General features: G+C 47.4%; 1 protein-coding gene across 1 annotated transcript; it reads left to right on the top strand.

The window, feature by feature from the left end:
• Positions 1-16,441: 16,441 nt before the first annotated feature.
• Positions 16,442-63,188, top strand: LOC138671830 (olfactory receptor 2T5-like). Its single transcript, XM_069759964.1, has 4 exons — positions 16,442-16,532; positions 21,247-22,162; positions 59,901-59,982; positions 62,916-63,188. Exons 1-4 carry the CDS (start codon positions 16,442-16,444, stop codon positions 63,186-63,188), a joined length of 1,362 nt encoding a protein of 453 aa, XP_069616065.1.
• Positions 63,189-72,089: the final 8,901 nt, after the last annotated feature.

Here is a 72,089-nt window from a genome sequence, read left to right as displayed (position 1 = left end):
ATGGGGCCATAATGAATGGTGCAGAGCATTATATATGGCACAGCTTTATATGGAGAATCTATGGGGCCATAATGAACGGTGCAGAGCATTATATATGGCACAGCTTTATATGGAGAATCTATGGGGCCATAATGAACGGTGCAGAGCATTATATATGGCACAGCTTTATATGGAGCATCTATGGGGCCATAATGAACGGTGCAGAGCATTATATATGGCACAGTTGTATATGGAGCATCTATGGGGCCATAATGAATGGTGCAGAGCATTATATATGGCACAGCTTTATATGGAGCATCTATGGGGCAATAATGAACAGTACAGAGCATTTTATATGGCACAGCTTTATAAGGAGCATCTATGGGGCAATAATGAATGGTGCAGAGCTATATATGTGGCACAGCTTTATAAGGAGCATCTATGGGGCCATAATGAACGGTGCAGAGCATTATATATGGCACAGCTTTATAAGGAGCATCTATGGGGCAATAATGAATGGTGCAGAGCTATATATGTGGCACAGCTTTATATGGAGCATGTATGGGGCCATAATCAATGGTGCAGAGCATTATATATGGCACAGCTTTATATGGAGCATCTATGGGGCCATAATGAACGGTGCAGAACATTATATATGGCACAGCTTTATGTGGAGCATCTATGGGGCCATAATGAATGGTGCAGAGCATTATATATGGCACAGCTTTATGTGGAGCATCTATGGGGCCATAATGAACGGTGCAGAGCATTATATATGGCACAGCTTTATATGGAGCATCTATGGGGCCATAATGAACAGTGCAGAGCATTATATATGGGGCACAGCTTTATATGGAGCATCTATGGGGCAATAATGAACGGTGCAGAGCATTATATATGGCACAGCTTTATAAGGAGCATCTATGGGGCCATAATGAACGGTGCAGAGCATTATATATGGCACAGCTTTATGTGGAGCATCTATGGGGCAATAATCAACGGTGCAGAGCATTATATATGGGGCACAGCTTTATAAGGAGCATCTATGGGGCAATAATGAATGGTGCAGAGCATTATATATGGCACAGCTTTATATGGAGCATCTATGGGGCCATAATGAACGGTGCAGAGCATTCTATATGGCACAGCTTTATAAGGAGCATCTATGGGGCAATAATGAATGGTGCAGAGCATTATATATGGCACAGCTTTATATGGAGCATCTATGGGGCCATAATGAACGGTGCAGAGCATTATATATGGCACAGCTTTATATGGAGCATCTATGGGGCAATAATGAACGGTGTAGAGCATGATATATGGCACAGCTTTATATGGAGCATCTATGGGGCCATAATGAACGGTGCAGAGCATTATATATGGCACAGCTTTATAAGGAGCATCTATGGGGCCATAATGAACAGTGCAGAGCATTATATATGGCACAGCTTTATGTGGAGCATCTATGGGGCCATAATGAACGGTGTAGAGCATTATATATGGGGCAGCTTTATATGGAGCATCTATGGGGCAATAATGAACGGTGCAGAGCATTATATATGGCACAGCTTTATATGGAGCATCTATGGGGCCATAATGAATGGTGCAGAGCATTATATATGGCACAGCTTTATGTGGAGCATCTATGGGGCAATAATCAACGGTGCAGAGCATTATATATGGGGCACAGCTTTATAAGGAGCATCTATGGGGCAATAATGAATGGTGCAGAGCATTATATATGGCACAGCTTTATAAGGAGCATCTATGGGGCCATAATGAACGGTGCAGAGCATTCTATATGGCACAGCTTTATATGGAGCATATATGGGGCCATAATGAACGGTGCAGAGCATTATATGTGGCACAGCTTTATATGGAGCATCTATGGGGCCATAATGAACGGTGCAGAGCATTATATATGGCACAGCTTTATGTGGAGCATCTATGGGGCAATAATGAATGGTGCAGAGCATTATATATGGCACAGCTTTCTATGGAGCATCTATGGGGCCATAATGAACGGTGCAGAGCATTATATATGGCACAGCTTTATAAGGAGCATCTATGGGGCAATAATGAATGGTGCAGAGCATTATATATGGCACAGCTTTATAAGGAGCATCTATGGGGCCATAATGAACGGTGCAGAGCATTCTATATGGCACAGCTTTATATGGAGCATATATGGGGCCATAATGAACGGTGCAGAGCATTATATGTGGCACAGCTTTATATGGAGCATCTATGGGGCCATAATGAACGGTGCAGAGCATTATATATGGCACAGCTTTATAAGGAGCATCTATGGGGCAATAATGAACGGTGCAGAGCATTATATATGGCACAGCTTTCTATGGAGCATCTATGGGGCCATAATGAACGGTGCAGAGCATTATATATGGCACAGCTTTATAAGGAGCATCTATGGGGCAATAATGAATGGTGCAGAGCATTATATATGGCACAGCTTTCTATGGAGCATCTATGGGGCCATAATGAACGGTGCAGAGCATTATATATGGCACAGCTTTATATGGAGCATCTATGGGGCCATAATGAACGGTGCAGAGCATTATATATGGCACAGCTTTATAAGGAGCATCTATGGGGCCATAATGAACGGTGCAGAGCATTATATATGGGGCACAGCTTTATAAGGAGCATCTATGGGGCAATAATGAACGGTGCAGAGCATTATATATGGCACAGCTTTATATGGAGCATCTATGGGGCCATAATGAACGGTGCAGAGCATTATATATGGCACAGCTTTATATGGAGCATATATGGGGCCATAATGAATGGTGCAGAGCATTATATATGGCACAGCTTTATATGGAGCATCTATGGGGCAATAATGAACGGTGCAGAGCATTATATATGGCACAGCTTTATAAGGAGCATCTATGGGGCAATAATGAACGGTGCAGAGCATTATATATGGCACAGCTTTATATGGAGCATCTATGGGGCAATAATGAACGGTGCAGAGCATTATATATGGCACAGCTTTATATGGAGAATCTATGGGGCCATAATGAACGGTGCAGAGCATTATATATGGGGCAGCTTTATATGGAGCATCTATGGGGCCATAATGAATGGTGCAGAGCATTATATATGGGGCAGCTTTATATGGAGCATCTATGGGGCCATAATGAACGGTGCAGAGCATTATATATGGCACAGCTTTATATGGAGCATCTATGGGGCCATAATGAATGGTGCAGAGCATTATATATGGCACAGCTTTATAAGGAGCATGTATGGGGCCATAATGAACGGTGCAGAGCATTATATATGGCACATCTTTATATGGAGCATTTATGGGGCCATAATGAACGGTGCAGAGCATTATATATGGCACAGCTTTATAAGGAGCATCTATGGGGCCATAATGAACGGTGCAGAGCGTTATATATGGCACAGCTTTATATGGAGCATCTATGGGGCCATAATGAACGGTGCAGAGCATTATATATGGGGCACAGCTTTATAAGGAGCATCTATGGGGCCATAATGAACGGTGCAGAGCATTATATATGGCACAGCTTTATATGGAGCATCTATGGGGCCATAATGAACGGTGCAGAGCATTATATATGGGGCAGCTTTATATGGAGCATCTATGGGGCCATAATGAACGGTGCAGAGCATTATATATGGGGCAGCTTTATATGGAGCATCTATGGGGCCATAATGAATGGTGCAGAGCATTATATATGGCACAGCTTTATATGGAGCATCTATGGGGCCATAATGAACGGTGCAGAGCATTATATATGGCACAGCTTTATAAGGAGCATCTATGGGGCCATAATGAACGGTGCAGAGCATTATATATGGCACAGCTTTATATGGAGCATCTATGGGGCCATAATGAACGGTGCAGAGCATTATATGTGGCACAGCTTTATATGGAGCATCTATGGGGCCATAATGAACGGTGCAGAGCATTATATATGGCACACCTTTATATGGAGCATCTATGGGGCCATAATGAATGGTGCAGAGCATTATATATGGCACAGCTTTATATGGAGCATCTATGGGGCCATAATGAATGGTGCAGAGCATTATATATGGCACAGCTTTATATGGAGCATCTATGGGGCCAAAATGAACGTTGCAGAGCATTATATATGGCACAGCTTTATATGGAGCATCTATGGGGCCATAATGAACGGTGCAGAGCATTATATATGGCACAGCTTTATATGGAGCATCTATGGGGCCATAATGAATGGTGCAGAGCATTATATATGGCACAGCTTTATATGGAGAATCTATGGGGCCATAATGAACGGTGCAGAGCATTATATATGGGGCAGCTTTATATGGAGCATCTATGGGGCCATAATGAATGGTGCAGAGCATTATATATGGCACAGCTTTATAAGGAGCATGTATGGGGCCATAATGAACGGTGCAGAGCATTATATATGGCACAGCTTTCTATGGAGCATCTATGGGGCCATAATGAACGGTGCAGAGCGTTATATATGGCACAGCTTTATATGGAGCATCTATGGGGCCATAATGAACGGTGCAGAGCATTATATATGGGGCACAGCTTTATAAGGAGCATCTATGGGGCCATAATGAACGGTGCAGAGCATTATATATGGCACAGCTTTATATGGAGCATCTATGGGGCCATAATGAACGGTGCAGAGCATTATATGTGGCACAGCTTTATATGGAGCATCTATGGGGCCATAATGAACGGTGCAGAGCATTATATATGGCACACCTTTATATGGAGCATCTATGGGGCCATAATGAATGGTGCAGAGCATTATATATGGCACAGCTTTATATGGAGCATCTATGGGGCCATAATGAATGGTGCAGAGCATTATATATGGCACAGCTTTATATGGAGCATCTATGGGGCCATAATGAACGGTGCAGAGCATTATATATGGGGCACAACTTTATATGGAGCATCTATGGGGCCAAAATGAACGTTGCAGAGCATTATATATGGCACAACTTTATATGGAGCATCTATGGGGTCATAATGAACGGTGCAGAGCATTATATATGTGGCACAGCTTTATATGGAGCATCTATGGGGCAATAATGAATGGTGCAGAGCATTATATATGGCACAGCTTTATATGGAGCATCTATGGGGCCATAATGAATGGTGCAGAGCATTATATATGGCACAGCTTTATATGGAGCATCTATGGGGCCATAATGAACGGTGCAGAGCATTATATGTGGGGCACAGCTTTATATGGAGCATCTATGGGGCCAAAATGAACGGTGCAGAGCATTATATATGGCACAGCTTTATATGGAGCATCTATGGGGCCATAATGAACGGTGCAGAGCATTATATATGGCACAGCTTGATAAGGAGCATCTATGGGGCCATAATGAATGGTGCAGAGCATTATATATGGCACAGCTTTATATGGAGCATCTATGGGGCCATAATGAACGGTGCAGAGCATTATATATGGCACAGCTTTATATGGAGCATCTATGGGGCCATAATGAACGATGCAGAGCATTATATATGGGGCACAGCTTTATGTGGAGCATCTATGGGGCAATAATGAACGGTGCAGAGCATTATATGTGGCACAGCTTTATATGGAGCATCTATGGGGCCATAATGAACGGTGCAGAGCATTATATATGGGGCACAGCTTTATAAGGAGCATCTATGGGGCCATAATGAACGGTGCAGAGCATTATATATGGCACAGCTTTATATGGAGAATCTATGGGGCCATAATGAACGGTGCAGAGCATTATATGTGGCACAGCTTTATAAGGAGCATCTATGGGGCAATAATCAATGCTGCAGAGCATTATATATGGCACAGCTTTATATGGAGCATCTATGGGGCCATAGTGAACGGTGCAGAGCATTATACATGGCACAGCTTTATATGGAGCATCTATGGGGCCATAATGAATGGTGCAGAGCATTATATATGGCACAGCTTTATATGGAGCATCTATGGGGCCATAATGAACGGTGCAGAGCATTATACATGGCACAGCTTTATATGGAACATCTATGGGGCCATAATGAACGGTGCAGAGCATTATATATGGCACAGCTTTATAAGGAGCATCTATGGGGCCATAATGAACGGTGCAGAGCATTATACATGGCACAGCTTTATATGGAGCATCTATGGGGCCATAATGAACGGTGCAGAGCATTATATGTGGCACAGCTTTATATGGAGCATCTATGGGGCCATAATCAATGGTGCAGAGCATTATATATGGCACAGCTTTATAAGGAGCATCTATGGGGCCATAATGAATGGTGCAGAGCATTATATATGGCACAGCTTTATAAGGAGCATCTATGGGGCCATAATGAACAGTGCAGAGCATTATATATGGGGCACAGCTTTATGTGGAGCATCTATGGGGCCATAATGAACGGTGAAGAGCATTATATATGGCACAGCTTTATATGGAGCATCTATGGGGCAATAATGAACGTGCAGAGCATTCTATATGGCACAGCTTTATATGGAGCATCTATGGGGCCATAATGAATGGTGCAGAGCATTATATATGGCACAGCTTTATAAGGAGCATCTATGGGGCCATAATGAACGGTGCAGAGCATTATACATGGCACAGCTTTATATGGAGCATCTATGGGGCCATAATGAATGGTGCAGAGCATTATATATGGCACAGCTTTATAAGGAGCATCTATGGGGCCATAATGAACGGTGCAGAGCATTATACATGGCACAGCTTTATATGGAGCATCTATGGGGCCATAATGAACGGTGCAGAGCATTATATGTTTCACAGCTTTATATGGAGCATCTATGGGGCCATAATCAATGGTGCAGAGCATTATATATGGCACAGCTTTATATGGAGCATCTATGGGGCTATAATGAACGGTGCAGAGCATTATATATGGCACAGCTTTATAAGGAGCATCTATGGGGCCATAATGAACAGTGCAGAGCATTATATATGGGGCACAGCTTTATGTGGAGCATCTATGGGGCCATAATGAACGGTGAAGAGCATTATATATGGCACAGCTTTATATGGAGCATCTATGGGGCCATAATGAACAGTGCAGAGCATTATATATGGCACAGCTTTATATGGAGCATCTATGGGGCCATAATGAACGGTGCAGAGCATTATATATGGCACAGCTTTATATGGAGCATCTATGGGGCCATAATGAACAGTGCAGAGCATTATATATGGCACAGCTTTATATGGAGCATCTATGGGGCCATAATGAACGGTGCAGAGCATTATATATGGGGCACAGCTTTATGTGGAGCATCTATGGGGCCATAATGAACGGTGAAGAGCATTATATATGGCACAGCTTTATATGGAGCATCTATGGGGCCATAATGAACAGTGCAGAGCATTATATATGGCACAGTTTTATATGGAGCATCTATGGGGCCATAATGAACAGTGCAGAGCATTATATATGGCACAGCTTTATATGGAGCATCTATGGGGCCATAATGAACAGTGCAGAGCATTATATATGGGGCACAGCTTTATGTGGAGCATCTATGGGGCCATAATGAACGGTGCAGAGCATTATATATGGCACAGCTTTATAAGGAGCATATATGGGGCAATAATGAACGGTGCAGAGCATTATATATGGCACAGCTTTATAAGGAGCATCTATGGGGCAATAATGAACGGTGCAGAGCATTATATATGGCACAGCTTTATAAGGAGCATCTATGGGGCCATAATGAACGGTGCAGAGCATTATATATGGCACAGCTTTATATGGAGCATCTATGGGGCCATAATGAACGGTGCAGAGCATTATATATGGCACAGCTTTATAATGAGCATCTATGGGGCAATAATGAATGGTGCAGAGCATTCTATATGGCACAGCTTTATATGGAGCATCTATGGGGCCATAATGAACGGTGCAGAGCATTATATATGGCACAGCTTTATAAGGAGCATCTATGGGGCAATAATGAACGGTGCAGAGCATTATATATGGCACAGCTTTATATGGAGCATCTATGGGGCCATAATGAACGGTGCAGAGCATTATATATGGCACAGTTGTATATGGAGCATCTATGGGGCCATAATGAACGGTGCAGAGCATTATATATGGCACAGCTTTATATGGAGCATCTATGGGGCAATAATGAACGGTGCAGAGCATTATATATGGCACAGCTTTATATGGAGCATCTATGGGGCAATAATGAACGGTGCAGAGCATTCTATATGGCACAGCTTTATATGGAGCATCTATGGGGCAATAATGAACGGTGCAGAGCATTATATATGGCACAGCTTTATAAGGAGCATCTATGGGGCCATAATGAACGGTGCAGAGCATTATATATGGCACAGCTTTATATGGAGAATCTATGGGGCCATAATGAACGGTGCAGAGCATTATATATGGCACAGCTTTATATGGAGCATCTATGGGGCCATAATGAACGGTGCAGAGCATTATATATGGCACAGCTTTATATGGAGCATCTATGGGGCCATAATCAATGGTGCAGAGCATTATATATGGCACAGCTTTATATGGAGCATCTATGGGGCCATAATGAACGGTGCAGAGCATTATATATGGGGCAGCTTTATAAGGAGCATCTATGGGGCCATAATGAACGGTGCAGAGCTATATATGTGGCACAGCTTTATATGGAGCATCTATGGGGCAATAATGAATGGTGCAGAGCATTATATATGGCACAGCTTTATAAGGAGCATCTATGGGGCAATAATGAATGGTGCAGAGCTATATATGTGGCACAGCTTTATATGGAGCATGTATGGGGCCATAATCAATGGTGCAGAGCATTATATATGGCACAGCTTTATAAGGAGCATCTATGGGGCAATAATGAACGGTGCAGAGCATTATATGTGGCACAGCTTTATATGGAGCATCTATGGGGCAATAATGAACGGTGCAGAGCATTATATGTGGCACAGCTTTATAAGGAGCATCTATGGGGCCATAATGAACGGTGCAGAGCATTATATATGGCAGAGCTTTATATGGAGCATCTATGGGGCCATAGTGAACAGTGCAGAGCATTATATATGGGGCACAGCTTTATATGGAGCATCTATGGGGCAATAATGAACGGTGCAGAGCATTATATATGGCACAGCTTTATAAGGAGCATCTATGGGGCCATAATGAACGGTGCAGAGCATTATATATGGCACAGCTTTATGTGGAGCATCTATGGGGCAATAATCAACGGTGCAGAGCATTATATATGGCACAGCTTTATGTGGAGCATCTATGGGGCCATAATGAACGGTGCAGAGCATTATATATGGCAGAGCTTTATATGGAGCATCTATGGGGCCATAATGAACGGTGCAGAGCATTATATATGGCACAGCTTTATATGGAGCATCTATGGGGCCATAGTGAACAGTGCAGAGCATTATATATGGGGCACAGCTTTATATGGAGCATCTATGGGGCAATAATGAACGGTGCAGAGCATTATATATGGCACAGCTTTATAAGGAGCATCTATGGGGCCATAATGAACGGTGCAGAGCATTATATATGGCACAGCTTTATAAGGAGCATCTATGGGGCCATAATGAACGGTGCAGAGCATTATATATGGCACAGCTTTATAAGGAGCATCTATGGGGCAATAATGAACGGTGCAGAGCATTATATATGGCACAGCTTTATAAGGAGCATCTATGGGGCCATAATGAACGGTGCAGAGCATTCTATATGGCACAGCTTTATGTGGAGCATCTATGGGGCAATAATCAACGGTGCAGAGCATTATATATGGGGCACAGCTTTATAAGGAGCATCTATGGGGCCATAATGAACGGTGCAGAGCATTCTATATGGCACAGCTTTATATGGAGCATCTATGGGGCCATAATGAACGGTGCAGAGCATTATATATGGCACAGCTTTATGTGGAGCATCTATGGGGCCATAATGAATGGTGCAGAGCATTATATATGGCACATCTTTATATGGAGCATCTATGGGGCAATAATGAATGGTGCAGAGCATTATATATGGCACATCTTTATATGGAGCATCTATGGGGCCATAATGAACGGTGCAGAGCATTATATATGGCACAGCTTTATGTGGAGCATCTATGGGGCAATAATCAACGGTGCAGAGCATTATATATGGGGCACAGCTTTATAAGGAGCATCTATGGGGCAATAATGAACGGTGCAGAGCATTATATATGGCACAGCTTTATATGGAGCATCTATGGGGCCATAATGAACGGTGCAGAGCATTCTATATGGCACAGCTTTATATGGAGCATCTATGGGGCCATAATGAACGGTGCAGAGCATTATATATGGCACAGCTTTATATGGAGCATCTATGGGGCCATAATGAACGGTGCAGAGCATTATATATGGCACAGCTTTATATGGAGCATCTATGGGGCCATAATGAACGGTGCAGAGCATTATATATGGCACAGCTTTATATGGAGCATCTATGGGGCCATAATGAACGGTGCAGAGCATTATATATGGCACAGCTTTATAAGGAGCATCTATGGGGCAATAATGAATGGTGCAGAGCATTATATATGGCACAGCTTTATGTGGAGCATCTATGGGGCCATAATGAATGGTGCAGAGCATTATATATGGCACAGCTTTATATGGAGCATCTATGGGGCCATAATGAACGGTGCAGAGCATTATATGTGGCACAGCTTTATATGGAGCATCTATGGGGCCATAATGAACGGTGCAGAGCATTATATATGGCACAGCTTTATATGGAGCATCTATGGGGCCATAATGAACGGTGCAGAGCATTATATATGGGGCAGCTTTATATGGAGCATCTATGGGGCCATAATGAACGGTGCAGAGCATTATATATGGGGCACAGCTTTATATGGAGCATCTATGGGGCCATAATCAATGGTGCAGAGCATTATATGTGGCACAGCTTTATAAGGAGCATCTATGGGGCCATAATGAACGGTGCAGAGCATTATATATGGCACAGCTTTATATGGAGCATCTATGGGGCCATAATGAATGGTGCAGAGCATTATATATGGCACAGCTTTATAAGGAGCATCTATGGGGCAATAATGAACGGTGCAGAGCATTATATATGGCACAGCTTTATGTGGAGCATCTATGGGGCCATAATGAACGGTGCAGAGCATTATATATGGGGCACAGCTTTATAAGGAGCATCTATGGGGCAATAATGAATGGTGCAGAGCATTATATATATGGCACAGCTTTATATGGAGCATCTATGGGGCAATAATCAACGGTGCAGAGCATTATATATGGGGCACAGCTTTATAAGGAGCATCTATGGGGCAATAATGAATGGTGCAGAGCATTATATATGGCACAGCTTTATATGGAGCATCTATGGGGCCATAATGAACGGTGCAGAGCATTATATATGGCACAGCTTTATAAGGAGCATCTATGGGGCCATAATGAACGGTGCAGAGCATTCTATATGGCACAGCTTTATAATGAGCATCTATGGGGCAATAATGAATGGTGCAGAGCATTATATATGGCACAGCTTTATATGGAGCATCTATGGGGCCATAATGAACGGTGCAGAGCATTATATATGGCACAGCTTTATATGGAGCATCTATGGGGCCATAATGAACGGTACAGAGCATTATATATGGCACAGCTTTATATGGAGCATCTATGGGGCCATAATGAACGGTGCAGAGCATTATATATGGCACAGTTGTATATGGAGCATCTATGGGGCCATAATGAACGGTGCAGAGCATTATATATGGCACAGCTTTATATGGAGCATCTATGGGGCCATAATGAACGGTGCAGAGCATTATATATGGCACAGTTGTATATGGAGCATCTATGGGGCCATAATGAATGGTGCAGAGCATTCTATATGGCACAGCTTTATATGGAGCATCTATGGGGCCATAATGAACGGTGCAGAGCATTATATATGGCACAGCTTTATAAGGAGCATATATGGGGCCATAAAGAATGGTGCAGAGCATTCTATATGGCACAGCTTTATATGGAGCATCTATGGGGCCATAAAGAATGGTGCAGAGCATTATATGTGGCACAGCTTTATAAGGAGCATATATGGGGCCATAAAGAATGGTGCAGAGCATTATATGGGGCACAGCTTTATATGGAGCATCTATGGGGCCATAAAGAATGGTGCAGAGCATTATATGTGGCACAGCTTTATAAGGAGCATATATGGGGCCATAATGAACGGTGCAGAGCATTATATATGGCACAGCTTTATATGGAGCATCTATGGGGCCATAATGAACAGTATAGAGCATCTATTTTTATTTTTGAAATTCACCGGTAGCTGCTGCATTTTCCACCCTATATAGTTAAGTAAATAAGGCGGCACACTGCAGCGCTAAAACATGCAAACTTGAAATAGGAAATTTGAACTGCATTACTGCACTAGAAATATGAAAAATGAGAGCGTTTAGCGCATAAAAATGGCCAATTTTATGTGTACCTGGTAGCCTCTTTACGGCATCTCTCTTATACCAGGTCCTACACTTGCCTTACCTCGCTGAGAATAAACGTCTCCATCTGAATGGGTACATGTGAAACCTCTTCCTAGACTAAAATTCTCTCTCTTTGTGGAGGGGTATTGGACCTGCTGTAATTAAAACACCTGAAGCTAGGAGGCGGAGTGCACGATCAGAAGGCTAAAGAATACATTTCAAAAACCTGACCTGCACATCCAAACATAGACTCAGTGTGAACAGGTGCTAAATCTAGAGTCGCCAACTCATATATAGTTAAGTAAATAAGACGTTTATTCTCAGCGAGGTAAGGCAAGCGTAGGACCTGGTATAAGAGAGATGCCGTAAAGGGGCTACCAGGTACACATAAAATTGGCCATTTTTATGCGCCAAAAGCTCTCATTTTTCATATTTCTAGTGCAGTAATGCAGTTCAAATTTCGTTTTTCAAGTTTGTATGTTCTAGCGCTGCAGTGTGCTGCCTTATTTACTTAACTATATACGAGTTGGCGACTCTAGGTTCAGCACCTGTTCACACTGAGTCTATGTTTGGATGTGCAGGTCAGGTTTTTGAAATGCATTTTCCATGCAGATGATACAAAACTATGTAAAGCAGTTAATACAAGAGAAGATAGTATTCTGCTACAGATGGATCTGGATAAGTTGGAAACTTGGGCTGAAAGGTGGCAGATGAGGTTTAACAATGATAAATGTAAGGTTATACACATGGGAAGAAGGAATCAATGTCACCATTACACACTGAATGGGAAACCACTGGGTAAATCTGACAGGGAGAAGGACTTGGGGATCCTAGTTAATGATAAACTTACCTGGAGCAGCCAGTGCCAGGCAGCAGCTGCCAAGGCAAACAGGATCATGGGGTGCATTAAAAGAGGTCTGGATACACATGATGAGAGCATTATACTGCCTCTGTACAAATCCCTAGTTAGACCGCACATGGAGTACTGTGTCCAGTTTTGGGCACCGGTGCTCAGGAAGGATATAATGGAACTAGAGAGAGTACAAAGGAGGGCAACAAAATTAATAAAGGGGATGGGAGAACTACAATACCCAGATAGATTAGCGAAATTAGGATTATTTAGTCTAGAAAAAAGACGACTGAGGGGCGATCTAATAAAAGGACTAGAAATAGGAAAAACCCAATGTGGCTAAACAAAGAAGTAAGACAGGCAATTAACAGTAAAAAGAAAGCATTTGCACTACTAAAGCAGGATGGCACCATTGAAGCTCTAAAAAACTATAGGGAGAAAAATACTTTATCTAAAAAACTAATTAAAGCTGCCAAAAAGGAAACAGAGAAGCACATTGCTAAGGAGAGTAAAACTAATCCCAAACTGTTCTTCAACTATATCAATAGTAAAAGAATAAAAACTGAAAATGTAGGCCCCTTAAAAAATAGTGAGGAAAGAATGGTTGTAGATGACGAGGAAAAAGCTAACATATTAAACACCTTCTTCTCCACGGTATTCACGGTGGAAAATGAAATGCTAGGTGAAATCCCAAGAAACAATGAAAACCCTATATTAAGGGTCACCAATCTAACCCAAGAAGAGGTGCGAAACCGGCTAAATAAGATTAAAATAGATAAATCTCCGGGTCCGGATGGCATACACCCACGAGTACTAAGAGAACTAAGTAATGTAATAGATAAACCATTATTTCTTATTTTTAGTGACTCTATAGCGACAGGGTCTGTTCCGCAGGACTGGCGCATAGCAAATGTGGTGCCAATATTCAAAAAGGGCTCTAAAAGTGAACCTGGAAATTATAGGCCAGTAAGTCTAACCTCTATTGTTGGTAAAATATTTGAAGGGTTTCTGAGGGATGTTATTCTGGATTATCTCAATGAGAATAACTGTTTAACTCCATATCAGCATGGGTTTATGAGAAATCGCTCCTGTCAAACCAATCTAATCAGTTTTTATGAAGAGGTAAGCTATAGGCTGGACCACGGTGAGTCATTGGACGTGGTATATCTCGATTTTTCCAAAGCGTTTGATACCGTGCCGCACAAGAGGTTGGTACACAAAATGAGAATGCTTGGTCTGGGGGAACATGTGTGTAAATGGGTAAGTAACTGGCTTAGTGATAGAAAGCAGAGGGTGGTTATAAATGGTATAGTCTCTAACTGGGTCGCTGTGACCAGTGGGGTACCGCAGGGGTCAGTATTGGGACCTGTTCTCTTCAACATATTCATTAATGATCTGGTAGAAGGTTTACACAGTAAAATATCGATATTTGCAGATGATACAAAACTATGTAAAGCAGTTAATACAAGAGAAGATAGTATTCTGCTACAGATGGATCTGGATAAGTTGGAAACTTGGGCTGAAAGGTGGCAGATGAGGTTTAACAATGATAAATGTAAGGTTATACACATGGGAAGAGGGAATCAATATCACCATTACACACTGAACGGGAAACCACTGGGTAAATCTGACAGGGAGAAGGACTTGGGGATCCTAGTTAATGATAAACTTACCTGGAGCAGCCAGTGCCAGGCAGCAGCTGCCAAGGCAAACAGGATCATGGGGTGCATTAAAAGAGGTCTGGATACACATGATGAGAGCATTATACTGCCTCTGTACAAATCCCTAGTTAGACCGCACATGGAGTACTGTGTCCAGTTTTGGGCACCGGTGCTCAGGAAGGATATAATGGAACTAGAGAGAGTACAAAGGAGGGCAACAAAATTAATAAAGGGGATGGGAGAACTACAATACCCAGATAGATTAGCGAAATTAGGATTATTTAGTCTAGAAAAAAGACGACTGAGGGGCGATCTAATAACCATGTATAAGTATATAAGGGGACAATACAAATATCTCGCTGAGGATCTGTTTATACCAAGGAAGGTGACGGGCACAAGGGGGCATTCTTTGCGTCTGGAGGAGAGAAGGTTTTTCCACCAACATAGAAGAGGATTCTTTACTGTTAGGGCAGTGAGAATCTGGAATTGCTTGCCTGAGGAGGTGGTGATGGCGAACTCAGTCGAGGGGTTCAAGAGAGGCCTGGATGTCTTCCTGGAGCAGAACAATATTGTATCATACAATTATTAGGTTCTGTAGAAGGACGTAGATCTGGGTATTTATTATGATGGAATATAGGCTGAACTGGATGGACAAATGTCTTTTTTCGGCCTTACTAACTATGTTACTATGTTACTATGTTACTAATAACCATGTATAAGTATATAAGGGGACAATACAAATATCTCGCTGAGGATCTGTTTATACCAAGGAAGGTGACGGGCACAAGGGGGCATTCTTTGCGTCTGGAGGAGAGAAGGTTTTTCCACCAACATAGAAGAGGATTCTTTACTGTTAGGGCAGTGAGAATCTGGAATTGCTTGCCTGAGGAGGTGGTGATGGCGAACTCAGTCGAGGGGTTCAAGAGAGGCCTGGATGTCTTCCTGGAGCAGAACAATATTGTATCATACAATTAGGTTCTGTAGAAGGACGTAGATCTGGGGATTTATTATGATGGAATATAGGCTGAACTGGATGGACAAATGTCTTTTTTCGGCCTTACTAACTGTTACTATGTTACTATGTTACCCTAGGCTTATACTTGAGTCAATAAGTTTTCCCAGTTTTTCGTGGCAAAATTAGGGGGTTGGCTTATACTCGGGTCGGCTTATACTCGAGTATATACGGTATTTATAAAGGGTGTTATATGTATTGGATTTATAGGACAAGTCTTAAGTCCGGCTTCAGAAAAAGTCAAATGGCTGAAAATTGAGGTCAGCCTGTAAAAAACTCCTGTGTTAAGATAATAATAATTAACATGCGTGTAAAGACTGGGCCTGGACACACATTAACCTGGACATGTATTATGGCGCAAAAACCCTTCGGCTCCCTGCACTGCAATGCTAGCCAGTGATGCATGGAGCATTGCAGTAACGTCATGCGCTGCCTGTGTCAGTGTACCAAAATCAGCTGCCGCCTCCTGCACCGGCTACAGAAGAGAACACCAGGTGACCTGGGAGCTGAGGAAGGTGAGTAAAATAATTTGTTTCTTTTAAAATGTGCTGGAGAAGAACGGATGGGAGGCAAAATGGGGACATTATACCAGGATGAGGACATTACACCAGAATGGGCGACATTATACCAGAATAGGGACATTATACCAGGATGGGCGACATTATGCCAGGATGGGGATACTATACCAGGATGGGGGACATTATACCAGGATGAGGACATTACACCAGAATGGGCGACATTATACCAGAATAGGGACATTATACCAGGATGGGCGACATTATACCAGGATGGGCGACATTATACCAGGATGAGGACACTATACCAGGATGGGGGACATTATACCAGGATGGGCGACATTATACCAGGATGGGGGACATTATACCAGGATGGGCGACATTATACCAGGATGGGGGACATTATACCAGAATAGGGACATTATACCAGGATGGACGACATTATACCAGGATGGGGGACATTATACCAGGATGGGCAACATTATACCAGAATAGGGACATTATACCAGGATGGGGACATTATACCAGGATGGGGCATTATTCCAGGATGGGTGACATTATACCAGGATCGAGGACATTATACCAGGATCGAGGACATTATACAAGGATGTGACATGTGCACTTGGTTGCGCTGTATATGTGGGGATACTATTGGTGGGATAGGTTGGTGCTCTGTTGGGGTATGCCCGTGGGGGTGGTTATCGTCATGGGAACTATAATGCTATAGACTGATTGGTGGTATGTTACTGTTTACAAATGTAGGGATAGGAGCTCTATTGTAATGATATCTGGTTATAAATAACGATCAGAGTTATTATCCATCTATGGTTTGAGGGGCCAGTATGCTAGTATCTTTATGGAACTGTTTTTTCACTTTTGTATTAACACTCTATTGGTGCTATGTTAATGGGGTGGGAGGGGTTCTGTGTATATAATGGTGGTTAGAACGCTGTATACTGTGCTTGATAAAGGTCTTGTGACCGAAACGTCGCTACAGGAGGCAGGATAAAATGTAAGCCTTTATTTTTTCACTACCCAGCATGGCGCTGTCTTTTTGTCCTTTGTGGTCATTATACCAGGATGGGGACGTTATACCAGGATGGCACATTATACCACAATTTGGACATTAAACCAGGATGGAAGTCATTATACCAGGATCGGCGACATTATACCAGAATGGGGACATTATACCAGGATGGAGGACATTATACCATGATGGGTGACATTATACCAGAATGGGGACATTATACCAGGATGGAGGACATTATACCAGGATGGGGGACATTATACCAGGATGGGACAGTATTCCAGGATGGGTGACATTATTCCAGAATGGGGACATTATACCAGGATGGGCGACATTATACCAGAATGGGGACATTATACCAGGATGGGGACATTATACCAGGATGGGCAACATTATACCAGGATGGGCAACATTATACCAGAATGGGGACATATATACCAGGATGGGCAACATTATACCAGAATGGGGACATTATACCAGGATGGGCAACACTACATAATGGGGCCATTATACCAGGATGGACGACATTATACCAGGATGGGGACATTATGGGGGCCGACTGAAACGCGAAACCCAATGCAAGTCAATGGGGAATCGAAGTTTGGCAGTGAGTGGAGGACAGGAAAACACCTACAGTGCCCATTTTAATGCCAAAAACATCAATTCTTATTACTTAAGCTTGTCAATCTTAATTTACTTTATAATAATAGTTAGGGTATGTTCACACGGTGCGGTTTTTGCTGCGGATCCGCAGCAGTTTTCCATGCAGTGTACAGTACAATGTTACCATATGGAAAACAAAAACCGCAGTGCCCACGATGCAGAAAATTCCGCGCGGAAACGCTGCGGAAAAAAAGAAGTACCATGTCACTTCTTTCTGCGGATTCCGCAGCGGTTTTCACCATGCACCAATAGGAAAGTGCTGTTGAAAACCCGCAGAGGAATCCGCAGAAGAAACCGCAGTAAAATCCGCAGTGAAAACTGCAGCGGTTTTGCACTGCGGATTTTCCAATTCCGCTGTGGAAAAATCCGCAGCAGAATCCGCATCGTGTGCACATACCCTTAGGCATTGAAAACTGGGGGTCATTTGGCTAAAGTTGTGGGGGGTAGGGCTGGCTCAAGATTTCGTGGGCCCAGGAAACGTGGAATATGTCACGGTGGTGGAGCAGGGAGAAGTAAGAATTTCAACTTTGCAAGTGCTGTGATCTCGAGCAAGCAGGGGGGGCCCACTATTTGGCACTGGCACAGGGACCCTCATAGTACGGCGGTGTGTTTGACGGCGGGCGGCGCCTCCCACTGCCAGAGACACTTTTGCCCTGTGCCAGTGACATCGCCAACGAGTATGCCCCCCCACCTGATGATGGAACTTGCACTTTCATCTGCACCTTCCTCTGTGTCACCGTGTAAGCCGGTGCTATAGCATTCGGGACGGGGCACCATAGTCTCATCAGGGTCAGATTCTGGCTCAGTACACTGTGAGGGCAATGTAGTGATCTGAGTCAATGGAACAGCATAATAATCTGGCTGTGCATCTGTGCACTCCACGTCCGATTCATCTTGTAATGGGCTGTTCAATTTCCCTTTCTAACCCAGGAACGGTATGTGTAAAGAGCTCCATGGAGTAACCCGTTGTGTCGCCTGACGCATCCTTCACTTTTGGTTTGGGTGAAGGACACAAGGAAGCGACTTGTTCCTGACCGGGAGCATCCACTGACGACTAGCTGCTTTTATATTTGGAACTTTCTGAAGAGGAGGCGAAAGAGCTAGAGGCTGAGTCAGCAAGGAAAGCCAAAACTTTTTCCTGCTGCTCCGGCTTTAAAAGCTGTTTTCCTACTCCCAGATAAGGGAGCCTTCGAGGCCTTGTGCAGCCAGACGATGACGCTGCCTCTACACCTCGAGCCTTTGGTGCTATTGTGCTTTTGCCACTACCACCAGATGCTCCACCACCACCACCACCATCAGTACCAGCTGGCAACCACCGCCCACGGCCTCTTCCACCAGACTTCCTCATTTTTTGGAAAATCTAACCAAAATAACAACCGTTATATGGTACTGTAAAACAAGGTAGAAGGTGTATATAAACTTGTTGAGAATTTAAATCTCCCTTTCTTTTTTGGGAGACTGAACCAAAACTCAGGCCCTGTGCATAAAACAACACAATGTAAGTGGCAGAACGTGGCTGAAAGAATTATGAAAAAATACAAGGGCTGTAGTACAATTTCAATCTCCCTAGAATGATCTCAGAACAAGTATGGCAGCAATAAAAAGGACTGCTGCACACAAAAGTGTGGACAAATAAACAAGAGAACTGTGCAGAAAGGAGCAACAGGATTTTTGCTTTTAAAAAAGCAGTTGGTTTGCACAGCGGCGTACACACAGCAATGCAGCTATCTGGGAGCCTTCTAGGGCAGCCTAATAAGCTACAGAGCTGATGCACAAAAATATAAACTCCACTGTCCCTGCAAACAAAAGGTGGTGTTGGGCAGTGGAAATCGCTACAGCACAAGCGGTTTGGGGGTTAATGGACCCTGCCTAACGCTATCCCTGCTTCTGACGAAGCGGCAGCAACCTCTCCCTATGCTCAGATCAGCAGCAGTAACATGGCGGTCGGCGGGAACGCCCCTTTATAGCCCCTGTGACGCCGCAGACAGCAAACCAATCACTGCAATGCCCTTCTCTAAGATGGTGGGGACCAGGACCTATGTCATCACGCTGCCCACACTCTGCGTCCACCTTCATTGGCTGAGAAATGGCGCTTTTCGCGTCATTGAAACGCGACTTTGGCGCGCAGATCGCCGACCTCATGGCCGATCCCACACTGGGATCGGGTCAGCTTTCATGAAACCCAACTTTGCTGAAAGTAGGCGATTTTTGAATTTGTCCGATCCGTTTCGCTCAACCCTAGTGAACACATGTCTTTATAGCAACTGAAATGCTACAAGGGTCTACACATCTGACCAACATGCAGGTGGGCCCATCGGACTTTAGATACACTAATGATAACTGATAATTAATAAAATCTGACATTGCTTCCTGTAATAAATCTCTCCTGAACGTCTTCAGCTGTGAGCTCATTAGGTCATTAGGGATTGTTCCTGTTACACAGAGGTCTGTATAAAAAGCCGAAAGTGCAGGCACTGACAGGCAGCAGCAAGCACCGCCAGGCAGCAGCAGGCAGCAGCAGGCAGCGACGGGCAGCAGCAGGGGGCACTACAGGTCGGCACTACCAGGGTCCCATAGCCTCAAGGTGTTCGTGGGGCTGAACCCCCCATATTTCTTCTATTTTCAAGCTCTCTGCTAGAAGTGAATAACTGGAGACTTCAACAGAACTAACACAGCTGCAGGTTTGTTACAATTGTGTCCTGTTTAGAGAATTCGTAATGTATGTAAGAAGTAATGTATGTGATCCACACATCGCAGATGGCACACTTTGCAATCAGTTTCATTAATCAAAAACAAGGAATGATATTCTAAAGGAAACAGGAAAGAATTCAACAAAGATGAAAGCTACATGTTTAATTGTATTTATACATTATTGGCGGAGTTACATAGGACTGCAAGTAGTAGTGTATATGTATGAGTAAGATGTGCCTGAATGTTTTATTTATGTGTAATGTATACAGGTGTGAAAAGTGAAAATATACCGTATATGTAATCTATGTTCATATTTTACACCTGGTTTCACAGATCTTATGGCCAATGACTCCACTTCCTTCTATTTTGTCCTTGTTGGATTTTCGGGTCTCAAGGAGAAGTTCTACCCTGTGTTGGCTGCACTCATGTTCTCTAATTACAGCTTCTCACTTTGCGCCAATACCATCCTCATCATGATAGTCCTCCTGAAAGAACATCTCCACCAGCCTATGTATATCATTATCGCCAATCTGGCCATGTCTGACCTGCTCTTTGACACCACCACCTTGCCCAAGGTCATCTCCAAGTACTGGATGGGTGCAGAGTCCATCTCCTTGTCCACCTGCTTTCTCCAGATGACCATCGTCCATACATTGAATGCTCTTGATTCGTTAACCCTCCTACTAATGGCCTTTGATCGCTATGTGGCTATTTGTAAACCTCTCCGATATCACGCCATCATCAATAATCGGGTCTCCATATTCCTATGTTTAGCCGCCTTGTTTGCCGCAGCTTCAGTTGGGATATACGTCATGACATTGGCGGTGTTTCTTCCATACTGTGGTCCTATTAGAATAAACAACTTGCACTGTACTGTTTCGAGGGTGGCGATCCTCTCCTGCATGGACTCTTCTGCCAATAGAAGGAATGCATTCTACATTAGTCTGATAATCCACATGGGTCCGTTCTCACTCATCGTAATGTCCTATATTCTAGTAATTATAAATATCCGCACCACAACCCGCCTAGAAACTTGGCAAAAAGCCCTAAACACCTGCATCACCCATTGGACTATCATCATCATCTTCTACATACCTCGAATCGTTGACTACGCCTACCAGTGTCTGGTCATCCCCGACCCTGAAGTCACGGTGCTGATGAATTCTGTCTACACTTATGTGCCGCATATTAGCAGCCCCATTATATTCTGCCTCCAAAACAAAGAGATAAAAAGGACTCTGGAAAACATGTGCAAGAATTTTGGTTGTTTCTGGAAAAATGTGGAAAGAAGGGAACTGTCTACCCATCATACTGTATAATATGTTTTTGAATGTTTGTAATATCCATATATTTTATTTTTTCAACATTCCTTTTAGACAAATATTAGAGAGAAGAACTTCTTTTGGTGATGGGTGTAATGTATTGTAGACAGACTCCTCCTCTTGTCTTCATTCCAGGTGCACCAACAGCTCGGTGTTACATTGATTTGGTGGTGGATCAATGGTGAAGTCATTTCTCAAAAATATCTCAGGAGCCATTTGTCAACACAGCAAGCCAAGTCCCATGTTCCTTGTACTACTGTGGGCAGCCTGTGTGGCCTAAACATGCTCCCGTGGTTGCAGCATCTCCAGACTTGTCTCCATCCAGCCCATCGGGGATGTCATTGGCCGTTGATCACACAAGAGTTGCCTGCAGTGTCTCTGGACTTGACTCCATCCATCCCAATGGGACATCATTAGTCGGTGATCACATGGGAGCTGCTGACACCCTGCGATCGTTCTCTGGGGTGCCGATCTACTGGCAGAGGGGGTGCTTTCCTCCTATCAAACTCCTCATGTGCCGATGTCGCTCTTGATAACAGCATGTGAAGGGTTAGCATGCTTTGATCATCATATACAGTACAGACCAAAAGTTTGGACACACCTCATTTAAAGATTTTTCTGTATTTTCGTGACTATGAAAATTGTACATTCACACTGAAGGCATCAAAACTATGAATTAACACATGTGGAATTATATACTTAACAAAAAAAGTGTGGAACAACTGAAATTATGTCTTATATTCTAGGTTCTTCAAAGTAGCCACCTTTTGCTATGATGACTGCTTTGCACACTCTTGGCATTCTCTTGATGAGCTTTAAGAGGTAGCCACCGGGAATGGTTTTCACTTCACAGTTGTGCCCTGTCAGGTTTAATAAGTGGGATTTCTTTCCTTATAAATGGGGTTGGGACCATTAGTTGTGTTGTGCAGAAGTCTGGTGGATGCACAGCTGATAGTCCTACTGAATAGACTGTTAGAATTTGTATTATGGCAAGAAAAAAGCAGCTAAGTAAAGAAAAACGAGTGGCCGTAATTACTTTAAGAAATGAAGGTCAGTCAGTCCAAAAAATTCGGAAAACTTTGAAAGTGTCCCCAAGTGCAGTGGCAAAAACCATCAAGCGCTACAAAGAAACTGTCTCACATGAGGACCGCCCCAGGAAAGGAAGACCACCTCTGCTTCTGAGGATAAGTTTATGCGAGTCACCAGCCTCAGAAATCACAGGTTAACAGCAGCTCAGATTAGAGACCAGGTCAATGCCAAACAGAGTTCTAGCAGCAGACACATCTCTACTACAACTGTTAAGAGGAGACTTTCTGCAGCAGGCCTTCATGGGAAAATAGCTGCTAGGAAACCACTGCTAAGGACAGGCAACAAGCAGAAGAGACTTGTTTGGGCTAAAGAACACAAGGAATGGACATTAGACCAGTGGAAATCTGTGCTTTGGTCTGATGAGTCCAAATTTGAGATCTTTGGTTCCAACCACAGTGTCTTTGTGCGACGCAGAAAAGGTGAACGGATGGACTCTACATGCCTGGTTCCCACCGTGAAGCATATAGGAGGAGGTGTGATGGTGTGGGGGGGCTTTGCTGGTGACACTGTTGGGGATTTATTCAAAATTGAAGGCATACTGAACCAGCATGGCTACCTCAGCGGCATGCTATTCCATCCGGTTTGCGTTTAGTTCGACCATCATTTATTTTTCAACAGGACAATGACGCCAAACACACCTCCAGGCTGTGTAAGGGTTATTTGACCAAGAAGGAGAGTGATGGGGTGCTACGCCAGATGACCTGGCCTCCAGTCACCAGACCTGAACCCAATCGAGATGGTTTGGGGTGAGCTGGACCGCAGAGTGAAGGCAAAAGGGCCAACAAGTGCTAAGCATCTCTGGGAACTCCTTCAAGATTGTTGGAAGACCATTCCCAGTGACTACTGTTGTGAATTCTGTTGTCGGGCTCCCTCCTGTGGTCATGAATGGTACTTCGGCTGGTTCTGTCCATGGACTTCCTCTGGTGGGTGTTTCTGAGTTTCCTTCCACAGGTGACGAGGTTAATTCGTTAGCTGGCTGCTCTATTTAGCTCCACTTGGATCTTTGCTCCATGCCACCTGTCAATGTTCCAGTATTGGTCTAGTTCACTCCTGGATCGTTCTTGTGACCTGTCTTCCCAGCAGAAGTTAAGTTCCTGCTTGTTTTTCTTTGGTTTGCTATTTTTCTGTCCAGCTTGCTATTTTTATTGTTGTCTTGCTTGCTGGAAGCTCTGGGACGCAGAGGGAGCGCCTCCGCACCGTGAGTCGGTGCGGAGGGTCTTTTTGCGCCCTCTGCGTGGTCTTTTTGTAGGTTTTTGTGCTGACCGCAAAGCAACCTTTCCTATCCTCAGTCTGTTCAGTTAGTCGGGCCTCACTTTGCTAAATCTATTTCATCTCTGTGTTTGTATTTTCATCTTTACTCACAGTCATTATATGTGGGGGGCTGCCTTTTCCTTTGGGGAATTTCTCTGAGGCAAGGTAGGCTTTATTTTTCTATCTTCAGGGCTAGCTAGTTCCTTAGGCTGTGCCGAGTTGCATAGGGAGCGTTAGGAGCAATCCACGGCTATTTCTAGTGTGCGTGATAGGATTAGGGATTGCGGTCAGCAGAGTTCCAACGTCCCAGAACTCGTCCTTATTATCAGTAACTATCAGGTCATTCCGTGTGCTCTTAACCACCAGGTCCATTATTGTCCTGACCACCAGGTCATAACAGTACAGGTGGCCCAAAGTACTAATGCATCTCAATAGAGGGATAAGAGAAGTTCTGAGACCATTTTTTTTTTCTTTGCAATGTGTTTTGTCTCTCTTTTCCCCTTTATCTCTGGGTGGTTCAGGACACAGGTGTAAACATGGACATTCAAGGTCTGTCCTCTTGGATGGATAATCTCACTACAAGGGTACAAAACATTCAAGATTTTGTGGTTCAGAATCCGATGTCAGAGCCTAGGATTCCAATTCCTGATTTGTTTTTTGGTGATAGATCTAAGTTCTTGAATTTCAAAAATAATTGTAAATTGTTTCTTGCCTTGAAACCTCGCTCCTCAGGTGACCCTGTTCAACAAGTAAAGATCATTATTTCTCTGTTACATGGTGACCCTCAAGACTGGGCATTTTCCCTTGCGCCAGGAGATCCGGCATTGCATGATGTTGATGCGTTTTTCCTGGCGCTTGGATTGCTTTATGACGAACCTAATTCAGTGGATCAGGCAGAGAAAATCTTGCTGGCTCTGTGTCAGGGTCAGGATGAAGCAGAGATATATTGTCAGAAGTTTAGAAGGTGGTCTGTGCTCACTCAGTGGAATGAATGTGCCCTGGCAGCAATCTTCAGAAAGGGTCTCTCTGAAGCCCTTAAGGATGTCATGGTGGGATTTCCCATGCCTGCTGGTCTGAATGAGTCTACGTCTTTGACCATCCAGATCGATCGATGCTTGCGTGAGCGTAAAGCTGTGCACCATTTGGCGGTACTATCTGAGCATGGGCCTGAGCCTATGCAATGTGATAGGACTTTGACCAGGGCTGAACGGCAAGAACACAGACGTCGGAATGGGCTATGTTTTTACTGTGGTGATTCCACTCATGCTATCTCCGATTGTCCTAAGCGCACTAAGCAGTTCGCTAGGTCTGCCACCATTGGTACGGTACAGTCTAAATTTCTATTGTCTGTTACTCTGATTTGCTCTCTGTCGTCCTATTCTGTTATGGCATTTGTGGATTCAGGCGCTGCCCTGAATTTGATGGACTTGGAGTTTGCTAGGCGCAGTGGTTTTTTCTTGGAGCCCTTGCAGTATCCTATTCCATTGAGAGGAATTGATGCTACGCCTTTGGCCATGAATTGGGCCTCAGTACTGGACCCAATTGACCATGTGCATGGCTCCTGCACATCAGGAGGATATCCGCTTTCTGGTGTTGCATAATCTGCATGATGTGGTCGTTTTGGGGTTGCCATGGCTACAGGTTCATAATCCAGTATTGGACTGGAAATTTATGTCTGTGTCCAGCTGGGGTTGCCAGGGGGTGCATGGTGATGTTCCATTTTTGTCTATTTCGTCTTCCACTCCTTCTGAAGTTCCAGAGTTTTTGTCGGATTACCGGGATGTATTTGATGAGCCCAAAGCCAGTGCCCTACCTCCTCATAGGGATTGCGATTGTGCAATTAATTTGATTCCTGGTAGTAAGTTTCCTAAGGGCCGATTGTTCAATTTATCTATGCCAGAACACGCCGCTATGTGGAGTTATATAAAGGAATCCTTGGAGAAAGGCCATATTCGCCCGTCGTCATCACCGTTAGGAGCAGGGTTCTTTTTTGTGGCCAAGAAGGATGGTTCTTTGAGACCTTGTATTGATTACCGCCTTCTTAATAAAATTACAGTCAAATTTCAGTATCCTTTGCCGTTGCTGTCTGATTTGTTTGCTCGTAATAAAGGGGCTAGTTGGTTCACCAAGATAGATCTTCGAGGGGCGTATAATCTTGTGCGTATTAAACAAGGCGATGAATGGAAAACAGCATTTAATACGCCCGAGGGCCATTTTGAGTACCTGGTTATGCCATTCGGGCTTTCCAATGCTCCATCAGTATTTCAGTCCTTTATGCATGACATCTTCCGAGAGTACCTGGATAAATTCCTGATTGTGTATTTGGATGATATTTTGGTCTTTTCGGATGATTGGGAGTCTCATGTGAAGCAGGTCAGAATGGTGTTCCAGGTCCTTCGTGCGAATTCCTTGTTTGTGAAGGGGTCAAAGTGTCTCTTTGGAGTTCAGAAGGTTTCATTTTTGGGGTTCATTTTTCCCCTTCTACTATCGAGATGGACCCTGTTAAAGTCCAGGCCATTTACGATTGGACTCAGCCGACATCTGTAAAGAGCCTGCAAATGTTCCTGGGCTTTGCTAATATTTATCGGCGCTTCATCGCTAATTTTTCTAGTGTTGCTAAACCGTTGACGGATTTGACCAAGAAGGGTGCTGATGTGGTCAATTGGTCTTCTGCAGCTGTAGAGGCTTTTCAGGATTTGAAGCGTCGTTTTTCTTCTGCCCCTGTGTTGTGCCAGCCAGATGTTTCGCTCCCGTTTCAGGTTGAGGTTGATGCTTCTGAGATTGGAGCAGGGGCTGTTTTGTCGCAAAGAAGTTCTGATGGCTCGGTGATGAAGCCATGTGCTTTCTTTTCTAGAAAGTTTTCGCCTCCTGAGCGTAATTATGATGTTGGTAATCGAGAGTTGTTGGCCATGAAGTGGGCATTCGAGGAGTGGCGTCATTGGCTTGAAGGAGCCAAGCATCGCGTGGTGGTCTTGACAGATCACAAGAATTTGACTTATCTTGAGTCTGCCAAACGGTTGAATCCGAGACAGGCTCGATGGTCGTTATTTTTCTCCCGTTTTGATTTTGTGGTTTCGTACCTTCCAGGCTCTAAGAATGTGAAGGCTGATGCCCTGTCAAGGAGTTTTGTGCCTGACTCTCCGGGTGTTCCTGAGCCGGCGGGTATTCTCAAAGAGGGGGTAATTTTGTCTGCCATCTCCCCTGATTTGCGGCGGGTGCTGCAAAAATTTCAGGCTGATAGACCTGACCGTTGCCCAGCGGAGAAACTGTTTGTCCCTGATAGATGGACTAGTAGAGTTATCTCTGAGGTTCATTGTTCGGTGTTGGCTGGTCATCCTGGAGTCTTTGGTACCAGAGATTTGGTGGCTAGATCCTTTTGGTGGCCATCTTTGTCACGGGATGTGCGTTCTTTTGAGCAGTCCTGTGGGACTTGTGCTCGGGCTAAGCCCTGCTGTTCTCGTGCCAGTGGGTTGCTTTTGCCCTTGCCGGTCCCGAAGAGGCCCTGGACGCATATTTCCATGGATTTTATTTCGGATCTCCCCGTCTCTCAAAAGATGTCGGTCATTTGGGTGGTTTGTGATCGCTTTTCTAAGATGGTCCATTTGGTACCTTTGTCTAAATTGCCTTCCTCCTCTGATTTGGTGCCATTATTTTTCCAGCATGTGGTTCGTTTACATGGTATCCCGGAGAACATCGTTTCTGACAGAGGTTCCCAGTTTGTTTCGAGGTTTTGGCGATCCTTTTGTGCTAGGATGGGCATTGATTTGTCTTTTTCCTCGGCTTTCCATCCTCAGACAAATGGCCAAACCGAACGAACTAATCAAACTTTGGAAACATATCTGAGATGCTTTGTTTCTGCTGATCAGGATGATTGGGTGTCCTTTTTGCCGTTGGCTGAGTTCGCCCTTAATAATCGGGCCAGCTCGGCTACTTTGGTTTCGCCGTTTTTCTGCAATTCTGGTTTCCATCCTCGTTTCTCTTCAGGGCAGGTTGAGTCTTCGGACTGTCCTGGTGTAGATACTGTGGTGGATAGGTTGCAGCAGATTTGGACTCATGTGGTGGACAATTTGACATTGTCCCAGGAGAAGGCTCAACGTTTCGCTAACCGCCGGCGCTGTGTGGGTCCCCGACTTCGTGTTGGGGATTTGGTTTGGTTGTCGTCTCGTTATGTTCCTATGAAGGTTTCCTCTCCTAAGTTTAAGCCTCATTTCATTGGTCCGTATAAGATTTCTGAGGTTATCAATCCTGTGTCATTTCGTTTTGCCCTTCCTGCTTCTTTTGCCATCCATAATGTGTTCCATAGGTCGTTGTTGCGGAGATACGTGGCGCCTGTGGTTCCATCCGTTGATCCTCCTGCCCCGGTGTTGGTTGAGGGGGAGTTGGAGTATGTGGTGGAGAAGATTTTGGATTCTCGTATTTCGAGACGGAAACTCCAGTACCTGGTCAAGTGGAAGGGTTATGGTCAGGAAGATAATTCCTGGGTTTTTGCCTCTGATGTTCATGCTGCCGATCTGGTTCGTGCCTTTCATTTGGCTCATCCTGGTCGGCCTGGGGGCTCTGGTGAGGGTTCGGTGACCCCTCCTCAAGGGGGGGTACTGTTGTGAATTCTCTTGTTGGGCTCCCTCCTGTGCTCATGAATGGTACTTCGGCTGGTTCTGTCCATTGACTTCCTCTGGTGGGTGTTTCTGAGTTTCCTTCCACAGGTGATGAGGTTAATTCGTTAGCTGGCTGCTCTATTTAGCTCCACTTGGATCTTTGCTCCATGCCACCTGTCAATGTTCCAGTATTGGTCTAGTTCACTCCTGGATCGTTCTTGTGAATTGTCTTCCCAGCAGAAGTTAAGTTCCTGTTTGTTTTTCTTTGGTTTGCTATTTTTCTGTCCAGCTTGCTATTTTTATTGTTGTCTTGCTTGCTGGAAGCTCTGGGACGCAGAGGGAGCGCCTCCGCACCGTGAGTCGGTGCGGAGGGTCTTTTTGCGCCCTCTGCGTGGTCTTTTTGTAGGTTTTTTGTGCTGACCGCAAAGCAACCTTTCCTATCCTCAGTCTGTTCAGTTAGTCGGGCCTCACTTTGCTAAATCTATTTAATCTCTGTGTTTGTATTTTCATCTTTACTCACAGTCATTATATGTGGGGGGCTGCCTTTTCCTTTGGGGAATTTCTCTGAGGCAAGGTAGGCTTTATTTTTCTATCTTCAGGGCTAGCTAGTTCCTTAGGCTGTGCCGAGTTGCATAGGGAGCGTTAGGAGCAATCCACGGCTATTTCTAGTGTGCGTGATAGGATTAGGGATTGCGGTCAGCAGAGTTCCCACGTCCCAGAGCTCGTCCTTATTATCAGTAACTATCAGGTCATTCCGTGTGCTCTTAACCACCAGGTCCATTATTGTCCTGACCACCAGGTCATAACAGACTAGTCCTTGAAGCTCATCAAGAGAATGCCAAGAGTGTGCAAAGCAGTCATCAAAGCAAAAGGTGGCTACTTTGAAGAACCTAGAATATAAGACATAATTTCAGTTGTTTCACACTTTTTTGTTAAGTATATAATTCCACATGTGTTAATTCATAGTTGTGATGCCTTCAGTGTGAATGTACAATTTTCATAGTCATGAAAATACAGAAAAATCTTTAAATGAGAAGGTGTGTCCAAACTTTTGATCTGTACTGTACATGCACTGTCTGATCAGCATGGCCTACGTATCCATTGTGGAGCATTGTGACCTGTGCTTATGACGGATATATACGTGAGATGGAGATAAGGGGATAAATATGTTACCATTAATCCCACAGTATCCGTCCTTCAAAACTTAAAATAAATAAACTCATCAAATCCAATCAATTTCCAAATGTTGTCACTGCTCCCGATATTACCCCTATGTAAATTCGCATGTCAGAGGCTTTCGTTTACCTGGTTGCCCCTGGTTACGTCCTGTAGCTCAATGATTGGTCGCACATGCTCAGTAGCTGCTGGTTATTCTTCTACAATGGGTGCCCCCTCTCCTTTCTTTCTGGCGCACCATCCTCTCTAACAGCTCCTCTCCGACCCCATCGCTCGTCCATCTGATAGAATAAGAGCAGAAGTACTGGCGACTGAACCACTGCTGGTATTTCTAATTCAGAGCTTGAATAATTCTAACCATTGTTGTTATCATGGCCGCCTCATACCTATACATACAATAGAATACAACCGGGCCTTATCAAAGAGATAAACTCTTTCTGTTGTCCATAGCAACCAATCTGAGCATCACAATGACCATAGCAACTAATCTGAGCATAGCCAAGCCATGTCCATAGCAACCAAACCGAGCATAGCCATGTCCATAGCAAGCAATCTGAGCATAGCCATGTCTATAGCAACCAATCTGAGTATAGCCATGTCCATGCGAAACAATCTGAGCATAGCCATGTACAAAGCAAACAATTTGAGTATAGCCATGCCCATAGCAACCAATCTGAGCATAGCCATGTCTATAGCATCTAAACTGAGCAGAGTTATGTGTGGCGCCCCTGAGGGTCCAGTGGCCACAGAGGTACTGCACCTCATCCAGAGGTGTGGTACTCCGCTCTTGGGTAAGGAGGGGGCACTACCCGGGACTCCCACACTAGCATCCAACACCACTCCAGGCCAGGGGATCTGGGTGGACCCTGTTAAGAGAGGGCCCCATCTCAGGCTGGAGGGGGGATTAAGTAGAGGGTGTGGGTGGAGTGTGACAGTTGGAGGGAAAGTAGTTAGGAGTTGGTGGGGAGGAGCTGAAGAAAGCAGACGTGAAGAAAAAAGCTCCAGTGAGAGAAGAGGCACTAGGGGCCAGGGAAGTGAGGAGTCCACCCGTGGCGCTCAAATCCACACCGACTGTAGTTGGGTGGAAAGACCAGGTCACAGTGGGGGATCGGCCCCAAACTAGTGAAGGAACTGCAAGTCTCAGCTAGCTGACCAGAGGCTCTGGTATCTGTATGTGCCACGGCCAAATCCACACACATTCGCTGAAAAGGCAGCCATATAGGATCAAGGGGACCAGGAGAGGGTCGCCCGACAGGATCCGAGGCTGCTGGCTTGGGACACTGTGAGGGAGGCGCAGGGCAGGAGGGCGAAGCCAGCGCAGAGAGATGGCCTGGGAAGGTACGCAAGAAAGGGAGTCTCGGAAAAGTGCACCCAAATTACCTGTGAGCGGGCTGTACCACAGACCAGGAGGACACAGGACCCGGCTGGGATTGTACCCACAAACTGTGAGTAAAGTGTGAAAACTGCACCCTGCTGTGTCCTCAGAATTATTACTGCATCACCTGCCCTGCACTACCCCAGTTCATCATTGACTTTAACACTTTAACTGCCCTGGGGCCTAGCTCTACCCGTGGAGAGCTGTAACATCTCAGCTGCGTCACCAACCGCCCCAGTGGACATGAATCGCAGAGTCGGCCATTTTCTTATTGCCGAACACCACAGGTGGCGTCACAAATAGTGATGAGCGAGTCTACTCGTTGCTCGGGTTTTCCAGAGCATGCTTGGGTGGTCTCCGAGTATTTGTAACTGCTCGGAGATTTAGTTTTTGTTGACCCAGCTGCATGATTTACGGCTGCTACCCAGCCTGAGTACATGAGGGGGTTGCCTGGTTGTTAGGGAATCCCCACATGTATTCAAGCTGGCTAGTAGCTGTAAATCATGCAGCTGAGGCAACGAAAACTAAATCTCCGAGCAGTTACAAATACTCAGAGACCACCCAAGCCTGCTGGAGAAAACCCGAGCTACGAGTAGACTCGCTCATCACTAGTTACCTATAAACTTTATTCCCCTTCATCTTAATTTTTGGACACCCATGGCCACGGACCGGGTCACTGCTGCCGTGACAACGCCCAAAGAAATGTCGGACCCGGCCCGAGTACCCCATGGCCCTAGCCTATAGCAACCAACCTGAGCTGTGCTTTAATTTTTTAAACAGCTCATGTAAAATGTAAGCTGCAATGTGATTGGTTGCTATGGGCAGCAAAAAGAAGAGGACGCAAAAGGGAAGATATCTAAAACAAAGGGCGGTGGGGGGATACAATTCTTAGAAACTATGGCCGGCACCATGTATTTTCAGTTCTGCCCTGGTGGCCTCTGGCAGATCACAGAGCTTATCTGTGCATAGAGGAAAACAGTGAGAAGGAAATGTGGTTTACAGTGGTCACATGGGCAGCACTGAGGCGCACAATTATGGAGGACCTGGGGAAAAAGATGTAAGAAATGAACCACTGAGGATCTGAAGGCCGGGGTGGATGTTATTAGCAGAAATGAGTGAATATTTCAATGTTTGGTTTGGCTTACGTTTGCCGAATTTGCAATATTCGACAATTTATTAGTTGAATATTCGCCGATCATAACCAGATGCAATTGAAATCAATGGGAGAACAAAACAAACGCACAACACCTTATAACGGCCCCAAATGCTGCCAAAACACATCAAATAAGGGGCGGACACCAGGAAAGTGACCTCAATTCACCCACAGTACATGGCACAGCAGCAATCAGCCAGGCATGAGGTATCGGGGTCTGGGACAGCATTTACAGCTTTCAACTGAATGTCACAGTAAGGCGAGGTGGGAGAGGGATTGGTGTAGACCTCCTGTGCTGGGTGAGGGATCGGTGTAGACCTCCTGTGGTGGGAGAGGGATCGGTGTAGACCTCCTGTGCTGGGTGAGGGATCGGTGTAGACCTCCTGTGGTGGGTGAGGGATCGGTGTAGACCTCCTGTGGTGGGAGCCCTGATACCACATGCAACACCTCTACCTGCTTTCATGCTCAGCCACACTCAGGTGGCACAAATATCAGTTTTGCAGACTGCCATTGTCAGGAAAATGTAAGGATAGTAGTTGAGTCCACGGAAGTCGGAGGCCTACTGCTACAGGCAGCACGCATGAAGGAGACCCAACCAGGAGTGTTCACATTTACAAAAATTATTGGCAGACACAAAAGTGTCATCAATTGTCAAAGAGTAGAACTAGCATAAAGAGGGGGGGCCGTATGGGGCGCAGCTAAAAGGAAGCCCCCACATGACTGCGTTGCCATGGGGAGCAGTGCAGTATGTTTTAAAATTAAGCAAGGGGGTCCCGGGATTGGTAGGATAGGATTGGAGGCGGGGATTTTGTGGAAAGGGGAGGGGGGGCTTGGAAAAATGCGGGAAAGGGGGATCAGTTCCTCAGAGACAGGCGAAGTGAGTCCCTCCCACCCTCCCTTTTTTAGTGGCATTATGAGGCAAACATAATCTTAGTTGAGGTCTGCGGTACTGTCTAATTCTTATTTTTGTGTAAAAATTTTTCTTTTCCGTTCGACTCATTAAAGGTAAAGAATTTTTGTTATTATCGTCACAGTGGCATTGGCGGGGGGGGGGGGGGGTTCTTGGAGTTGGTGATGATGCTTATAGGGATGTTCTGGCTTTTGTTACGGGCTCTGGACGGGGTGTTTACCTCGAGAGCTTTGTGGTTGGTTTGCCCGAAATGGGTTACATGGTGCCCTCGAACTGGTGGTTTCGGCTGAGGGTAAATACGTGTTTTTGGTTAAATTTTTGGGTAGGCTCTCTGCCTATTATGAGCCAGATTTTGTAGCTCCAAGAACCCTCCCCTCGAGGTTTTTACATTTACAATGTTTACATGTTATTTATGTATTTGTTTGTTAATAAAATGGCCACTGTGGCCAAATTATCCAAAAGAAATTAACATGGTGGTGTGTTTTCTTGGGTAGTTAAACGGAAGGGTTTAAAAGGGAACAGGGTAGTTGGGGTTGGGGATGTCTTACGGAAAGGATCCTTTATTGGCTATACGCGGTCATGGAGATGAACACCTCTTCCACTACAGCCAACCCAGCAGATGGAGACTACTGATGAGCGAATTTGTTCGAAAAACGATCGCCAAACATAAAACCGGCACGAATATGGTACAATCGTATTTGTGATCAGAAACCCGAACAAAATTTTATACAGTCAGGAAAAAATCAGAAACATTCAGGAAAATATTTGCGTTGCCACTAAAGGATTTTCAGCACTCTGGCTATGATAATGGTGGTGTATGATGAGCGTTTGGCACGTGTTTGAGGGGAGGTGGTTCGCACAGCTCAGAGGTGCGGCGTTCTTGTAAGCTGGAATTTATTTTTTTCCTAACTTTATGTGTGCACATTGCGACTAGCCAATCAGGCTAGCAAATCTTTACATAGCAAACACCTGGCACACCAGTGAGGAGGATCAACGCGTTTCAACTATGAAGTCTTACTCATGATCTCATGATCTTCTTGTTGAAGAACTATTTATCGCTTTAGTTGTCTAATAAAGTCTCACAAAGTCTGAACTGCCTCCACCTCCAGCTGGATCATTTTTCTTTTTGTCTTCATTTGCTGTGAAATTTACCTTCCAGCAGATTTTTTTTTGCCATTACTGAGATCTACAGACAAAGACATCAGGGCACATGTCCTACCAGTGTGTTGTGCACGGCTTTTATTGTGCTCCATGCACAGGTAGACCTTTCTAAATCTTATTTTTTCACTTGCTAATTGTGAAACAGCATGCTATATCCCACCTTGTCATTTAGTGGAGTGGTGACATTGCTCTGTGATTGTCACAGATGTGTCATAGGCTACAGACAGTCGCACTGCATCTGGCTGCAGAAGGTCTCAGCGGTTGGCTTCCTAGTCCTTCAGACTCTCGGACCCAGTGGCAACCTCCCCCTGGCTCAAATTGACACACCTGGACTGGGTGTTTATAGACTTCCTGTCTGCTTCTGTGAATCACCGGTGATATTTCCATTCTCCCCTGTTGAGGCTTGCAGCTATAGCAGTTGGCTATCTTCATCTTTGGTGCTGTTAGAGGATGTCTGTGTTACCTCTCTGAGGCTACTCAAGATAAGTGTTCCCCTTGTTTGTCTATGCCAGCTGTCTTTATTTGTAGTGGGGATTGACTAGTTTTACCCCATCCTTCCCTAAGCAGGGTTTATTGCCAGGGTTAGGCAGGGATTAGGTTCCTGCTCGTCGTTAGGTGCAGAACCTACATAGGGACGTTTAGGGCAGACAGGGTAATGTTAGATCTGCTTAGGGATCCCCAATCCCCCTTCCCTAGTTTTGGGTTCCTGTCCCCTCATTCCTTCTTGCTGCGCTTAGTCTTTCCCACTGTGTGCGTGACAGTGATTTGAGCTGTTGTGCATACATTTTTTTTTTATGGCAGTTGCTACGCTGATTCATTACCCCATAGCTCACCTTGTTATTTAGTGGTGGTGAAATTCCACTTTCTGCATAGCTCATGCACATTAAAAAACAATAAAAATTTTTGTTGTGGCGGTGATATGAAGCTGTCTGCAGACCTCACACACATTAAAAATAATTATTTTTTCTGTTGCAAAATGTGATACAGCCTGCATATCCTTCAGTCACGATATTGTATGAAATATACAATTTAAGTTAGTCTCTCTTGCCTGTTAGTGCCATGCGGTGGGCTAAAACCCATCCCTTCACAATATGTTTTGTTTGCTGAAGTGTGTGAAGCTATTCTTCTCAATACTCTGCCCTGCCCCAATCCCAGGAAGGTTTATTACGCTTGCATAGACACAAATCTCCCTTTTAAACCATGAGGTCCTTTGTTCTGTTATTGTAAGATATTAGGCAAACGATTTAAGGTAGGAAAATAATGAATACATATTGTTAATCTCCATCGACGGTTTTGTCAGCCACTCTAAACATGAGCTTCTAACCCCATCAGGTAAAAAGTAGGGATTTCTCTATAATTATGCATCACAAATAGGACGTATTTGATCTTATTAGAATGCCAACTTTAATACGAGATGAATGCTGGGTTTGTTATGATTATGACATGTTTTGTAGCAGAGTTATAGGCATTAGGCTTCTTTCACACTTCAGTTGTTTGGCGTCAGTCACTTCCGAGATAGTGACGGATCGACAGATCCATCACAATTGTTGAGAAAACGGTTCTAACGGATCCGTTTTTTTGACGGATCCGTTACTTGGGGGTTGTCTGGGAAAAGTATCTACTTTTTGGAGCATGCGCAATTGAAAAAGCGGATTGGGGCGACGGATCTGCCGAAATGACGGTCGCGACGGATCCGTCGCCCATAGGCGGCCATTCTATGGAATGGCGGACGTGACGGATCTGTCGCGATCCGCCATTTTGGCGTTGACAAAAAACGTTATAATGTCCGTCTATGTCTAGATGACGTCCGCCAAATTTCGACGGATCCGTCGCATGGCGGATGGAACAGACGACCATCCGTCACGATCCGTCGCTAATGGAAGTCTATGGGAAAATAGCGGATCTGTCAAAAAAAATGACGGATCCATTATTTGAGGAAAATGGCGGTTTTAGACTGACGCCAAACAACTGAAGTGTGAAAGAGGCCTTAGACAAACTTGTGTTAAATTTACTAAGACTGAAGAGATAGGAGGGACTGTGGAAGCCAGCCCTGGTGGTGATGTCACGGGCTGCGGTTTATAAGTTTCTGCCACTGCCAGGCCCCCGGGAGAGTGAGTTTTCTGACCTGAGAAGCCTGACTGCCGTCCTAATGCATTGGGACATATGGGAACTCCACCCACTAGCCTGGTTGCCTGCAATGTCCTGAGAACATGTGAGTGCTACCTTTTCCCATTTAATTCTTTTATTTTATAATTACCTTGTATATTTCAATTGTCTCTTTTTGTAACATCCTTGTAATATTTTTATGTAAACAGCCTTCTTTTGGAGTAAAATATTTAAAGTACTAGTTCGTTCTTCATGCTCTAAAATGTACACTGTCTCCTGAAGGGAATTACGCTACTGTTTTGGGTTAGCTTCGGACCCGTTTAATCGAAGCTGGTGGCCGCATACCGTGCACTGTGCCTTTGGGAGTCGTTGTAGTGACGGCGACATTGATAATTATTGTTCCTGCCTGTGCGGGAGTAGTTAAATCGCCTCGCTGCAGCGTGCCCAATAGCCAGTACATAGCAGGCAGCCTTTCTGGTGACTAATTACCCCAGGTGCAGTACCTAATCTGACCTGAGAGTAAGGGGGGCACCAGAGAGCTGCAAGTTTCAAGGGGAACTGTAAGTGGGATATACATAAATCCCTGCAGTTCGTGGTATATTGAAAGCAGTGGGATACCTAAAATAAGCCCTTGCTGTAAACTAAGAGGTCAATAGCCTTGTGTGTGTTTTTTTCACCCCTTCGTCACCCCGATCCGTGATGTAGGGGTGACAGTCACGGTGGGAATCGTGACAAATTGGGTGCAGCGGTGAGGATTCGTGACATATTGGTGGCAAGGCGGTGGGATCTTAGAGCATTAGTGATTTGGTTTGAGCAATCATTCCTCTCACTAAAAATTTGCAAAGTTCTTGCAGAGGACTCTGCGCAAGTAAATTTGGAGAATGAACTCAGTGTTTATTAGCTCTGAGACAATTGTTTTCTATCCTATCTTTTATTTGGCAATCATGGCTGTGAAAGGAGAAGCCTGGTACACCCAGCAGAAGAAGGACACTCTTGCTGGGATATGCATGTACCATGGCCTGAACTCCCAGGGCAAGACCAAGGTTCAAATGGTCGCTGAACTGGTGCAATTTGAAGCAGACCAAGCCAAGCCACAGAGCCCAGAGGCCGCAGAAGCCAGCACAAGCGAACATGGTGCTGCAGCAGAGGTCCAACCACTGAATGCCGGCCCGGTTAGCAACTAGGGTGGATTGGACCCCCACCTGCTGGCGGTCTTGGAGCTACTCCCCACCGATGACCGTGATGGACGTCGGCAGCTGATCCAGCAATACCAGGAGCGGGAGTACCAGCTGCAGTTAGCCCGACTGCAAATTCAGGGGTCGTCCCAGTCCAGCCGTGAGCCCAGCAGCGCTCAGATACCGAAGCCCCGGCCTGATCACTTTCCTGTTATGGAAAAGGACGGGGACTTGGACACTTTTCTGCGGGCCTTTGAGAAAGCCTTCAGGCAGTACCAGCTGCCTACACAAGAATGGGCACGATACCTGACCCCAGGGCTCAGAGGCAAAGCTCTGGAGGCGTTTGTTGCCCTCCCTCAAGAACAAGATGATGACTATGAGGCCATCAAGCAGGCTCTCATAGCCAAGTACCAGCTTACACCCGAGGTGTACCGTAGAAAGTTCCAGAACCTCCAATGTGCCCCACATGACAGCTACGGCGATGTGGTACATGGACTCAGGACCCACTTTCACCAGTGGATCCAAGGACTCTCAGTGACCACCTTTGAGCAGCTGGAAGACCTGATGATCAAAGACCAGTTCTTACATCTTTGCCCAGCTGAGGTGCGACAGTTCGTGATGGACAGAGAACCCAAAGACGAAAGCAGCGCAGATTGCCGATGCCTATGAGGCCAACCGTAGATCGGAAGTGCGGAAGCCAGTCACCACCAGCTGGAGAGGGGGTAAGCCTGCAACCAACCCCAGTACCCCTGCCAGCCAACACACCAGAGGTCCTGTCCCCGTAGCCAACAGCATCAGACCTACCACAGAACCTCGCCAGTGTTACGTCTGCAACCGGCCTGGTCATATCAGTCCCCACTGTCCAGACAAGCCAAAGAACCCCACATCCAAAGCCCCAGGGCCTAATGCAGCAGTTCTTTTGGTGGGTGGTGTGGCTGGGAGGGTGTGTGACAACGTACAGCACGTCACCATGGGAGGCAATGTTGCTACAGGCCTCAAGGACACCGGGGCTGAATGAACCCTCATCCGACCCGAACTGGCGGCCCCTAAAGAAATCATTCCGGGGAAAACCCTAACTGTCACTGGGATTGGGGGCATCAGCTGTCTTTTGCCAATGGCCCGGGTTTATATTGATTGGGGTGCCAGGAGCGGGATGAAGGAAGTGGGGCTGTCTGATAATTTGCCCACTGATGTTTTGTTGGGGACTGATTTGGGGAGGATGGTTGCATACTACGTCCCTGACACCCCTCCCCAATCTGCTAATAAGGGTAACGTTAACCCTAATGATTAGTGTTGAGCGATATCTTCCGATATCGGAAAGTATCGGTATCGGATTGGATCGGCCGATATAAAAAAAATATCGGATATCACCGATACCGATACCCAATACCAATGCAAGTCAATGGGACCAAAATATCGGAATTAAAATAAACCCTTTCTTTCCTTGTAGGTTCATTCTACATGAAGGAAAACAACTTAGAATAATGTAGGATGTATTGGGGGAGGTGGTGGAGACATTAAAGGCATAGAGGTTTAGCCCAATCAAATAGAATAGCAGGAATTTTATATTTTTTTAAGACGTTCGGAGTGACAAAGATATTGACTATGTTAAGATATTTTTTATTTTGGCAGATATTGATGTTTCACTACTTCCACGCCCTTCACCTTTTTTTTTTACTTTTCCCACACTTTCTTCTTCATCATCATCAGCATCTTTGACATCAACTTCTTCTTCACCTTATTCATCTTCTTCTTCATCTTCTACCTATTTTTTTTTTTGTTACATTCTTCATATTCTTTTTATTCAACTATTATTATTCTTCATATTCTACTTCTTCATTATATTCTTATTTGTGACAGGCATTGCCGTAGTTGTTATCTATTAAAAGTTTGAAGATTACACCTTCCGTTCTGCCTGTCACAAAAGAGTTACATTTGTCCGCGTTCAGTTTGGCCTGCAGCATCAGGCTTTATCCAGGGGCACCACGAGGAGGAACGGACTCACCCCCATACACTGCTTAGTCTTCTTCTGCATATAATTTAGATAATATCATTTGCTCTGAAATTAAGTGTTATGCTTAATGTTCTTCTGCTCTTTGTTCTGCAGCCTCTTGTTCTTCTGCTTCTCGGTCTTCCATGTCGTCGTCTCCAGGGTTGTCGTCTCCGGAGTCGTCGTCGTCGTCATCGGGGTAGTCTTCAGGGTCGTCGTCTCCAGGGTCGTCGTCATCTCAGTGGTTGTCGTCTCTGGTGTCGTCGTCATCTTAGGGGTGGTCTTCCGGGTCGTTGTCTTTAGGGTCTTTAACTTGGAAATGTAGCAAAAGGTACAAGAAGGCTAAGAAAATGCCGAGAACCAGCTGATGGAACTGGAACTCGGATGGCTACCCGAAGGTCCAAGAGCCAATGGAACTACCGAGGACCAGCTGACGTTACTGGAACCCGGTTACTAAGCAGGAGGTACCCATGCCAGAAAGCACTACCAAGGACCACCTGACGTTGGTGGAACTCGGATACCCAGACGGAGGCACCTAAGCCAAAGGCTCTGCCCGGAACCAGCTGACGGTAGGTACAAGAGCAAAAGACACTGCTGAGAACCAGCTGATGGTACTGGAACCCGGATGGGTAGCCGAAGGTCCAAGAGCCAATGGAACTACCGAGGACCAGCTGACGTTACTGGAACCTGGTTACTAAGCAGGAGGTACCCGTGCCTGAAAGCACTACCAAGGACCACCTAACGTTGGTGGAACTCGGATACCCAGAAGGAGGCACCTAAGCCAAAGGCTCTGCCTGGAACCAGCTGACGGTACTGGAACCAGGATGGGGAGCAGAAGGTACAAGAGCAAAAGACACTGCCGAGAACCAGCTGATGGTACTGGAACCCGGATGCGTTGGCCAAGTGTGCAAGAGCCAATGGCACGACCGAGGACCAGCTGACGGTGCTGGAACCCGGTTACTAAGCAGGATGTACCCGTGCTAAAAAGCACTACCAAGGACCGCCTGACGTTGGCGGAACTCGGATACCCAGAAGGAATCACCTAAGCCAAAGGCTCTGCCCGGAACCAGCTGACGGTGCTGGAACCAGGATGTGGACCAGAAGGTCCACAGGAGAGGAGAGAACAGCTAGGCCGCGAGGCTGCCGCAGTTACCGAACACCAACAGTCCTACAGGGGGAGCTTGGCCTACTGGCACTACAGAACCAGCCTTGATTGCCAATTCCCGCAGCCCACATAGGAAGCTCCTAAACTGGAGGCACCATGGAGTTGGCTAACCCGACCGCAACACGACGGGACAACGTATTGGAGTCTAAGTGACCTTGACACTACCCGGAACCAGCTGACGGTGCTGGAACCAGGCTGGGCAGGAGGGAGTACCCGTGACAAAGACACTGCCGAGAACCAGCTGACGGTACTGGAACCCGGATGCATTGCCCAAGTATGCAAGAGCCAATGGCATGACCGAAGACCAGCTGACGGTGCTGGAACCCGGTTACTAAGCAGGAGGTACCCGTGCTAAAAAGCACTACCAAGGACCGCCTGACGTTGGCGGAACTTGGATACCCAGAAGGAGGAACCTAAGCCAAAGGCTCTGCCCGGAACCAGCTGAGGGTGCTGGAACCAGGATGTGGACCAGAAGGTCCACAGGAGAGGAGAGAACAGCTAGGCCGCGAGGCTGCCGAAGTTACCGAACACCAACAGTCCTACAGGGGGAGCTTGGCCTACTGGCACTACAGAACCAGTCTTGATTGCCAATTCCCACAGCCCACATAGGAAGCTCCTAAACTGGAGGCACCATGGAGTTGGCTAACCCGACCGCAACACGATGGGACAATGTATAGGCGTGTAAGTGACCTTGACACTACCCGGAACCAGCTGACGGTGCTGGAACCAGGATGTGGACCTATTGAAGATTGTCTTCCTAGAGCCCCAACTAGCGGTGTTGCAGCAAAGGGTCAGCAGGGGGAGCAGAGTGTAGGCCGAAGCCTGCACTGGAGGCAGCTTTGTGTCTGTGTGGCGTTTGCAGGACACGTTGCCGACTACACAGCAGGGGAATAGCTGGCATTGCTGAACCCCACTGACACATTGGCGGGTGTTTTTCTCTGTGCAGCCAGCACTTCCGGGCACCAACTGGCGGTGTTAGAGCCCTGGGTCAGCAGGAGGAGCAGAGTGTAGGCCGAAGCCTAATTGAACCAATTTCAAAGGTAACCTTTAACCCCTCACAGGTGTTACAAACTAGAAGAGCCACACATTGTGCAGCAGTAATGCTGCACAAGTAAAAGGTTGCTCTTTAAATTTTGCTCCTTTTACACGCTGAATGAAACACGTATACAATTTAGCCCCTTATACAGTCAAACTGTCTTGGAGGCGTGACTTGCCTTTTTAATGAGACGCAGCACAGTTATAAAAAAAAACGCCTTGGTGCTGGGCGCAGCCTCCTGAGCGTTGTTATTTGCTGTACAGCAGTCTGCGCTCTTGTGTTATCCCTTGGCCATGCGCTGTTAGCGCTGCCCATCTTCTGACCTCATTTCATGTCGGCCGGTGCGGTTAGCGATGCCCATGAATCCCAAACCCGCAGTGTGTTTTCATAAATTCACACTGCGGGGCTGGGATTCATGGCCTTGTGCAGTAAATATATTCGCTCTCACACATGTCCTTACACCTGCTTCAGACTGGGCGGCCTCCGCTGATCCCTTATCGCATGCTATGGCCATGAGGCCGCACAGTCTGAAGAAGGCGGAATGAGATGAGTGAAGACAGGCGAACATATGCACTGCACATGCCCATCAATCACACTCTAGCAGTCAAAATAAATAAGACACCGAGGGGCGTTGCATTGGGCAGGGCGGACGCACAGGTGCAGCAAGCCAACCAATGATGTCAGAAGACAGCTAGCGCTACCAAGGGGGTTGCTGCGTGTCATTAAAAAGGAAAGTCACACCTCAAAGACGGTGTAATGGTCTCAGTGGACACATTTTTTACGTGTTGAGTTCGACGTGTGCAAGGAGAAAAAGTGAGCCACCTTGTACAAATGCAGCATTACTGCTGTACAAGGTGGCTGTTATACATAGAAACGCCTGGGGGGGGCAGGTTCCCTTTAATTTCAGTTCAGGTGTCTGCGTGGCGTTTTGCAGGACACGTTGCCTGCTACACAGCAGGGGAACAGCTGGCGTCGCTGAACCCCACTGACACATTGGCTGGTGTTTTTCTCTGTGCAGCTAGCACTTCCGGGCACCAACTGGTGGTGTTAGAGCCCAGGGTCAGCAGGAGGAGGAGAGGAGCAGAGGGTAAGCCGAAGCCTGCACTGGTGGCAGCTTTAGTTCTGTTGTGTCTGCGTGGCGTTTGCAGGACACGTTGCCGGCTACACAGCAGGGGAACAGCTGGCGTTGCTGAACCCCACTGACACATTGGCTGGTGTTTTTCTCTGTGCAGCTAGCACTTCCGGGCACCAACTGGCGGTGTTGGAGCCCAGGGTCAGCAGGAGGAGGTGAGGAGCAGAGTGTTGGCAGAAGCCTGCACTGGTGGCAGCTTTAGGTCTGTTGTGTCTGCGTGGCGTTTGCAGGACACATTGCCGGCTACACAGCAGGGGAACAGCTGGCGTTGCTGAACCACACTGACACAATGGCGGGTGTTTTTCTCTGTGCAGCCAGCACTTCTGGGCACCAACTGGCGGTGTTAGAGCCCTGGGTCAGCAGGAGGAGCAGAGTGTAGGCCGAAGCCTAATTGAACCAATTTCAAAGGTAACCTTTAACCCCCCTCAGGTGTTACAAACTAGAAAAGCCACACCTTGTGCTGCAGTAATGCTGCACAAGTAAAAGGTTGCTCTTTAAATTTTGCTCCTTGCACACACTGAATGTAACACGTATACAATTTAGCCCCTTATACAGTCAAACTGTCTTGGAGGCGTGACTTGCCTTCTTAATGAGATGCAGCACAACTGTCAAAAAATCCCACCTTGGTGCTGGGCGCAGCCTCCTGGACGTCGTTATTTGCTGTACAGGAGTCTGCGCCCTTGTGTTATCCCTTGGCTCAGCGCTGTTAGCGCTGCCCGTCTTCTGACCTCATTTCATGTCGGCTGGTGCGGTTAGCGATGCCCATGAATCCCAGACCCGCAGTGTCTTTTCATTAATTCACACTGCGGGGCTGGGATTCATGGCCTTGCGCAGTAAATATGTTCGCCTCTCACACATGTCCTTACACCTGCTTCAGACCGGGCGGCCTCCGCTGATCCCTTATCGCATGCCACGGCCTTGAGGCCGCACAGTCTGAAGAAGGCGGAAGGAAATGAGTGAAGACAGGCGAAGATATGCACTGCACATGCCCATCAATCACACCCTCGCAGTCAAGGGAACAGCTGGCGTTGCTGAACCCCACTGACACATTAGCTGGTGTTTTTCTCTGTGCAGCTAGCACTTCCGGGCACCAACTGGTGGTGTTAGAACCCAGGGACAACAGGAGGAGGAGAGGAGCAGAGTGTAGGCCGAAGCCTGCACTGGTGGCAGCTTTAGGTCTGTTGTGCCAGCGTGGCTTGTGCTGGACACGTTGCCGACTACACGGCAGAGGAACAGCTGGCGTTGCTGAACCCCACTGACACATTGGCGGGTGTTTTTGTCTGTGCAGCCAGCACTTCCGGGCACCAACTGGCGGTGTTAGAGCCCAGGGTCTGCAGGAGGAGCAGAGTGTAGGCCGAAGCCTAATTGAACCAATTTCAAAGGTAACCTTTAACCCCCCCTCAGGTGTTACAATCTAGAAGAGCCACACCTTGTGCAGCAGTAATGCTTGCCTTGTCACTTGCCTTTTTAATGAGACGCAGCACAGGGGTCAAAAATAACACCTTAGTGCTGGGCGCAGCCTCCTGAGCGTCGTTATTTGCTGTACAGCAGTCTGCGCTCTTGTGTTATCCCTTGGCCATGCGCTGTTAGCGCTGCCCATCTTCTGACCTCATTTCATGTTGGCCGGTGCGGTTATCGATGGCCATGAATCCCAGACCCGCAGTGTGTTTTCATAAATTCACACTGCGGGGCTGGGATTCAGGGCCCTTGTGCAGTAAATATGTTCGCCTCTCACACATGTCCTTACACCTGCTTCAGACTGGGCGGCCTCCACTGATCCCTTATCGCATGCCGCGGCCATGAGGCCGCACAGTCTGAAGAAGGCGGAAGGAGATGAGTGAAGAGTCAGACAGGCGAAGATATGCACTGCTCATGCCCATCAATCACACCCTTGCAGTCAAAATAAATAAGACAACGAGGGGCATTGGATCGGGCAGGGCAGACGCACAGGTGCAGCCAGCCAACCAATGATGTCAGAAGATGGGCAGCACTACCAAGGGGGTTGCTGCGTGTCATTAAAAAGGAAAGTCACACCTCAGGGACGGTGTAATGGTCTCTAATGGGACACATTTTTTACGTGTTGAGTTCGACGTGTGCAAGGAGAATAAGTGAGCCACCTTGTACAAATGCAGCATTACTGCTGTACAAGGTGGCTGTTATACATACAAACGCCTGGGGGGGGGACAGGGTCCCTTTAATTTCAGTTCAGGTGTCTGCGTGGCATTTGCAGGACACGTTGCCGGCTACACAGCAGGGGAACAGCTGGCGGTGCTGAACCCCACTGACACATTGGCGGGTGTTTTTCTCTGTGCAGCTAGCACTTCCGGGCACCAACTGGTGGTGTTAGAACCCAGGGACAACAGGAGGAGGAGAGGAGCAGAGTGTAGGCCGAAGCCTGCACTGGAGCAAGTTGTAAGGGAACCTTTAACCCCCCCCCCAGGCGTTTGTTGCTGAAAGAGCCATCTTGTACAGCACTAATACTGCAAAAGGAAAAGGTGGCTCTTTAAATTATGCTCCTTGCAAACGCTGAACTACACACTCATGTAATGTGTCCCCTCACACCGTTAAACCGTCCCAGAGGTGGGACTTTCCTTTGTAATGTGACGCAGCACAGCTGTCATTCCTACCCCCTTGGTGCCGTGCGCCGCCTCCTCAGCGTTGTTTGATTCTGTCACGGAGCCTGCGCTGTAATGTTATCCCTTGGCCATGCACACTTAGCGCTGCCCGTCTACTGACATCATTTAGGTGTCAGGCTGGCAGTGTGTTGTGAATTCTGTTGTCGAGCTCCCTCCTGTGGTCGTGAATGGTACTTCGGCGAGTTCTGTCCATGGACTCCCTCTGGTGGCTGTGAGTGAAGCTGCTGCTTCTGAGGTTCCTTACACAGGTGACGTGGTTTACCCTTTGGTTGGCTGCTCTATTTAACTCCACTCAGATCGTTACTCCATGCCAGCTGTCAATGTTCCTGCATTGGTTCAGTTCGCTCTTGGATCTTTCTGGTGACCTGTCTTCTCCAGCAGAAGCTAAGTTCCTGATAGTTATCATTTGTTCATTGTTTCCTTGTCCAGCTGGTTATCATGATTTTGTCTTGCTAGCTGGAAGCTCTGGGATGCAGAGTGGCATCTCCGCACCGTTAGTCGGTGCGGAGGTCTTTTTGCACACTCTGTGTGGTCTTTTGTAGTTTTTTGTGCTGACCGCAAAGATACCTTTCCTATCCTCTGTCTGTTTAGTAAGTCTGGCCTCCCTTTGCTGAAATCTGTTTCATTTCTATGTTTGTGACTTCATCTCAACTCACAGTCAATATATGTGGGGGGCTTCCTTTACCTTTGGGGAATTTCTCTGAGGCAGGTAGGCTTTATTTTCTATCTCTAGGGCTAGCTGGCTCTTAGGCTGTGAAGAGGCATCTAGGGAGAGTCAGGAAAGCTCCACGGCTATTTCTAGTGTGTGTGATGGGATTGGGGGTTGCGGTCGGCGGAGCTCCCACATCCCAGAGCTTGTCTTGTGTCGGTTTAACTATCAGGTCGTGCCGGGTGCTCCTAACCACCAGGTCATAACAGTACAGCTGGCCCAAAGTATTAATGCATCTCAATAGAGGGATAAGAGAACTTCTGAGACCATTTTTTTTTCTTTGCACTGTGTTTTGTCTTTCTTTTCCCCTAAACCTTTGGGTGGTTCAGGACACAGGTGTAGATATGGACATTCAAGGTCTGTCCTCTTGTGTGGATCATCTCACTGCAAGGGTACAAAACATTCAAGATTTTGTGGTTCAGAATCCTATGTTAGAGCCTAGAATTCCTATTCCTGATTTATTTTCTGGGGATAGATCTAAGTTCTTGAATTTCAAAAATAATTGTAAACTGTTTCTCGCTTTGAAACCCCGCTCCTCTGGTGACCCCGTTCAACAAGTAAAAATCATTATTTCTTTGTTGCGTGGTGACCCTCAAGACTGGGCATTTTCCCTTGCGCCAGGAGATCCTGCATTGCGTGATGTTGATGCGTTTTTTCTGGCGCTTGGATTGCTTTATGATGAACCAAATTCAGTGGATCAGGCAGAGAAAATCTTGCTGGCTTTGTGTCAGGGTCAGGATGAAGCGGAGGTGTACTGTCAGAAGTTTAGAAAGTGGTCTGTGCTTACTCAGTGGAATGAGTGTGCTCTGGCGGCAATTTTCAGAAAGGGTCTTTCTGAAGCCCTTAAGGATGTCATGGTGGGATTTCCCACGCCTGCTGGTCTGAATGAGTCTATGTCCTTGGCCATTCAGATCGATCGGCGCTTGCGTGAGCGCAAAGCTGTGCACCATCTGGCGGTATTCTCTGAGCATAGGCCTGAGCCTATGCAGTGTGATAGGACTTTGACCAGAGCTGAACGGCAAGAACACAGATGTCGGAATGGGCTGTGTTTTTACTGTGGTGAATCCACTCATGCTATCTCCGATTGTCCTAAGCGCACTAAGCGGTTCGCTAGGTCTGCCACCATTGGTACGGTACAGTCTAAATTTCTTTTGTCCGTTACTCTGATTTGCTCTCTGTCGTCCTATTCTGTTATGGCATTTGTGGATTCAGGCGCTGCCCTGAATTTGATGGACTTGGAGTTTGCCAGGCGCTGTGGTTTTTTCTTGGAGCCCTTGCAGTATCCTATTCCATTGAGAGGAATTGATGCTACGCCTTTGGCCAAGAATAAGCCTCAGTATTGGACTCAATTGACCATGTGCATGGCTCCTGCACATCAGGAGGATATTCGCTTTTTGGTGTTGCATAATCTGCATGATGTGGTCGTTTTGGGGTTGCCATGGCTACAGGTCCATAATCCAGTGTTGGATTGGAAATCTATGTCTGTGTCCGGCTGGGGTTGGAGATGGAGATGTTCCATTGTTGTCAATTTCGCCTTCCACTCCATCTGAAGTCCCTGAGTTTTTGTCAGATTACCGGGATGTATTTGAAGAGCCCAAATCCGGTGCCCTACCTCCTCATAGGGATTGCGATTGTGCTATTAATTTGATTCCTGGTAGTAAGTTTCCTAAGGGCCGTCTGTTTAATTTATCTGTGCCAGAGCACGCCGCTATGTGGAGTTATGTAAAGGAATCCTTGGAGAAGGGTCATATTCGCCCGTCGTCATCACCGTTGGGAGCAGGGTTCTTTTTTGTGGCTAAGAAGGATGGCTCTTTGAGACCTTGTATTGATTACCGCCTTCTTAATAAGATCACAGTCAAATTTCAGTATCTTTTGCCGCTGCTGTCTGATTTGTTTGCTCGGATTAAGGGGGCTAGTTGGTTCACCAAGATAGATCTTCGAGGGGCGTATAATCTTGTGCGAATTAAACAGGGCGATGAATGGAAAACAGCATTTAATACGCCCGAGGGCCATTTTGAGTACCTGGTTATGCCATTCGGGCTTTCTAATGCTCCATCTGTGTTTCAGTCCTTTAAGCATGACATCTTCCGAGAGTACCTGGATAGATTCATGATTGTATATTTGGATGACATTTTGGTCTTTTCGGATGATTGGGATTCTCATGTGAAGCAGGTCAGAATGGTGTTCCAGGTCCTTCGTGCGAATTCCTTGTTTGTGAAGGGGTCAAAGTGTCTCTTTGGAGTTCAGAAGGTTTCATTTTTGGGTTTCATTTTTTCCCCTTCTACTATCGAGATGGACCCTGTTAAAGTTCAGGCCATTTATGATTGGACTCAGCCGACATCTGTGAAGAGCCTGCAGAAGTTCCTGGGCTTTGCTAATTTTTACCGTCGCTTCATCGCTAATTTTTCTAGTATTGCTAAACCGTTGACTGATTTGACCAAGAAAGGTGCTGATGTGGTCAATTGGTCCTCTGCGGCTGTAGAGGCTTTTCAGGAGTTGAAGCGTCGTTTTTCTTCTGCCCCTGTGTTATGCCAGCCAGGTGTTTCACTCCCGTTTCAGGTCAAGGTTGATGCTTCTGAGATTGGAGCAGGGGCTGTTTTGTCGCAAAGAAGTTCTGATGGCTCGGTGATGAAACCATGTGCCTTCTTTTCTAGAAAATTCTCGCCTGCCGAGCGCAATTATGATGTTGGCAATCGAGAGTTGTTGGCCATGAAGTGGGCATTCGAGGAGTGGCGACATTGGCTTGAAGGAGCTAAACATCGCGTGGTGGTCTTGACGGATCACAAGAATTTAACTTATCTCGAGTCTGCCAAACGGTTGAATCCTAGACAGGCTCGATGGTTGCTCTTTTTCTCCCGTTTTGATTTTGTGGTTTCATACCTTCCGGGATCTAAGAATGTGAAGGCTGATGCCCTGTCAAGGAGTTTTGTGCCTGACTCTCTGGGTGTTCTGGAGCCGGCGGGTATTCTTAAAGAGGGGGTAATTTTGTCTGCCATCTCCCCTGATTTGCGGCGCGTGCTGCAGAAATTTCAGGCTGATAGACCTGACCGTTGTCCAGCGGAGAAACTGTTTGTCCCTGATAGATGTACTAGTAGAGTTATCTCTGAGGTTCATTGTTCGGTGTTGGCTGGTCATCCTGGAATCTTTGGTACCAGAGAATTGATGGCTAGATCCTTTTGGTGGCCTTCTTTGTCACGGGATGTGCGTTCTTTTGTGCAGTCCTGTGGGACTTGTGCTCGGGCTAAGCCCTGCTGTTCTCGTGCGAGTGGGTTGCTTTTGCCCTTGCCGGTCCCGAAGAGGCCCTGGACGCATATTTCCATGGATTTTATTTCTGATCTCCCTGTTTCTCAAAGGATGTCGGTCATTTGGGTGGTTTGTGATCGCTTCTCTAAGATGGTCCATTTGGTGCCCTTGTCTAAATTGCCTTCCTCCTCTGATTTGGTGCCATTGTTTTTCCAGCATGTGGTTCGTTTGCATGGCATTCCAGAGAACATCGTCTCGGACAGAGGTTCCCAGTTTGTTTCGAGGTTTTGGCGGTCCTTTTGTGCTAAGATGGGCATTGATTTATCTTTTTCTTCGGCTTTCCATCCTCAGACTAATGGCCAAACCGAACGAACTAATCAGACTTTGGAAACATATCTGAGATGCTTTGTTTCTGCTGATCAGGATGATTGGGTGTCCTTCTTGCCTTTGGCTGAGTTCGCCCTTAATAATCGGGCCAGCTCGGCTACTTTAGTTTCTCCTTTTTTCTGTAATTCTGGTTTCCATCCTCGTTTCTCTTCGGGGCAGGTTGAGCCTTCGGACTCTCCTGGTGTGGATACGGTGGTGGACAGGTTGCAGCAGATTTGGACTCATGTGGTGGACAATTTGACATTGTCCTAGGAGAAGGCTCAACGTTTCGCTAACCGCCGGCGCTGTGTTGGTCCCCGACTTCGTGTTGGGGATTTGGTTTGGTTGTCATCTCGTCATGTTCCTATGAAGGTTTCTTCTCCTAAGTTTAAGCCTCGTTTCATTTGGCCATATAAGATTTCTGAGGTTCTTAATTCTGTGTCATTTCGTTTGGATCTTCCAGCTTCTTTTGCCATTCATAATGTGTTCCATAGGTCGTTGTTGCGGAGATACGTGGCGCCTATGGTTCCCTCCGTTGATCCTCCTGCCCCGGTGTTGGTCGAGGGGGAGTTGGAGTATGTGGTGGAGAAGATTTTGGATTCTCGTGTTTCGAAACGGAAACTCCAGTACCTGATCAAGTGGAAGGGTTATGGTCAGGAAGATAATTCCTGGGTTTTTGCCTCTGATGTTCATGCTGCCGATCTAGTTCGTGCCTTTCATTTGGCTCATCCTGATCGGCCTGGGGGCTCTGATGAGGGTTCGGTGACCCCTCCTCAAGGGGGGGGTACTGTTGTGAATTCTGTTGTCGAGCTCCCTCCTGTGGTCGTGAATGGTACTTCGGCGAGTTCTGTCCATGGACTCCCTCTGGTGGCTGTGAGTGAAGCTGCTGCTTCTGAGGTTCCTTACACAGGTGACATGGTCTATCCTTTGGTTGGCTGCTCTATTTAACTCCACTCAGATCGTTACTCCATGCCAGCTGTCAATGTTCCTGCATTGGTTCAGTTCGCTCTTGGATCTTTCTAGTGACCTGTCTTCTCCAGCAGAAGCTAAGTTCCTGATAGTTATTATTTGTTCATTGTTTCCTTGTCCAGCTGGTTATCATGATTTTGTCTTGCTAGCTGGAAGCTCTGGGATGCAGAGTGGCATCTCCGCACCGTTAGTCGGTGCGGAGGTCTTTTTGCACACTCTGTGTGGTCTTTTGTAGTTTTTTGTGCTGACCGCAAAGATACCTTTCCTATCCTCTGTCTGTTTAGTAAGTCTGGCCTCCCTTTGCTGAAATCTGTTTCATTTCTATGTTTGTGACTTCATCTTAACTCACAGTCAATATATGTGGGGGGCTTCCTTTACATTTGGGGAATTTCTCTGAGGCAGGTAGGCTTTATTTTCTATCTCTAGGGCTAGCTGGCTCCTAGGCTGTGAAGAGGCGTCTAGGGAGAGTCAGGAACGCTCCATGGCTATTTCTAGTGTGTGTGATGGGATTGGGGGTTGCGGTCGGCGGAGCTCCCACATCCCAGAGCTTGTCTTGTGTCGGTTTAACTATCAGGTCGTGCCGGGTGCTCCTAACCACCAGGTCATAACAGCAGTGCCTGTGCGTCCACGCTGCCCGAGATCCCACCTCGCAGTGTCGTCTAATGTAATCACACTGCGGGCCTCGGATACATGAGCATGCGCAGTGCTTATCCTCGCCTCTCACTCCCCTCCTTCCTGCTTCTTCAGACTGTGTGCCGTCACTGCCGTGGCATGCTATTAGGGATCAGCTGACGCCGCCTAGTCTGAAGAAGCCGGAAGGAGGAGAGTGAGAGGCGAGGATATGCACTGCGCATGGCCATGGATCCCACGGCCACTGTGGGATCACATTAGACGACACTGCAAGGTGGGATTTCGGGCAGCGTGGACGCACAGGCGCAGCCAGTCCGACAACAAATGATGTCAGAGGACGGGCAGCGCAAACTGTGCATGGCCAAGGGATAACATAACAGCGCAGGGTCCGTGACAGAATCAAACAACGCTTAGGAGGCGGCGCATGGAGCCAAGGGGGTAGGAATGAAGGCTGTGCTGCGTCACATTACAAAGGAAAGTCCCACCTCCGGGACGGTTTGACGGTGTGAGGGGACACATTACATGAGTGTGTAGTTCAGCGTTTGCAAGGAGCATAATTTAAAGAGCCACCTTTCCCTTGTGCAGTATTAGTGCTGCACAAGGTGGCTCTTTCAGTAACAAACGCCTGGAGGGGGGGACAGGTTCCCTTAAATTTTAGTTGTGCCAGCGTGGCGGTCGCATGACACGTTGCCGGATACACAGCAGGGGAGCAGCAGGCGTGACTGAACCCCACTAACACATTGGCAAGGTGTTTGGCTCTGTGCAAACAGCACTTCCGGGCAGCAATCAGCAGTGTTGGAGCCCAGGGACAGCAGGAGGAGCAGAGTGTAGGCCGAAGCCTGCACTGTAGGCATGTAAATGTCTGTTAGTGTGCCAGCGTGGCGGTTGCATGACACGTTGCCGGATACACAGCTGGGGATCAGCTGACGTTACTGAACCCCAATAACAGAGGAGCAACTGTTGACTGTGCAGACAGCACTTCCAGGCACCAACTGGCGGTGTTAGAGCCCAGCGATAGCAGGAGGAGCAGATTGGAGGTATTGCCGCACACACAGCTGGGGATCAGCTGACGTTACTGAACCCCAATAACAGAGGAGCGACTGTTGACTGTGCAGACAGCACTTCCAGGCACCAACTGGCAGTGTTAGAGCCCAGGGACAGCAGGATGAGCAGATTGGAGGTATTGCCGCACACACAGCTGGGGATCAGCTGACGTTACTGAACCCCAATAACAGAGGAGCGACTGTTGACTGTGCAGACAGCACTTCCAGGCACCAACTGGCGGTGTTAGAGCCCAGGGACAACAGGATGAGCAGATTGGAGGTATTGCCGCACACACAGCTGGGGATCAGCTGACGTTACTGAACCCCAATAACAGAGGAGCGACTGTTGACTGTACAGACAGCACTTCCAGGCACCAACTATTGGTGTTAGAGCCCAAGGACAGCACGAGTAGCAGAGGAACAGAGTGTAGGCCGAAGCCTGATTGGAGCAAGTTGAAAGGGAACCCCCCCCCAAGGCATTTGTAGCTGAAAGAGCCATCTTGTGCAGCATTAAGGATGCAAAAGGAAAAGGTTGCTCTTTTAATTATGCTCCTTGCAAACACAGAAGTAAACACCTGCTTGAGACGTGATCTCTGCCCACTCTTCATCACCCCACCCTCGCTGTACACACTGACTACTGGACAATTGTGTAACTCCCTCCTCTGGACGGAGGTCTTCCTCCTCCATTGACTCCTCCTCATCCTCCTCACAAAGTGTCCCCTGCCTACGCCTTTGTGAGGAACCACGTGGCGCTGACTGTCCAGAAGCTGATGGAAATGGTGACTCCTCATCCTCCACCTCTTCCACAACATCATCCCTTAGCGCTTGCAGTGTTTGTTGAAGCAGGCAGATAAGGGGGACAGTCACGCTGACTAGTGCATCATCTGCACTTGCCATCCGCATGAAATAAACGAAGGGACGCAAATCCTGGCAGACGTCCTTCATAGTGGCCCACTCTGTGGTTGTGAAGTCTGAACGGCGCGGAGTGCGACTTCTTTGCGCCTGATGCAGCTGGTACTCCATTACTGCTTGCTGCTGCTCACACAACCGCTCCAACATATGTAACGTGGAATTCCACCTGGTAGGTAGGTCACATATGATGCGATGTTCCGGAAGGCGGAATCGGCGCTGCAGAGCAGCAATGCGCGATCTTGCCGTGCTGGAACGCCGCAATTGAGCACACTCTAGGCGGGCCTTGTGCAGCAGTGCATCAAGATCCGGATAGTCCCTCAGAAAACTCGGCATAATCAAATTGAGCACATGTGCCAGACATGGGATGTGAGTGAGGTTGCCAAGGGCCAAAGCTGCCACCAGATTTCGGCCATTGTCACACACTACCATGCCTGGCTGGAGATTCGCTGGCACAAACCACACATCGCTCTCCTGCTTGATGGCATTCCAGAGCTCCTGCGCTCTGTGGCTTCGATTCCCCAAAGAAACTAATGTCAAGACTGCCTGTTGACGTTTGGCCACGGCTGTGCTCATGTCGGTTGTAACAGGTAAACGTTCACGGGTCCATGTGGAGGTGGACTGTGATGGCTCCTGCAGCGATGATTCTGAGGAACTTGTATATGAAGAGGAGTCAATGCGTACAGACTGGATTCCTGCAATCCTTGGAGTGGGCAGGACACGTCCTGCGCCACTCGCATGATCTGTACCCGGCTCAACAACATTAACCCAATGGGTAGTGAGGGAAAGGTATCGCCCCTATCCATGTTGACTGGTCCACGCACCGGTGGTGAGGTGGACCTTGCTACTGACGGCGTTCAGTAGCGCGTATTTTATGTGTCCCTCCACATGCTTGTGCAGGGCAGGGACGGCTTGCCTGCTGAAATAAAAGCGGCTGGGCACCTTGCACTGTGGGACTGCCAATGCCATCAAGTCACGGAAGCTGTCAGTCTCCACCAGCCTGATTGAGAGCATTTCCAGTGACAGAAGTTTGGCAATGCCTGCATTCAGAGCCTGTGCTCGGGGGTGGTTTGCCGAGAATGGCCGCCTTTTCTCCCATGCCTGTACTACCGATGGCTGTAGACTGGGCTGGGAGTGTGAGGATGACTGGGAACGTGGTACTGTGGGTGGAATTACAGTGGGTCTCTGGACAACAGTGCCAGAGGTTCTTCCATGGCGATCCTGGGAGGAAGCTTAACCAGCTGTGTGTGAGCTGGAGGAAGAGGCAACACGAGCTGAAGAGGTGGTAGCTGCCGCTGTTGGTTGGCCTAGGTCTTCAGTGTGTTTTTGTAACTCCACCGCGTGCCTGGTCCGCACATGTTTCCACATATTTGTGGTATTGAGGTTGCTGACACTTTTCCCTCTTTTGACTTTCTGATTACACAGCTTGCATTTGACAAAGCAAATGTCATCTGTAACTGTGTCAAAAAAGGACCAGGCACTGCAAGTCTTGGGAGCGCCCTTTTAGGCTTTTGGAAGAGACAAGCTCCTAACGGGTGCCAAAGTGGAGGCTACAGGCTCCGCAATCTTCCCCCTCCCTCTCCCTCTTTGGCCCGTTCAGGGAATCTCTTCCTCAGAGCTGCTCCCACCACCTTCCTGTACCTCACGCCACGATGGGTCAAGGACCTCATCATCTACACTACCCTCTGCCACCAACTGCTCCTCCTGGGTAGTCTCGGCAGCACAGTACGCACCAGAAATCAACACCTGAGTTTCATCATCAGATGCGTACTGCGCTGTGGTGACCGGAGGCACTGGCCCACCCGCCTCTTCAGAGTCAGAGAGACAAAGCTGTTGGGCATCACTGCACACTGCCTCTTCTTCCATTTCTCCAATGCTGCTTGGCTGGCCCCCTGTTTCCAAGCCAAGAGATTCAGAGAACAGAAGTAGAGACGGCTCCTGGCCTGGGCTCTCTGACTGCCTGGCCAATTTGGCAGGTGGTGAAGAGACAGATGGCTGCTCTCCAGTGCTCTGTGCCTGAGAGGATGTGGCACTAATTGAAGTCAATGCGTTAGCTGCCATCCATCCGACAACGGCTTCAATTTGATCTTCACGCAGCAGCGGTGTACGGCAAAGCTGCGCATGAAGGACTGTTCCCTGCTGAAACTGGGTGATGATGAGTCTCCGGTGCCCGCAGCAGGCACAGAATCACCACGTCCTCTCCCTGCTCCACGCCCACGTCCACGTGCCTTACTCCCTGCCCTCTTCACCTTGGTTGACAGATAAAGATAACCAGAAAAGTACTAAGGCCTTAGTGTGCTTATTCCTGAACAGCACCTCCTAACAGGTATAAGAAACACTAATTTTCTAAAGTGTGGACTAGACTTTATTATGAGTTAATGTGGCCTACGCAACTGTTAAGTGGTGTGTTTGGTGAACTTTACTTTTTTTTTTTGGGGGGGGGGCAGATCGGACTACAGAGCGAGTTTCACTCACACGGAGACCGTGCAGACAGCCGTAAACGGCACTGCAAGGCCCAAAAACCCTCCTCTATGTTATCCTATGTAGTGTTTTTCCACAATTTTGCTGGATACGGGTGGAAAGCCACTAATAGGAAATTTTTGAAAAAATGTGCAGCAGGCTGCACTATTAGCAAAAAAGGACAATGTATTTTACGGTATGAGGCAGTGATGCACCCTGAGCTGAATACAACCGGCTGTGGCTGCACACAGACTACAGGGCGAGCTGCACTCACACGGAAACCGTGCAGACAGCCGTAAATTGCGCTGCAAGGCCCAAAAACCCTCCTCTATGTTATCCTATGTAGTGTTTTTCCACAATTTAGCTAGATACGGGTGGAAAGCCACTAATAGGAAATTTTTGAAAAAATGTGCAGCAGGCTGCAATATTAGCAAAAAAAGGACAATTTTTTTTTTACGGTATGAGGCAGTGACGCACCCTGAGCTGAATACAACCGGCTGTGGCTGCACACAGACTACAGGGCGAGCTGCACTCACACGGAGACCGTGCAGACAGCCGTAAACGGCGCTGCAAGGCCCAAAAATCCTTCTCTATGTTATCCTATGTAGTATTTTTCCACAATTTAGCTGGATACGGGTGGAAAGCCACTAATAGGAAATTTTTGAAAAAATGTGCAGCAGGCTGCACTATTAGCAAAAAAGGACAATTTTTTTTTACGGTATGAGGCAGTGACGCACCCTGAGCTGAATACAACCGGCTGTGGCTGCACACAGACTACAGGGCGAGCTGCACTCACACGGAGACCGTGCAGACAGCCGTAAACGGCGCTGCAAGGCCCAAAAATCCTTCTCTATGTTATCCTATGTAGTATTTTTCCACAATTTAGCTGGATACGGGTGGAAAGCCACTAATAGGAAATTTTTGAAAAAATGTGCAGCAGGCTGCAATATTAGCAAAAAAGGACAATGGATAGAACAGTATGAGGCAGTGTGAACCCCCCTGAGCTGAATACAACCGGCTATAGCTGCACACAGACTACAGAGTGAGCTGAACACACACACACACAGAGACCTTGCAGAACGCTGTTAAAATAGTGCTGCAAGGCAAAAGCAAGGTGAACACACAGCGGTTGCTAAATTAGCCTGGGAAAAGGACAATGAAGCAATTAGATATCTCAACTGGCCCTCAGTCAGAACATAACGTCCTGTCCCTAACTGAATTCACAGCAGAGTGAGCGCAAAATGGCGGCAGCGTTTTTTATAGTGCATCATGACATCATTTCAGCAGCCAATCACAGCCTTGCCAGTAGTTACATGCCCACCATGCTAAACAGGATGTGTCCACACTTCCAATCATTCCTCATTGGCTGCATGCGTGCAGTTTGAATTCTGGGCACTTCTGATTCCGGTATCCGATATGCGGTAAATATCGGAAATCGGTATCGGAATTCCGGTACCGCAAATATCGGCCGATACCCGATACTTGCGGTCTCGGAATGATCAACACTACTGATGATGATGATGATGATCGGAAATCGCATGTGTTACCTGACCATGCTTTATCTTGTAATGATGCATCTGATAACCATTTTTTCCCTAGGATTGATGGTGAAAATGTTGTACCTGTGCCAACTGAACCTGACAATGATTTTTCTGTGAAAGTTGATGTGTCCATAGGTACAGGAGTGCTCAGCCACGTCGCTCTGAGGAGTGAGATGGCTGAGGAACCCCTAGCAGGGGCAAGTGTCGGTGCTACAGGAAATGGGGAGATACATGGGAACCGTGAGGAAGGTGATGCCATGCAATTGACCAGTACCACCGAGGAAGGTAACTGGCCCATAAGTAGCAATGCTCCTGAGGTAATGGGGGTGGATGGGGAGGTAGAGCTCATAGCAGCGCCGGCTGATGGGTCTGTAGAAATCCCCAGGGAGACAGCCTACGTAGCTTCTGTCACCCGCAGTCAGAGTGCCCAGAACGCAGATAACTGTCTGCCTTCCGGACCCTCCTCAGTCATCACTGTGACTGAACCAGAGGTGGACCCAGAGCAGGTCCAAGAGGGTTCCCGTGGGGAAGGGACCCTTACATCGCTTCTGGTTTCCCCTAGCCAGGAGTTTCAGGCCGCTCTGCGCACAGATGCGAGCCTAGAGAGTTTGAGACAACTCGCCGAGACGCCCACCTCCGTGACTGAGAAGGAGACGGTGTTCTGGGAACGAGGAAGTTTGTACCGGGAGACAGTACCCGGAACATCGCAAGAGTGGTTGAGGGAAAGACAGCTGGTCGTCCCGCAGCAATTCCGGGGTGAGTTGTTACAGATTGCACAAGGGATCCCGCTAGCTGGACACTTGGGGATCAGCAAAACAAAGGCCCGGCTGTCTCAACACTTCTATTGGCCTAAGATGGGGACAGATATGTCAAACTACTGCCACTTTTGTGTCACCTGTCAAAGAGTGGGGAAGGTGGGGCCTGCACTTAAGGCTCCCCTGATCCCTTTGCCAGTGATATAGGAGCCTTTCCAGAGGATCGCGGTGGACATTGTGGGCCCGCTGGCTGTCCCCACCAGCTTTGGAAAGCAATACATCCTTACTCTGGTAGACTACGCTACCCGGTACCCAGAGGCAGTAGCTCTGTCGTCAACTAGGGCAGATAAGGTGGCGGATGCCCTGTTGGCCATCTTTTCACATGTAGGATTGCCCAGGGAGATGCTTACTGATCAAGGGACCCAATTTATGTCTCGCCTAACGGAGGCCCTCTGTAAGAGAATGCAGGTGAAGCACCTGGTATCGAGTGCGTATCACCCACAGACCAATGGCTTGTGTGAACGCTTCAATGGTACCCTCAAACAGATGCTACACATGCTGTTTGAGACCCAAGGGCGCGACTGAGAGTGGTACCTCCCACACCTGCTATTCGCTTACCGAGAGGTTCCGCAGGCCTCGACGGGGTTCTCCCCCTTCGAGCTCCTGTACGGCAGGCGAGTCCGGGGACCCCTTGGGTTGGTAAGAGAATCCTGGGAAGAGGAGCCAAACCCTTCCGATGTGTCCATAGTGGAGTATGTCATGCGCCTCCATGACAAGATGCAGACCTTGACGCAGTTGGTGCATGACAACATGACGCAGGCTCAGGCTGACCAGAAGCACTGGTATGACCAGAACGCCCGGGAGAGGACGTACCACGTGGGTCAAAAGGTGTCGGTGCTGGTCCCCGTACCAAAGGATAAGCTTCATGCAGCCTGGGAGGGCCCGTACGTCGTCCACCAACAGCTCAACCTGGTCACCTACGTGGTCACGCTTGACCACACTCGGGGTAGGCGAAAGGCCTTTCACGTCAACATGATGAAGGCTCATCCCGAACGTGAACCTGTGAACCTTTCGTCTTACCGGTCTGCAGCTTACCCGAAGACGGGGAGGAAGACACCATCCTGGACATGCTGGCCCAAGCCAAGGCCGGTGGGTCCATTGAGGACATGGAGGTAAGCGCCTCGCTAACTGAACCACAGCGGTTGCAGTTGCAAACCACACTGGAACCCTTCCGGGTCGTGTTTTCCAACCGACCTGGAAGGACTGAGTTAGCAGTCCACGAGGTGGACACCGGGAATTATGCCCCACTACGGCGAACACCCTATCGAATCTCTGACCAGGTGCAGCAGGTTATGCGCCAGGAGATCGATGAGATGTTACAGCTGGGGGTGATTCGACGGTCAAAGAGCGCGTGGGCCTCACCTGTAGTTCTCGTGCCAAAGAAGGACCGGACCACCCGGTTCTGCGTGGACTACAGGGTGCCCAACGCCATTACAGCCTCTGACGCGTACCCAAAGCCGCGCATCGAGGAGCTGCTTGAGAAATTAGCTGGTGCAAAATACCTGACAATAATGGATCTGAGTCGAGGATATTGGCAATCCTTCTCCCCTGAGCCCCGAGGAGCAGAAGAAGTCCGCCTTCATCTCACCCTTTGGACTGTACGAGTCCACGGTTATGCCCTTCAGCATGAAGAATGCCCCTGCCACTTTCCAGCGGATGGTCAACCTCCTGCTTCAGGGACTGGAGAAGTACGCAGTGGCGTACTTGGATGACATTGCCATCTTCTGTCCCTCCTGGGAGGAACACCTGCAGCATCTCGAGGAGGTGCACAGGCGAATTCACCAAGCAGGACTGACTATCAAGCCGGGAAAGTGCCAGATGGGCATGAGGGAAGTCCACTACCTGGGTCACCGGGTAGGTGGAGGCACCCTAAAGCCAGAGCCTGAGAAAGTGAGAGCAATCGCGGACTGGCCCACTCCCAGGACCAAGAAACAGGTGATGTCCTTCTTGGGCACTGCAGGGTACTATAGGCGCTTTGTAACGCACTATAGTAGTCTGGCAATACCTTTGACGGACCTCACCAGGAAGAAGCTACCCCACATCGTCAACTGGACCGATGGCTGTGAGGGGGCCTTCCAGGCGTTGAAAACAGCCCTGTGCATCGCCCCTGTGTTGAAAGCAGTCGACAGCAGTCGACCGTTCTTGGTACAGACTGACGCCAGCGAGTTTGGCCTCGGTGCTGTGCTCAGTCAGGTTTACTCGGAGGACCAAGAGCACCCCGTGTTGTACCTGAGCCGGAAACTTTTGCCGAGGGAAGTGGCCTACTCCACCATCGAGGAGTGCCTGGCCATAGTCTGGGCCCTACAGCGCTTGCAGCCCTACCTGTACAGCCGTGCCTTCATGGTGGTGACTGACCACAACCCTCTGCTCTGGCTAAACGCCATTTGTGGAACCAACGGCAGGTTGCTACGCTGGAGCCTTGCCCTTCAGCAGTTTGACTTCAGCATTGAATACAAAACGGGCAGGGAGCATGGGAATGCAGATGGACTGTCCCGCCAGGGTGAACCTACTGAGGTGCGCATGGAGGCATACCGTGGGGTTCTGTCTCAGTAGCGCCGACCAAAAGGGGGAGGGTTAAGTTAGTCTCTCTTGCCTGTTAGTGCCATGCGGTGGGCTAAAACCCATCCCTTCACTCTGTGTTATGTTTGCTGAAGTGAGTGAAGCTATTCTTCTCAATACTCTGCCCTGCCCCCAATCCCAGGAAGGTTTATTACTCTTGCATAGGCACAAATCAACCTTTTAAACCATGAGGTCCTTTGTTCTGTTATTGTAAGATATTAGGCAAACGATTTAAGGTAGGAAAATAATGAATACATATTGTTAATCTCCATCGACGGGTTTGTCAGCCGCTCTAAACATGAGCTTCTAACCCCATCAGGTAAAAAGTAGGGATTTCTCTGTAATTATGTGCAGCACCCCGGAGTCCGGGTCGTTGCAGTAATGTCTCTCTGACGCTAAGGGGAGTGATGTTACGTCTGATTGCACCAAAGGAGTTCACCTGACCAGGTATCACAGACACACATTACACTTCACACTCCGGCCACCAGGGGGAGTAGTTCTATCTATTAGGCCACTCCTCACACTCTGATAAAACTGGGGGTTGGATGGAAAGTTAGGACAAAGAGCCCGGGAGAGGACCTGTCAGGGGTGGGATCCTGACAGCGGCCTAGAAAGAGGACAGATCGTTACGGAGCCGCGCCTGCACTACTTGCGGCGGCATCTTAAGAAAGGACACGAAGCGAAGTTTATTGTGGAGAAGTGAGAAGTGTGATCACAGCACAAAGGAGATAGAACCAGAAGGAGTCGTGCCCCTGAGATCGTGGCAACATACTTCTAAGGCGCGTAGCCGGTGGCCGGAGCACCGAGAAAGTAAGAGACTCTACGCATTACTTTGAACCACGGCAGGACAGTTAACTTTAGGTTGGCTGTCTCACCTACATCACCTAAGCAGACAAGGGAGGCAATTGTGGGAGAGGGGCGACTCTAGGGTCCCGGAAGAACTCCAGGCCTACCACGGGTCATACGGCTACGTGTGCGTCCTAGCCATATCATCTGGGGGACGGAGAAAGAACATCAGAAATAGACATGACAGTTGTGAGGACTATCCCGTGGTGCTCAGCAGGGAAGGACTACAACACACAGGCGCTAGTTGGTGGGTGCTGATTTCCACCTGCAGAGGGAGCTCTGGATGTGCCTTCGGACCGGCCGGTCTCAGCCAGCCCTGTTGGCAGTGCTCTGGATTGCGGATCCCTAAGTCTTCAGTAAAGAGACTGCAACCCTGTGTCCTCGTTATTCATTGCACCTTGCACCACGCACCAAACAACCACCTTTCATTGGACGCCCCTTAGCAGGGTCACGGACCGGGTCTAGCCACCGTGACGACCCCAAGACAGAGACTGAGAGGCCCGGTACCGAGTACCCCGCGGCCCTGCGTCTGGGGGCGCTCTAACTTGGCGTCATGAACAGGATCTACTTGGGCCTGAAGAGCGGGTCATGTGTGCCTTGGAACTGTGTTGAGTTGCGCTTGAACTGTAATTTATTGCAGGGACTGTGTATTGCTGCTTGCCGCCGGAGGTTCCTGCCGAAACCGCCGCCATCGCCGCGCTGCGTGGAGCACGAGGGGAGGAGCCATAGCTTCGTGGGCAAAGCCAGCCGAAAAGAGCATGGAGCGGGAAGACGCGGGGAGGTGCCGATTCCGGAAAAGGAACCCCGACTCCAGCAGGTTAGCAGGGAGGGGAAACTGCCATGTCGGATCCCAGAGAAGCGGGGGCAGCGGCCGCAGCTGCAGACTCGGGGGCACTCTCCGGCCCCGCAGTAGGTGCAGCCGCGGGCTAGGTACCGCTGCCGGATGCCGCGGAGCACGCCGCTCCCATCAGCCAGCCGGACACTGTCGCAGCTACGACGGCCATAATGCCCTTCTTCATGCTGTACCTACTAGGAGCAGCCTGGCTCCCGCGATACTCTGGAGAATCCCATACGTTAACTGACTTTTAGGAGGAGATTTGTAGCCTGCTCGAGTTTTATCCCCTGACAGAGCCTCAGAAAGTCCATATGATAATAGGCCAACTCTTTGGAGTGGCTTTGAGAGAAGTGAAATCCTGGCCTGCCGCGGAGAAGAGAACTTCACAACAGGTCTTTGCAAAGCTTAAAACCACCTTTGACACCCGCACCGCTACGGAAATTAAATTGACGTTCTATGGGTGCAAACAGAGGCCGCAGGATAGCTTACGGGACTATGCCCTTAATCTTCAGGAGGCACTGCGGGCCATCAAGCAGAGTGATCCAAACAGCATGCAAGATAAACTCCTGAAAGAGCGGTTCATCGAAGGGCTCCTGTGCAGTCACCAAAGGGCCCAGCTACTCTTCCTGGCCATGCAGAACCCAGACCTGACTTTTGCTCAGTTTAAAGATAAAGCCATCCAGGTGCTACCAAAGCGACAGTCCAGCCGTGCCATACTTCCCAGGCGTCAAGCCCTCACGCACCACCAGGAGGTGGTGCTGGATGAGCCCGTTTCCGCTGAAGCCGATGCCCAGATCCTGGAGGACGACTCCCCTGCAGGACTACGCCTCCAGATGCAGGAGCTGACCAAGAGCGTCGCCGCCCTAGCCTGGACCGTACAGTCCCTTCAGGAGGCCCCCAAGGAGAAGATCCAGCTGGCTTCCAGACCCAAGGATGTTCCCTGGCAGCAACAGAGGAGGGTTCCGTCGACCAGAGGCAGAGACGACGATCGCTTTCATCGGGATGGACGACCTGCCACCAGGTGGGCCATCTTGCAAGGTACTGTCATTTAAACGAGCAACCCCTGGGGCAAAGGGCCAACCCCCAGGAGTAGGATGATCAGGCCCGCAGAATTGGAGAACCAAATACATTGGAGGGCGACCAGTTCTCCCCATCATGATCGACGGCATCCGCATGAACGCTTTGCTGGATACCGGTTCCCAGGTGACGACTATGCCTTACATCCTTTATAAGCGTTATTGGGAGGACTGTTGTGAATTCTGTTGTCAAGCACCCTCCTGTGGTCATGAGTGGTGTTTCGGCTGGTTCTGTCCATGGGCTTCCTCTGGTGGTTGTGAGTGGGGCTGCGGCTTCTGAGTTTCCTTCCACAGGTGACGAGGTTAATTCGTTAGCTGGCTGCTCTATTTAACTCCACTTAGATCATTGCTCCATGCCACCTGTCAATGTTCCAGTATTGGTCTGTTCGCTCCTGGATCGTTCTTGTGACCTGTCTTCCCAGCAGAAGTTCCTGCTTGTTTTTCTTTTGTTTGCTATTTTTCTGTCCAGCTTGCTATTTTGATTTTGGTCTTGCTTGCTGGAAGCTCTGGGACGCAGAGGGAGCACCTCCGCACTGTGAGTCGGTGCGGAGGGTCTTTTTGCGCCCTCTGCGTGGTCTTTTTGTAGTTTTTGTGCTGACCGCAAAGTTACCTTTCCTATCCTCTGTCTGTTCAGTAAGTCGGGCCTCACTTTGCTAAATCTATTTCATCTCTGTGTTTGTAATTTTCATCTTTACTCACAGTCATTATATGTGGGGGGCTGCCTTTTCCTTTGGGGAATTTCTCTGAGGCAAGGTAGGCTTTATTTTTCTTCTTTAGGGCTAGCTAGTTCCTTAGGCTGTGACGAGTTGCATAGGGAGCGTTAGGAGCAATCCACAGCTATTTCTAGTGTGTGTGATAGGATTAGGGATTGCGGTCAGCAGAGTTCCCACGTCTCAGAGCTCGTCCTGTATTATTAGTAATTATCAGGTCATTCCGTGTGCTCTTAACCACCAGGTCCATTATTGTCCTAACCACCAGGTCATAACAGTACAGGTGGCCCAAAGTATTAATGCATCTCAATAGAGGGATAAGAGAAGTTCTGAGACCATTTTTTTTTCTTTGCAGTGTGTTTTGTCTCTCTTTTCCCCTTTACCTCCGGGTGGTTCAGGATACAGGTGTAGATATGGACATTCAAGGTCTGTCCTCTTGTATGGATAATCTCACTGCAAGGGTACAAAACATTCAAGATTTTGTGGTTCAGAATCCTGTCATGATCCCAATGGCAGGGGATAACAAAAGGACAAGCACAAAAACCAAACAAGCTCTAGGGTGATGGAACCTGAGCTGACCGCGATCCTGAACCTAAACACACAACTAGCAGTAGCCGGGGAACGTGCCTACGATGATTCCTAGACGTCTCGCGCCAGCCGAAGGATTAACTTCCCCTATTAGAAGAAACACAGACCTCACTTGCCTCCAGAGAAACACCCCACAGAAATAGCAGCCCCCCACATGTAATAACGGTGAAATGAGAGGAAAGCACATACGTAGTTATGAAAATAGAATCAGCAAAAATGAGGCCCGCTAAAGCTAGATAGCAGAGGATACAAAAGTGAACCGCGCGGTCAGCGAAAAACCCTTCAAAAAACCATCCTGAAATTACTTGAACTCATGTGCCAACTCATGGAACATGAGGAGTAATTTCAGCCCACTAGAGCAACCAGCAGCAAGGAATCACATATCTGCAAGCTGGACTAAGACAAAAATAAAGCAAAACGTGGAACAGGAAAATCAAAACTTAGCTTGTCCTGAAGATAACAGACGCAGGGAGCAGAGGTAAAAAGACACGCTGATTACATTGATAGCCGGCGAGGAAATGACAAAAAAGCCAGGTTAAATAGGAAACGCCCATAACCTGATGGAACAGGTGGACACCAGAGACCGCAGAGAACACAAGTCACCCAGTACCATCAGTAACCACCAGAGGGAGCCCAAAAACAGAACTCACAACAGTACCCCCCCCTTGAGGAGGGGTCACCGAACCCTCATGAGAACCACCAGGGCGACCAGGATGAGCCCTATGAAAAGCACGGACCAAATCGGCAGCATGAACATCAGAGGCAATCACCCAAGAATTATCCTCCTGACCATAACCCTTCCACTTGACCAAATACTGGAGTTTCCGTCTGGAAACACGAGAATCCAAGATCTTCTCCACAACATACTCCAATTCACCCTCCACCAGCACCGGAGCAGGAGGCTCAAGCGAAGGAACAACAGGTACCTCATACTTCCGCAACAACGACCGATGGAACACATTATGAATAGCAAACGATGCCGGGAGATCCAAACGAAACGACACAGGATTAAGAATTTCCAAGATCCTATAGGGACCGATGAACCGAGGCTTGAACTTAGGAGAAGAGACCTTCATAGGAACAAAACGAGAAGACAACCACACCAAGTCCCCAACAAGAAGTCGAGGACCCACGCGGCGACGGCGATTAGCAAACTGCTGAGCCCTCTCCTGGGACAACTTCAAATTGTCCACCACATGACTCCAAATCTGATGCAACCTATCCACCACCATGTCCACTCCAGGACAATCAGAAGGCTCCACCTGACCAGAGGAAAAACGAGGATGAAACCCCGAATTACAAAAGAAAGGAGAAACCAAGGTAGCAGAACTAGCCCGATTATTAAGGGCAAACTCGGCAAGCGGCAAAAAGGAAACCCAGTCATCTTGATCAGCAGAAACAAAACACCTTAAATAAGTTTCTAAAGTCTGATTAGTTCGTTCCGTCTGGCCATTCGTCTGGGGATGGAATGCAGACGAAAAGGACAAATCAATGCCCATCTTAGCACAGAACGTCCGCCAAAATCTAGACACAAACTGGGATCCCCTGTCAGAAACGATGTTCTCTGGAATGCCATGCAAACGGACCATGTTTTGAAAAAACAGAGGGACCAACTCAGAGGAGGAAGGTAACTTAGGCAAGGGTACCAGATGAACCATCTTAGAAAAGCGGTCACACACAACCCATATGACGGACATTTTTTGAGAGACAGGGAGATCCGAAATAAAGTCCATGGAAATGTGCGTCCAAGGCCTCTTCGGGATAAGCAAAGGTGACAACAATCCACTGGCCCGAGAACAGCAAGGCTTAGCCCGAGCGCAAACTCCACAAGACTGCACGAAAGAACGCACATCCCTCGACAAGGAAGGCCACCAAAAAGACCTGGCCACCAAGTCTCTAGTACCAAATATTCCAGGATGACCTGCCAACACAGAAGAATGGACCTCGGAGATGACTCTACTGGTCCAATTATCCGGAACAAACAGTCTTTCCGGCGGACAACGATCAGGTTTCTCCGCCTGAAACTCCTGCAAAGCACGTCGCAAGTCTGGGGAGACAGCCGACAAAATCACCCCATCCCTAAGGATACCAGTGGGCTCAGAATTTCCAGGGGAGTCAGGCACAAAACTCCTAGAAAGAGCATCCGCCTTCACATTCTTTGAACCTGGCAGGTATGAAACCACAAAATTGAAACGGGAGAAAAACAGTGACCAACGAGCCTGTCTAGGATTCAGACGCTTGGCAGACTCAAGGTACATCAGATTTTTGTGATCAGTCAAGACCACCACACGATGTCTAGCGCCCTCAAGCCAATGACGCCACTCCTCAAATGCCCACTTCATGGCCAAAAGCTCCCGATTACCAACATCATAATTCCGTTCAGCGGGCGAAAATTTTCTAGAAAAGAACGCACATGGCTTCATCACTGAGCCATCGGAGCTTATCTGTGACAAAACCGCCCCCGCTCCGATCTCGGAAGCATCAACCTCAACCTATCAGACCAATCAGTAACATCAGCACCCTTCTTAGTCAAATCCGTCAAAGGCTTAACAACACTAGAAAAATTAGTTATGAAGCGACGATAAAAATTAGCAAAGCCCAAGAACTTCTGTAGACTCTTAAGAGATGTAGGCTGCGTCCAGTCACAAATAGCCTGAACCTTGACGGGATCCATCTCAATAGTAGAAGGGGAAAAAATATACCCCAAAAAAGAAATCTTCTGGACTCCAGAGACACTTTGAACCCTTTACAAACAAGGAATTAGCCCGCAGGACCTGAAACATCTTCCTGACCTGCTGAACATGAGACTCCCAGTCATCAGAAAAAACCAAAACATCATCCAAATACACGATAATAAATTTATCCAGATATTCACGGAAAATATCGTGCATAAAAGACTGGAAGACAGAAGGAGCATTAGAAAGTCCAAAAGGCATCACCAAATATTCGAAATGGCCCTCAGGCGTATTAAATGCGGTTTTCCACTCATCACCCTGCCTTATCCGCACAAGATTATACGCACCCCGAAGATCAATCTTAGTGAACCATTTAGCCCCCTTAATGCGAGCGAACAAATTAGTCAACAATGGCAAAGGTTACTGATATTTGACTGTAATCTTATTCAAAAGACGATAATCTATGCAAGGCCTCAAGGAACCATCTTTTTTGGCCACGAAAAAAAAACCTGCTCCCAAAGGGGACGAAGATGGACGGATATGTCCCTTTTCCAAGGACTCCTTAACATAATTCCGCATAGCAGTATGCTCTGGCACTGACAGATTGAACAAACGACCTTTAGGGAATTTACTGCCAGGAATCAAATCTATAGCACAATCGCAATCCCTGTGAGGAGGAAGCGAACTGAGCTTAGGCTCATCAAAAACCTCCCGATAATCAGACAAAAATACCGGAACCTCAGAAGGAGTAGATGAAGCGATAGAAATCGGAGATGCATCATCATGAACCCCCTGACATCCCCAGCTTAACACAGACATTGTTTTCCAGTCCAGGACTGGGTTATGAGTTTGTAACCATGGCAGACCAAGCACTAAGACATCATGTAAATTATACAGTACCAGGAAGCGAATCACCTCCTGATGAACGGGAGTCATACGCATGGTCACTTGTGTCCAGTACTGAGGTTTATTCATAGCCAAAGGTGTAGAGTCAATTCCTTTCAAAGGAATAGGAACTTCCAGAGGTTCCAGACTAAACCCACAGCGATTGGCAAATGACCAATCCATAAGACTCAGGGCAGCGCCTGAATCCACATAGGCATCGACGGAAATGGATGATAATGAGCAAATCAGAGTCACAGACAGAGTGAACTTAGACTGTAAAGTACCAATGGCAACAGACTTATCAAGCTTTTTTGTGCGTTTAGAGCATGCTGATATAACATGAGCTGAATCACCACAATAAAAACACAATCCATTTTTCCGCCTATAATTTTGCCGTTCACTTCTGGACTCCGCACATGGAGTACTGTGTCCAGTTTTGGGCACCGGTGCTCAGGAAGGATATAATGGAACTAGAGAGAGTACAAAGGAGGGCAACAAAATTAATAAAGGGGATGGGAGAACTACAATACCCAGATAGATTAGCGAAATTAGGATTATTTAGTCTAGAAAAAAGACGACTGAGGGGCGATCTAATAACCATGTATAAGTATATAAGGGGACAATACAAATATCTCGCTGAGGATCTGTTTATACCAAGGAAGGTGACGGGCACAAGGGGGCATTCTTTGCGTCTGGAGGAGAGAAGGTTTTTCCACCAACATAGAAGAGGATTCTTTACTGTTAGGGCAGTGAGAATCTGGAATTGCTTGCCTGAGGAGGTGGTGATGGCGAACTCAGTCGGGGGGTTCAAGAGAGGCCTGGATGTCTTCCTGGAGCAGAACAATATTGTATCATACAATTAGGTTCTGTAGAAGGACGTAGATCTGGGGATTTATTATGATGGAATATAGGCTGAACTGGATGGACAAATGTCTTTTTTCGGCCTTACTAACTATGTTACTATGTTACTATGGACTGAATTCTATCACATTGCATTATCTCAGGTGCCTGTTCAGAAGACACCGCCAAATGGTGCACAGGTTTGCGCTCCCGTAAACGCCGATCAATCTGAATAGCCATAGTCATGGACTCATTCAGACCTGTAGGCGCCGGGAACCCCACCATAACATCTTTAATGGCCTCAGAATGGCCATCTCTGAATTTTGCAGCCAGAGCGCACTCATTCCACTGAGTAAGCACCGACCATTTCCGAAAATTCTGACAATATATTTCTGCTTCATCTTGCCCCTGAGAGAGAGCCAATAAAGCTTTTTCAGCCTGAATCTCTAGGTTAGGTTCCTCATAGAGCAAACCCAATGCCAGAAAAAACGCATCCACATTGAGCAACGCAGGATCCCCTGGTGCCAATGCAAATGCCCAATTCTGAGGGTCACCCCGCAGGAAAGATATAACAATCTTGACCTGCTGAGCAGGGTCTCCAGAGGAGCGAGATTTCAAGGAAAGAAACAACTTGCAATTGTTCCTAAAATTCAGAAAACTAGATCTATCTCCAGAAAAAAACTCTGGGATAGGAATTCTAGGTTCAGACCTAGGCGTATGTACAACAAAATCTTGTATATTTTGAACCTTAGCAGCAAGATTATTCAGGCTGGAAGCCAAACTCTGGACGTCCATGATAAACAGCTGAGGTCAGAGCCATTCAAGGATTAAGAGGAGGAAAGAAGCAGCCAAGCTGCAATTAAGGCTAGGCAGCAAACAATGAGGAGGGGAGAAAAAAAAAAAAAAACTTCCTCAGACTACTTTTCCTCCTACTTCAGCCAAAACGATGACCAATTTTTTCGGGCCGGCTATACTATCATGATCCCAATGGCAGGGGATAACAAAAGGACAAGCACAAAAACCAAACAAGCTCTAGGGTGATGGAACCTGAGCTGACCGCGATCCTGAACCTAAACACACAACTAGCAGTAGCCGGGGAACGTGCCTACGATGATTCCTAGACGTCTCGCGCCAGCCGAAGGATTAACTTCCCCTATTAGAAGAAACACAGACCTCACTTGCCTCCAGAGAAACACCCCACAGAAATAGCAGCCCCCCACATGTAATAACGGTGAAATGAGAGGAAAGCACATACGTAGTTATGAAAATAGAATCAGCAAAAATGAGGCCCGCTAAAGCTAGATAGCAGAGGATACAAAAGTGAACTGCGCGGTCAGCGAAAAACCCTTCAAAAAACCATCCTGAAATTACTTGAACTCATGTGCCAACTCATGGAACATGAGGAGTAATTTCAGCCCACTAGAGCAACCAGCAGCAAGGAATCACATATCTGCAAGCTGGACTAAGACAAAAATAAAGCAAAACGTGGAACAGAAAAATCAAAACTTAGCTTGTCCTGAAGATAACAGACGCAGGGAGCAGAGGTAAAAAGACACGCTGATTACATTGATAGCCGGCGAGGAAATGACAAAAAAGCCAGGTTAAATAGGAAACTCCCATAACCTGATGGAACAGGTGGACACCAGAGACCGCAGAGAACACAAGTCACCCAGTACCATCAGTAACCACCAGAGGGAGCCCAAAAACAGAACTCACAACAGAATCCGATGTCAGAGCCTAGGATTCCAATTCCTGATTTTTTTGGGGGGGATAGATCTAAGTTTCTGAATTTCAAAAATAATTGTAAATTGTTTCTTGCTTTGAAACCTCGCTCCTCAGGTGACCCGGTTCAACAAGTGAAAATCATTATTTCTTTGTTATGTGGCGACCCTCAAGACTGGGCATTTTCCCTTGCGCCAGGAGATGTTGATGCGTTTTTTCTGGCGCTTGGATTGCTTTATGATGAACCAAATTCAGTGGATCAGGCAGAGAAAATCTTGCTGGCTCTGTGTCAGGGTCAGGATGAGGTAGAGATATATTGTCAGACGTTTAGGAAGTGGTCTGTACTCACTCAGTGGAATGAATGTGCCCTGGAAGCAATTTTCAGAAAGGGTCTCTCTGAAGCCCTTAAGGATGTCATGGTGGGATTTCCCATGCCTGCTGGTCTGAATGAGTCTATGTCTTTGGCCATTCAGATCGATCGAC

Source organism: Ranitomeya imitator, chromosome 3, assembly GCF_032444005.1.
Source record: "Ranitomeya imitator isolate aRanImi1 chromosome 3, aRanImi1.pri, whole genome shotgun sequence".
Lineage (NCBI taxonomy): Eukaryota > Metazoa > Chordata > Amphibia > Anura > Dendrobatidae > Ranitomeya > Ranitomeya imitator.
This window is presented reverse-complemented; position numbering and strand designations above follow the sequence as displayed.

What these genes read in the sequence shown, in the direction of transcription:
- LOC138671830 (XM_069759964.1), top strand. Translation starts at nt 16,442, where the DNA reads ATGCGCTGCCTGTGTCAGTGTACCAAAATCAGCTGCCGCCTCCTGCAC. An exon ending in TGACCTGGGAGCTGAGGAAG is followed by an intron (nt 16,533 to 21,246) that starts GTGAGTAAAATA and finishes CTGGTTTCACAG; the next exon opens with ATCTTATGGCCAATGACTCC. An exon ending in GGTCCATTGAGGACATGGAG is followed by an intron (nt 59,983 to 62,915) that starts GTAAGCGCCTCG and finishes AATTTATTGCAG; the next exon opens with GGACTGTGTATTGCTGCTTG.